This window comes from Narcine bancroftii, chromosome 6, assembly GCF_036971445.1.
Source record: "Narcine bancroftii isolate sNarBan1 chromosome 6, sNarBan1.hap1, whole genome shotgun sequence".
In the NCBI taxonomy this organism is placed as follows: domain Eukaryota; kingdom Metazoa; phylum Chordata; class Chondrichthyes; order Torpediniformes; family Narcinidae; genus Narcine; species Narcine bancroftii.
In genome coordinates this window covers 18,240,189-18,312,277 of record NC_091474.1, presented here as the reverse complement: position 1 = coordinate 18,312,277, position 72,089 = coordinate 18,240,189, and the positions used below count along the sequence as shown (strand labels likewise).

The following is a 72,089-nucleotide window of genomic DNA, read 5'->3' as shown; positions in this document are numbered from 1 at the left end:
ACATACCTCCCTGCTGGATCTATTATTTCCTCCTCTATTTTGATTAGTACATTTTTATTGATTAATATAGCTACTCCTCTGGCTTTTGAATTATATGATGCTGCCATTACGTGCCCTATCCAGTTTCTCCTTAATTTATTATGTTCCACTTCAGTTAGATGTGTTTCCTGCACGAATGCTATATCTATTTTTTCTTTTTTCAGTGAATTTAATAGCCTCTTTCTTTTAATTTGGTTATGTATTCCATTAATGTTTATAGTCATATAGTTCAACATGGCCATCTCATACTCTGTTTACACCTCATTTCCGCTTCCTCACCACCACCTTTCCCCTTTTCCCCATTTTCATCTCTCAGTTTTCCCTTTTTGAACTCATGTATGACAACACTTCTAAAACATAAAATACTTCAACAACTCCCACGTCTAAAATTCCCTTAACCCCAAGTGTCCCCCCCACCTCTCTGAGTTGCCCCTTGTCCCTTGCCGGGCAACCACAACTCCCCTCTCCATTCGGATTGCGAACCCGCTCGCAAATGTCAACTGATTTCGAAGTGACTGTTATTCTCTCCCACCCAACCCCCTCCAGAAAAGACCTTTATCTTCACATTTAACAAAGCTCACCCTCTTTTCTTTCTTTTCCCCTTTCTTTTTTACCCCCTCCCTTACTTCCCTTTTCTTTCCCTTCTTTAGTTCTTAATTATACATTATTTTTACATCTTTATATGTAGTTTGTCGTCGTTCTTCATTCTTGTTACATCTCTTCATCTCTCCTTCTGTCCTGCAGGCGTTCTGCAAATTCTCGTGCTTTCTCCGGACCTGAGAACAGTCTGTTTTGCTCCCCCGGGATAACTATTTTAAGCACAACTGGATATCTTAACATAAATTTATAGCCTTTTTTCCATAGGATCGATTTTGCTGTGTTAAACTCCTTCCTCTTCTTTAGGAGTTCAAAACTTATGCCTGGGTAAAAAAATATTTTTTGACCCTTGTATTCCAATGGTTTTTTTTGTCTTCTCTAATTTTATTCTTTGCCCTCTCCAATATATTTTCTCTTGTCATGTATCTCATAAATTCTACTAAAACGGATCTTGGTTTTTGTTGTGACTGTGGTTTCGGGTCTAGTATTCTGTGTGCCCTTTCTATTTCCATTCCTTCCTGTATTTCTGGCATTCCCAGGACCTTTGGGATCCATTCTTTTATAAATTCTTTCATATTTTTGCCTTCTTCATCTTCCTTTAGGCCCACTATCTTTATGTTGTTGCGCCGACTATAGTTTTCCATTATATCCATCTTCTGAGTGAACAACTCTTGTGACACTTTAACTTTTTTGTCACTTTCTTCCAATTTTCTTCTTAGGTCATTCACTTCCATTTCTACAGCCATTTCTCATTCTTCCACATTTTCTAATCTTTTCCCCATTTCTATCTTGACCAGCTCTATTCTATTCATTTTTTCTTCTGTACTTTTCATTTTTCTTTTCATTCACTAAATTCTAATGCCAACCAATCTTTTAATGCTTTCGTTTGTTCTTGAAAATTTTTTTAATCTATATACTGTCCATCTATTTTACCTTATATTCCTCTGTGCAGAGCTTGGTCTTCTTCTTCTTCTTCTTCTTCTGTGTCTGCACCTGTGTTTGTGTCTTCTACTTCTCTTCCTTGTATCCGTGTCTCTTCTGACTATCTTGTTGAGCTGCTTGCCTCAGTTTGTTGGGTGTTGGTCCTCTTCTCTGAGCTAATTATATGTTGGGCTTCCTGTTACTGTTTTTCTTTCTTATCACTCCTTTCCTGTTGCTTTCCTCTTCTTCCAGCTGAGAGCCCTGCTGTCGGGCATCTCTCAGCTGGTCACGCTGTGTAAGTTCACTCCACAGCTGGGCCCCCCCCCCACCGTCATGTTTTCCTTTTCCTTGGTATGCGCAGTTGCACACTTCTGTTTGGCTCAGAGAGACATTTTTGCAGTCCTGGAGTCGGGAGGTCACGATTCTGCGGGCTCGCCAATAACCTTGGGGAGCGGGCTCCTCTATCCATGGTGGCTCCCTGCCTCTTCATGCAGGTAAGGCCTTCTGCTTTCTCTTCCGGCGTCTTTCCTTCTTTTTTTCCCCGTTGTTTTTGCTTTTTCCTTCTCATGGACTTGGTTGTATCAAATATTCTCAGCTTTTCCTTGATATCACAGAGTGGTTATAGTCTGACAGAACATGACACCATGGACAGACATGTCAGCATGGGAAAAGGGCGGTGAACTGAAATGTGTTGCCACAGGGCAATCGCAGCAGACAGAGTGAAGGTGCTGAACGATGCGATCTCCAGACTGCATCCAGTTTCTCTGATGTAGATCTAGTGATCTCCCAAACGTTGGTTATATATCTGTACCTTCTATGGATGCTACGAGACTGGCTGAGTTTCTCCAGCATTTGACAGATCTTAGCCTGTATTCATTGGAATTTAGGAGATTGAGGGCCATCTCATTGAAACATTTCAAATTAGTAGATATAGAAAGGTTGTTTCCCATGGTGGGAGATTGAACAGCATTTACTTAGAACAGAAAAACATAGGAATTTCTTCAGCCAGAGGGTGGTAAATCTGTGGAATTTGTTGCAACAGGTGGTTGTGGAGGCCAGGTCATTGGATGTATTTAAGACAGAGATTGATGAGTTCTTGATTAGCCGGGGCATCAAAGGTTATGGGGAGAAGACTGGGGAGTGGGGCTGAGTGGGAAAATGATTCAGGTCATGATTAAATGGTGGGGCATCCTTGATGGGCTGAATGCCTATTTCTGCTCCTATGTCTTATGGCCTTATGGCATAGAAACAGGCCCTTTGGCCCAATTCATCCATGCTGACCACATTTCCCACTTGAGAGTCCAATTTGGGCCATATCCCTCTAAACCAGTGGTTCTCAATCTTTTCTTTCCACTCATATACCACTTTAAGTATTTCCTTTGCCATAGGTGCTCTGTAATTAGTAAGGGATTGCTTAAGGTAGTATGTGGGTGGAAAGAAAAAGTTTGAAAACCACTGTTTAATTATACCTAATTGACTCGTTATGTGCAGGGTTTCAGAACTCCAAAGGAAATGGACCAAAGACAATGTTTCTCAAAATATTGGGTCTAGAGCAGTGATTCTCAACCTTCCCTTCCCACTTACATACCACATTAAGTAATCCCTTACTAATCACAGAGCACTGATGGCATAGGGATTACTTAAGGTGGTGTATGAGTGGAGAGAAACAGTTTGAAAACCACTGCTCTAAACCTTTGCTATCCATGTACCTGCCTAAATATCTTTTAAATGTTATAATTATACCCACTTCTGCCACTTTCTCTGAAAGCTTATTCCAATGAACTCTCCAAGGATGGGAGGGCATCTGCCAGTCAACTATCTCTATCTTTTACGTGGTTCACCAATTCCCCACTGGCCTTGGTCCTGCCCCTCCCACCCTGTCCTCATTGTACCAGCTCTCTCTCTCTCTCTCTCTCTCTCTCTCTCTCTCTCTCTCTCTCTCTCGCTCTCCTCCACACTCTCAGTCCTGATGAAGGGTTCCAGCCTGCAATGTTGACATTTCGTTTGTTCCTCCAGCAGATTGTGTGTTGCTCTAGAAAAGTGTGCTTGGAACCTGAAGACATTTCTGGCATTAGTCTGTTTAAACAATAGAAAGATTTTAAAGTACTGCGGGAGCTTTCAGAGAGAGCGGTCGTAAAATTTAAATCAATTAGGTTGTACAGCATAATTAAATTTAGAGTAATTGATAAATTCAAAAAAATAGATTGTTTACATCTGTACTTGGAAATTAAGTTTCTCAAGTAACAAAGACTACAGTCCATATAGGGGTTAGATATTCAAAATAAGCAGTGGCATTTCTTCAGATTATATTAACCCTTGAGAGAAATGCATATTTTTGGTCAATTGTAAAGACAAATAGCACAGAAATGGGGCCTTTTTGGCCCAGGCCCAGCATGCCCATCTTAAATGTTATGCCTCTCAATGCCTGCTCTAATGGAGAAATTTAGAAATGCTTTAACTTAACATATGTGAAATGCTTTAACTAAGACAGAGAGCTGCCACTTTGTCAAGTGCCCTTCACAGAAATGAGGCCCCAGCGAGTTATGAACTTACGACCCCTCGTTTACGACCCCTCGTTTACAAGACCAGGGATCTAACCACTGAACTATCAGAACCTCTTTAACAGGCTTTACCTAGAAGTTTAGAAGAATGAGAAGTGAGCTCAATGAAACACATTCAATTCTGCAAGGGTTTGACTCTGCAGATTCAGAAAGGCTGCCTCGTCACACCAGAGAGTCTAGATCTGGAGTCTACATTCATCTGAAGAGAGGCAACCATTTAGAACTGCTCAAGATGAAGGAGGGTTGTGAATCACTCTGCACCTGGGGACTGTGAATATTCAAAACTGAGATCAATGAACCAATACTACGAGCATCAGAGATATAGAGATCAGACAGGAAGATGGACAACCACCCGTCTAGGATAAAGAAGATAGAAAGGCTCTGAAGAAGATGCAGGAAGGATTGAAAGGAAGCGATCAGAAATGTGAATGAGTACATTTCAGTAAAGGAGGAACAGATAAGTTCACTTTTCTCATAAGAATTTAAATTAACTTAAATGTAGACATACAACACGGTTACAGGCACTTTCAGCCCACAAGCCCATGCTGTCCAATTACACACAATTGACCTACGTTCCCCCTTATGTTTTTAAACTTTGGGAGGAAACCAGAGCACCTGGAGGAAATCGATGCAGACACAGGAAGAACGTACAAACTCCTCACAGAGACACGGGATTCAAACCCTGATCCTGGTCACTAGCGCTGTAACAACCATATATTACCATATAACCACTTACAGCACAGCACAGAACAGGCCAGTTCGGCCCTACTAGTCCATGCCGTAACAAATCCCCACCCTCCTAGTCCCACTGACCAGCACCCGGTCCATACCCCTCCAGTCCTCTCCTCTCCATGTAATGATCCAGTCTATCTTTAAATGTAACCAATGATCCCGCCTCGACCACGTCTGCCGGAAGCTCATTCCACATTCCTACCACCCTCTGCGTAAAGAAATTTCCCCTCATGTTCCCCTTATAATTTTCACCCTTCAATCTTAAACCATGCCCTCTAGTTTGAATCTCCCCCACTCTTAATTGAAAAAGCCTATCCACATTTACTCTGTCTGTCCCTTTTAAAATCTTAAACACCTCTATCAAGTCCCTCCTCAATCTTCTATGCTCCAGAGAAAAAAAAGCCCTAGTCTGCACAACCTTTCCCTGTAACTCAAACCTTGAAATCCTGTCAACATTCTTGTGAACCTTCTTTGTACTCTCTCTATTTTGTTTATATCTTTCCTATAATTTGGTGACCAAAACTGTACACAGTACTCCAAATTTGGCCTCACCAATGCCTTGTACAATTTCATCATAACCTCCCTACTCTTCAATTCAATACTCCGATTTATGAACATTCCAAATGCCTTCTTCACCACACCATCTACCTGAGTATCAGCCTTGAGGGTACTATTTACCATCACTCCTAAATCCCTTTGTTGCTCTGCACATCTCAATAGCCTACCATTTAATGCATATGACCTATTTAGATTTTCCTTTCCAAAATGTAACATCTCACACTTATCTGTATTAAATTCCATCAGCCATTTCTCAGCCCACACTTCCACCCTTCCTAAATCACCTTTTAATTTACGGTAATCTTCCTCACTGTCCACAACACCACCAATCTTTGTATCATCCGCAAATTTGCTTATCCAATTCTCCACCCCTACTTCCAGATCGTTAATATATATAACAAACAATAGTGGACCGAGGACCGATCCCTGAGGAACTCCACTAGTCACCGGCCTCCAATTGGACAAACAATTTTCTACCACTACTCTCTGACACCTCCCATCCAACCACTGCTGAATCCATTTCACTATCTCCTTATTTATACCTAATGCCTCCACCTTTTTTCCTAACCTCCTGTGGGGAATTTTGTCAAAAGCTTTACTAAAGTCTAAATAGACAACATCCACAGCTTTCCCTTCATCAACCTTTTTAGTAACCCCCTCGAAAAACTCAATCAGGTTTGTCAAGCATGATCTACCCCTGACAAAACCATGCTGATTACTCCCTAGCAATCCCTGTACCTCCAAATATTTGTAAATACCATCCCTCAGAACATTTTCCATCAACTTTCCCACCACAGACGTCAGACTCATGGGCCTATAATTCCCAGGATTAAATTTGGACCCTTTCTTAAACAGCGGAACCACATGCACCACTCTCCAATCCTTTGGCACTACCCCCGTGACCAGTGACATCCTAAATATCTCTGTTAATGTGCCACTAACTGTCCACAAGCCTCCCTGAGTGTCCTTGGGAATATTTTGTCCGGACCCGGAAATTTATCCACCTTTATCTTTTTCAACACAGCCATTACTACCTCCTCGGTTATCCTTATATGCTTCATGGCCTCCCCACTATTTTTCTTTACCTCAAATGGTATTCCCTACTGAATACCGAGGCAAATAAATCATTCAAAATTTCCCCCACTTCCTCTGACTTCTCACTCAGCCTACCTTCGCTATCTACAAGGGGTCCAATTTTATCCCTCACTAATCTTTTACTTTTAATGCACTTATAGAAACCCTTTGGATTTATTTTTACTCTGTCTGCCAAAGCCTCTTTGTGCCTTTTTTTGGCCTTTCTAATTTATTTCTTAAGATTCTTTCTACACTCCTTGTAGTCCTCCTTCAAACTCGCAGCTCCCTGCTCTTTATACCTCTTGTACACCTCCCTTTTTCTCCTAACCAAATTTCCAATATTCCTCGAAAACCAAGCCTCCCTATGACTTCCAGCCTTTCCTTTGATCCTCACTGGGACATATCTACTCTGTACCCGCAAAATTTCTTTTTTGAATATCCTCCATTTTTCATTTACATCCTTACCTGAAAATATCCTGTCCCACTCAATACTCCCCAAATCCCTTCTTATTCCTTCGAAATTTGCTCTTCTCCAATCCAGAACCTCAACTTTAGGCCCCTCCTTGCTCTTCCCGAAAACTACCCGAAAACCAACAGAGTTATGATCAAAATGCTACACTAACCATACCACCCTCTACTCTGGGCCGTCCTCTACGCTAACTGTCCCACCCTTAAACTATGGCTGAGGATCATACAAAACAAGGCTTAAAAGTATTAGGTTTTGATATTGTAGATAAGGATGATCGCTACTTGTGGGATAATAAAGAGTCCATCAATTTAAGATGTCCAACAAGAAAACCAAATGATAATCCAGAAGAATCATCGCTATCCAAGAAGTGGTGAGAAAGAGCAACTAGCGACCACAGAGAAAAACATGGTCTTTGTAAGTACTGCTGACCCAATCCCAGTGCAGGTCAGGATCAAACAGCAGCAGACAAGCATATGAGGGAGAAGGGAATGGAGGATAACAGTATTACATTCAAATGAGGGAAAGTGAGTAGACTCCAGACTGAAGTATAAACATCTATGTTGTTTAGTTAGACCAATTGGCCTATTTCTGTAGGATATATTCTATAGGTTCAGCTTTGTTAAGCAATGACGCTGCTTGGAATGATAAAACCAATGTGTGTTCCTGAGAAATGTAGATCAGGAACCACAACCTACTGCTGGCTACCCACTGAATAATGAAAAACATGGTCTATGAGTGAGTAACTTGTTCTCTCAGCATGTGCTGTCTTTTGCTCAGAGGATCTATTGTTAGAATAATCCCTTGGATTTATTCTTTAGCATTAAGTCTCCAACATACATCGCAGAACACTGACACCATGAAATGGTGTATATGAAATCTTCAGCAGGCTGTAAGTAGGTCACTCTGTTTCTTAATTTAAAAAAGGAAATCACATCTTATATTTATCAATCTGTCTTAGTTTCTGGTTATGCAACAAATAACAATCCAATTAAACAATGAATTTAAATATACACATGACTATTTATACGGATTCTTTGCTGCAATAAATAGCATATTACTTTAGAGTTTCTTAAGTTGCCCTCCTGCAGAAAAGTATTCTTGATTTAAAATGTTTTGATTTCACAGTTTATTTTTAGTTTATTGCTCCTTTGAGTGGAGGCTGTAAATCCAGCTAAATACTATTTTCTTTACCATTTGGGTGGAATGGTTAGCGTAGCGGTTAGCGTAACGCTATTGCAGTGCCAGTGACCCAGGTTCAAATCTGGCACAGTCCGTAAAGAGTTTGTACATACTCTCCTGTGTCCGCATGGGTTTTCCTCCAGGTGCTCTGAATTCCTCCCAAGTTCCAAAGACATACGGGGCTGGTAGGTTAATTTGGGCGGCATGGGCTCAAGGGCTGGAAGGACCTGTAACAGCACTGAATCTCTATATTAATCTAAATTAAATCCCATGATTCTATAAAGTCAAGGCAAAGAAAAACTGAAATGAGTTCCCTGGTGAGAATAACGGCTAAATTCAGGTGGATAAAATATCACTGAATGGTACTGTGCAATGGTACAAAGTAGAACAAAAATCCAGTAATTTTACTACCAAGTCCAAACAAGCCAGCCCTTCTCAAAATGAAGTTTGCATCTGAAAACACTTGTAAATAGTTGGTGTGCAATCATGAGATTTCTGATCAGCAGCTGGACAGAGCAAAGGAGGTATAGTTTCTATTCTGTAACTCAAATTGTTGGACCTTCAGCCAATTTAGTTTCCATTCATACTGTTCATTGATTTAACATTTATTGAGTGTGGAGAGCAGTGCATCATTAGGAATGGTCAGTAGAATGGACTGAAATTCTGCTTTCTCCTTGTTAAACTGTTGTTCTACTTGATATATATCTCTGTTGAAGTGCACACTTTGCTGAGTTATTGGGCTTCCTCTCAATCTGACCTTTGGTTCTCATTTCCTTTCCTTTCAGTACCTTTCCAAATATATGGGGATTGTAGGTTAATTGAGGTATTTGGGCAGCCCAGGCTCGTGGGCTAGCAAGGCCTATTACCATTCTCTATATCTAGGTTCTAAAAATAAATTCTTCCTGTTTGATTGACAATTGGCTCTTTCCTGGGAAACTGCTGCAACAAACTCCGCAACTTAGTTTTCACTTCAGATTGATGGTTGTTGGATTTTAGAAGAATTGGGGGGGAGGGGTTCTCATTGAAGTATATAAGAGCCTGAGGTGGGGGGAATGACAGAGTGGGTAAAGGATAAAGGATGGCCATTTAAAACTGAGGTATGTAGGAACTACTCATGGAAAATGGTGAATCTCTGGAATTCTCTAGTAGCTTGTGGAGAGCAGATTATGGGGGGAGGGCATTTAAAAAGGAAGAAAATAAATATTTATACTGTCAAGGAACTGCAGGCACAAAGGAACTGGTGTAGAAGAAGAGGTGAAGACTGGAACAGATCAGGCACAATCATATGAAATGGCAGAGCAGGCCTTAGGGTTGGAGTAGCTCGTATGTTCTTACATTTCTGAATTCAGACTGTCTCAGTTATTTTAGACTATTCAGTACTTTGGTTGTAGGTTCAAAGTAGGTGAAAATCAGAAAACCTCTACTGCTGAGATTAGCACATTTTAATTGAGGGTAAATTTGAGACATCACCTAATATTGACTATTCCTTGAGGTCAGCACCTACAAGCTGCCAAAAATACACATGCACATCGAATATAAATAGTCCTGAATTTTTTTTAAACCCTATTTTCTTTGTTGCCAGATTTAATGAATATAAATTAATATAAATTAATTATGGCCAATGTTGTCTTAACCCCTCGATTGATAGATCATCAACTAACCCTCTGTTACCGACTAAAGCTGTGACCTGTATTAATTAGTTCTTAGAGTTTGGTGCAGTTGACACTTGGAGATTTATACACCCTAAGGATAGGGATTACTCTTTTTTTTCAAATGTTTATCATAAGTACTCGAGAATTGACTATTTTCTGATTAATAATCTTTTGGGCCCTTTCGTTACAAATTGTGAATGTGATTCAATTATGATATCAGATCATGCCATGAACCTTTGAAAATGTCTTTGAATCTTCCTGACAGCATGCAAAATAATTCAATGCTTACATTATTACAAGATCCTGCGTTTAAAGATTTTATTAAAGAACAAATTTTATATTTTTTTCAAATAAATATGACTGAGGAAATGTCGTTTGATTATATAGGATACATTGAAATCCTTTATTAGAGGTCAAATAATTTCTTATTCTGCAGGATTAAGAAAGAAAACTAAAATGGAAATTACTAAAATTACAAATAGAATTCAAGAAATAGATAAGGCTTTTTTGGTTACACCCAATGAAGACCTGTATAAAGAAAGGGTAGATTTACAGACACAACACAATTTGCTTATGACCTATACCATTGAGATGCAACTTCTTCGATCTAAAAGTCAGTTTTATATTCATGGGGACAGATCAGTTAAATTGTTAGCTGGATAACTTAGAGCAGTTACAGTTAGAAAGCAAATCTTGAATATGCATAAAATGGATGGTACAGAAACTTTGAATTATGAGGAAATTAACAAAGTATTTCTGATTTTTATTCTAACCTCTACAAATCTGACTTTCTTGATAATGTTACATCTATGATTAATTTTTTTTACAAACATTGAAAATTCCTCTGATTATGACTTGAATCTATTAGAGATGCCTATTAATAAAGAGATTTTAAGGCAATATTTTCACTTCAATCAAGTAAAACTCCAGGACCTGATGGGTATACAGTTGAGTTTTTCAAAAGATTTAATGATATTCTGAGTTCTTACTGAAATGGTTTTTATTGATTCCTTTTTCTTCTGGAATTTTGCCTAAAACTTTTTTTTATGAGGCTTCAATTTCATTCAAATTTAAGAAAGAATAAGGAAGAGATGAACAGGTAAATTTTGAATATAGCAGGGTTCATTTATCAACCGAGCAGTTTTAAAGAAAAACTAAAATGTCTGTGGTGTTTACACATGCACGCACACACACAAAAGCCTGCTAAATTTTTTTAAGTTTGACAGTTTTCAAAATGTCCAGATTCTCAGGTGGTCCAGATTTCTGTCAACCGGATTTTTGGACTTCAACTGTAATATGTTCCTGTTGTTCGTTGGCATTGAAATATATGGTCAGTGCAGCAAACCAACTAGTTGATGTTTCATCTGAATTTGAATATAATAATATATCTTTTAGAACAAAAACCATGCCAATAGATTTAATAATAATAATTTACCACATGTTAGCAGAGGGAGAGGCATACGTATCGTATTGTGACGATCTGGAATGTTCAGATCATCTAAACTGTTGGAATCCAGAATGAAGAATGGCTATTGTGATGGAAGCTGGCACAGTAAGGAGCAGTCGGAAGACACATCACAGGGCATCATCTATGCTCTGGCTGCTTCCAGGAAGAGTATGAAAAGTGTCCACATGCTAATGAGGGTGGAGTGGACTAAACATGCCTCTCCTATTGTCTTGTTGATTGACAGTGAAGTACTTAGAAATTTCTTTAACTGATGTCAATCCCATATGCGAGTTCAGGACTCATTTGTCACTTCTCCTGCCACAGGCATGGACACTATCCTGTACAATTTTCCTGGATGATTTATAAGATGGCTTTTCAATTATTTCCTTCCAGCCATTCTGAATTGGAAGCAAAAATTAATAAGCTGATAGAATCCATTCGGTTCCTGGCATTCTAGACTATTTTGGTTCCTGTCAACACAATTTTCTTTCCTGTATTCCACACTTATAAATATCACTGATGGTTCCCATCTCTAAATATTAATTCCCTTGCTCTTTGGAACAGCTGTCAGCGCTCTTCTCAACAGCACATTGCTTCTATAAAACTGTTCTTGGCTGATTTTGTGGCTACCACTTAAGTAGCAAGGATGTTTCCAGCAAATGCTCCTCTTCTCACTACCTCGAGGATCACTGCTCCCTTTATGTTCACATCTAAGTGCTTCCATTGGGAGCACAATTATTGGCAGAGAGTCAACTTCTATGTGTGAGCTGATCAAACCCCATCTCGTCAAATCTCAAATCCCATTGGCTCTGTGACCCAAAATATGCTCAATGAGTGATTAAATGGAATGGAGATAAAACCATCCTGCCAGCAGAATGGGAATTTTCTACAGAATCAGAATATATTGTCATGAACATGCCTCAAAATTCATTGCTTTGCAGTAGCATCATTGTGTGAACATTTTTATTAACCACCTGGCAAAATATAAATAAAAATAGTCTGAGACAAAGAAAAAGGCAAAGCAAGGCAGTGACTGCGTTTTATAGTTCATTCAGGAATCTGATGGCAGAGGGGAAGAAGCTGTTGTTATACCGCTGAGTGCTTGTCTTCAGGCTCCCATGCCTTTTTCCTGATGGTAGCAGAGTGAAGAGGGCATGGTCTGGGTGGTGGGGGTCCTAGAGGATGGAGGCTGCTTTCTTAAGGTAACGCCTCTTGTAGGTGTCCTCGATGGAGTGAAGACCAATGCCCGTGATGGCACAGGCTGAGTTAACAATACTAGGGAGTTTTTTCTTGTCTTGAGCTTTGGCCCCTCCATTCCAGACATTGATGCAACCAGCACTTGTACACTTGTAGAGATCTTCAAGAGTCTTTGGTGAAATGCGGAATCCTCACAAGGTATAGCCACTGGCGAGCTTTCTTCATGACTACATCAATATGAAGGCTCCAGAACAGATCCTGGGAGATGTTGACACCAGGAATTTAATGGTGCGATGGCAGTAGAGAGGGCTAGTATCTTTGGAGGACCTTTCCTGGAGCCACCATATTGAGGCAACGATCAAGAAGCACACCAAAACTTTACTTTACAAAATATCTGAGGAGATTTGGAATGTCATTGAATTCTCCATCAAACATCTACAGGTAAACTGTGGAAAGTGTACTGATCGGCTTCATCATAGCCTGGATTTGGAAACATGAAAGCTCTGACTCAGATTTCAGATTTATTATCAAAGTACATATATGACATCACTTACAACTCTGATTCTTTTTCCTGCGTGGGAGGGAGAATGACCTTATTGGTAGTGGGGAAATAAACTGTCCTCAACAAACACATGTAAATATATAAAGAAATGTAAATAAACTGATTGTGCAATACAGAGATTTTTAAAAATCAATGAAGTGCAAGATTAAGAGTCTTTAAATGAGTCCCTGATTGAGTTTGTTGTTGAGGAGACTGTTCCTAAATCTGGTGATGCAAGTTCGAGGAACCTATACCTCTTACCTTATGGTAGCAGTGAGAACAGAGCATTTGCTGGGTGGTATGGTTCATTGATGATTGCTGCTGCTCTCCGACAGCAGCGTTCCCTGTAAATGTTCTCAATGGTGGGGAGGATTTTGCCTAGGATGTCCTGGGCTATGTCCACTACCTTTTGCAGGGGTTTATGCTCAGAGGTACTGGTGTCCTCATAGCATGCATCTGTAGAAATTTGCCATGCTTTCCGATGTCCTAACAAACCTTCACAAACTCCTGAGGAGGTAGAGGCGCTGACGTGCTTTCCTCATGAAGCCATTTGTGTGTTGGGTCCAGGAAAGATCCTCCAAGATAGTGACACCTAAGAGCTTAAATTTATTCAACCTCTTCACCTCTACCTGGATAACAGAAGCTGCAGAAGATTGCAAACCTAGCCAAGTTCATCACAAGCATGGTTTGTTCTAAATGATAAAAACAGTTATTCCTTTTCCACATTGTTTTTGTTTAACTATTTCATCTTGTTAACCTTCCTTGCTTAAATTAATCACAAAAGGAAGATCTGATGAAATTAATTGCTTAAGAGGATGTTTTCATTTCATGTATCATGGTTTGGCTTAAGACACATTGTACAATGTATATATGCCTAACCTATGCATACATTGTAATAAACATTGGACAATGTACACACTTGCCTCATCATATCTCATTACTCTAATAGACCTAAAGCAATGTAAGTTCAGCTTTAGGTTTTAATTTTCAGAAATCTCAATTTAATACAATAATACACCCATAGTTTAGGAAAAAAGCTTCACAGTTGGCATAGCAGTTAGTGCAATGCCTTTACAATGCCAGCAATCAGGACCAGGGTTTGAATCCCATGCTGTCTGTAAGCGTTTGGTACATTCCCCCTGTGTCTGCTTGGATTTTCCCTGTGGACTCCGATTTCCTACCACCATTCAAAACATACCAGGGGTGTAGATTAATTGGGAGTAAATTGGGCTACATGGCCTGTTACCATGCTGTATGTTTAATTTAATAAGTGGAAGGAGAGAGACTGAACAATGAAGAATACTGACTTTCACTCAACAGGGAAATTGTTTATAGACCAAATAGCGGAATTTTATGCTGATGTCCAAGTTCCAGTGAATAATGTGCATTTATAGGAAGTGACACTGGGTCTTCTGCAAGATGTCTGAAGTATATTATTTGTTTCTTGTATTACCTAAGCATATTTTTTGACTATTGACACAATAGACACGAGACCACTCCCTTTTCCTACATCTTCCACTGAGTGATTTAACTACCATGCAATAGAAAGGTATCAGAAATTTTAAGTCGGATTTACTTTCACAGAGACTCCAGACTGGTACTAAAAGTAAGAACACACTGATATCATTTTTAAGTGTCTTAGTTGTGAGGATTGTTACTGTTTTTACGGCATTACACTGAAATAACCTTTTATGCAGTAACAGGTAATTTTTCCTTATTTCTCCGATCGAATTCCACGGCTTTAGAAACACTATGTGGCTGCCACTTACAAAAGGCAATTCAAAACGTTCGGGTTCATTAATGATTTATTGAAGTCTTTGATGTATGATCTGGACCACTTCTATTGTTTCATCAGCTGTTTTAGCAGCAATGAAGAATTTGGCAATAAAAGGGTAGGGGAGAACTCAAGGTTTTCAACCCCCAAATGCATCTGATGCATGCTGTTAAGTGAGAATTCCATGTCAAGCCACAACTTCATTAAATACTGCCAAAATATTATAATGGACTTAGAAACTTCAAGATTCAAAAAAAATTAAGATGCTCTACAATTTGAACATAATTTAAAGTTTACAATACACATTACAGAAAAGCTTTATACCACCCTGTCATTTGCACGTTGGTTCTACATCATAATGACTCTTTTTAAAAGATCCAAACAAATCTAACTTGTACCTTTCCGATATCCATAACTAAATCTGATTGATATGTTATATGATATCTCTTATGTAAATCTCGTGTCTCTTCTTCCGAATTCCTACTGGTCTGCGAAAAATTATCCTTCTCCACCACCTCTGCCTAATCGTTCATTCTTAATGTGTGGCTGAAAAGTCAACTATTGAATCGTGGAAGCGACCATCACCACCTCGTTCAACAACCATACACGAGCAAAACATGAAAGTCTGCTGACACTCTGGTTGAAGTAAAAACACAAAGCTGGAGAAAATCAGCTGGTCAAGCAGAGTACTTTATATAGCAAAGATAAAGATACAGAACAAACATTTGGGGCTTGAGCGCTTCATCAAGGTATGGAAAAATGTTGGCTGGCGCCCGAACAAAATGGTGGGGGAAAGGGTAGGGGGAAGAGCAGGAGGTAATAAATGGATAAGGGAGGCAGAGCACACCAGCAAGCAGGAGGTGGGGGAGTGGCTCTGTGAATAGAGAGAAAAGGGGACAAAGTGCTGGAGGAAAGAAGTCAAAGAGAAAAGGGAAGGGAGGGAAAACACGAGCATTCGATCGCAAACAAATGAGGGATACTTGGCTTGCTTTTCACCAGAAAAGGGTACAAACTTTATAAGCTCAAATGAAAATCATATAAACAGCAGAGATGTGTGTGTGTGTGTGTGTGTGTGTGTGTGTGTGTGTGTGTGTGTGTGTGTGTGTGTGTGTGTGTGTGTGTGTGTGTGTGTGTGTGTGTGTGTGTACGCGCGCGTGTGCGCATGCACATGTATTTAAACAGCTGTCCAAGACAAATCTTCATAACTTCTATTGAGAAAATAGCCACTAACTGTAAAATAAATGCTGTATTTGCATAACATCTTCCTCTCAGTGCTTCTCAAAGTAATAACCAGTATGTATACTCAATGTAACACAGACAGCAGCCAATTTATGCACAGCAAACGCTCACATAAAGTTCTGTAATAAATATCAAATGAACCATTCTTGGCCTCTTCCTCAAGTGTCTCCCTTTTTTGTGCCATATCAGAAATACAGTGTTCTGTATTTATATCTTTTGTTTCCAATGCCTCATTAGAATGTGAGCAGCAGCCTTTCAGGGATTCCCTCTTTGTTTTAAGATCTGCAGCCTCATTCAATTCTCCATCAACATTTTGTGAATGAATTTTGAAGTTATTCAAATTTAACTTGTCTTCCACAGTTTTGGTTCCTATTTCTGGCTTTTCCAAGTGTAACTTGATTTTGTCTATGGTTCTTGTTTGGAAAAAATAAATGCACAGCTGGTCACCTACATCAGCAATGTGCACTTTTCATGAGCGTCGTTGAACATAACAACTGCATGGTCATTTTGGAAGACAGGTAAGTGCTGCTACAACATAGCTCCTGTGATTAAACTTTATCTCCTCCTGCTCCATGTTTGAGTATTTTCCCTGTATGAGTTGGCCTCGTCAGGAACAACGATGAGTCACAATACAGAGAAGAGGTGGAAAATCTCGTGAAATGGTACAAGAGTAGCAACCTGGAGAATGATTTAATAGATAAATGGTCAATGTGGTTGAAGGATCCACATGATGATCCAAGATGCCACAACTCTTATAGATTTATACGTCCAACTGTTGACATTTCGCTTCAATATTTCCACTGAAGAGGATCCTCAAAGGGGATCTTGTAATGCTTGAAGTACTGACTTCCCTTGTATCAGATCAAAATAGTATGATGTTTATAGAATGATGCTTGGTGCAACACAAATACTCATGCAAAATTTGTTTGGAATGGAATTTAAGGTGTTAGTCAAGGTTTTTTCTCTTTAAACCAGAACTATTTCTCCTTTGTATCCAAGCATTTGTCAGTAGTATCTTTTTTTAACGAGTAATCTTTATTAAATCAAACAAGGTGCTTTTTTTTTTCTCACAAGAGCCCAACTTGAACACAAACAAAAAAATAAATGGAAGACATTAGCCTTTCTATGTAAAAACACAAAGCTGGAGAAACTCAACAGGTTGGCAAAGATAAAAATACATAACTGACGTTTGGGGCTGGAGCCCTTCATCAAAGTATGGAAAAATGTCGGCAGACGTCCAAACAAAAGAGTGGGGGGAGGGGGTGTTGGTGTTCTCGCAAGGCTGGAGGTGATAGGTGAAGAAGGAAGGGAGGGGTCAGTGGCGATCAAGGGGAGGAGGGATGGCTAGGTGAATAGAGGGGGAAGGGAGGGAGGAGGGCAAAGAGGAAAGCAGGTTTGCAGAATCTAGAACAGTCAATATTAATACCATCTGATTGGAGAGTGTTCAGATGAAAAATCAGGTGTTGTTCCTCCAATATGGCCATGAACAGACATATGAGTGTGACACAGAACTGAAATAGTTGGCTACTGGGAGAACTCTGTCACTGGTCTGTATGGAGCAAAGGTGCTCAGTGAAGCCATCTCCCAATATATGCCCAGTCTCTCCAATGTAGAGAAGGCCAAAAAGGGAACACTGGATGCAGTAAATCAGGACTGATTTATTGTCCTGCAGATACACAAGTGAAGTGTTGCTTCACTTGAAAGGCCAGTTTGGGGCCCAGAACCATGGTGAGGGAGGAGGTGTAGGCACAAGTGTAGAACCTCCTGCGGCCACAGGGGAAGGTGTCAGGTGGGGGGGGGGGAGAATTGTTGGGGAGGGATGAGGGCATGAGGGAGTCATGGAGGGAGTGAACCTTATAGAAGGCAGAGAGGGAAGGAGATGTGAAGATGCGTCTGGTAGTGGAATCCTGTTGTAAGTGTCAGAAATTCTGGAGGATAATGTGTTGGATGTGGAGGCTGGTGCGGTACTAGGTGAGCATAAGGGGGGGATTCTATGCTTGTTGCATCTGGGGCAGAGGAGCAGGAAATGGAGGAGATAGGGCTGAGTTGATGGTGGTGGAGAGGAAGCCACGTTTGTTGAAGAAGGCAGACAGATCAGAAGATCTGGACTAGAAGACCTCATTTTGAGAATAGATACGGTGGAGATGGGGAAATTGAAAGAAGGAAATAGAATCCTTGCAGGGGACAGGATGTGAGGAAGTATAGTTAAGGTAGTTGTGGGAGTTAGAGGGTTTGTAATATATGTCGGTGGAAAGCTTGTCCCTTGACCTGGATACAGAGCGATCCAGGAAGGGGAGAGTATTGTCAGAGATGGACCAGATGAGTATGAGATCAGGGTAGAAGTTGGCCGCAAAATGGATGAAGTTGACAAGCTCATAGTGGGTACATGAGGCAGCCCCAATGTAGTCATAGATATACCGGAGGAAGAGTTGAGTGGTCTTACCTGTGTAGGTTTGCAGCATGGATTGCTCCACAAAGCGCACAAGCTGGCAGGCGTAGCTGAAACCCATGCAGGGATGCATGGCTACTCCTTTGATTTGGAGGAAGTGAGGAGTTAAAGGAGAAGTTGTTTAAAGTGAGGACACATTCTGCCAGGCAAAGGAGGGTGGTGTTAGTGGATGACTGGTTTGGTCTCTGGTCCAGAAAGAAACAAAATGCTTTAAGACCTTCTGCATGGGGGACGGAGGTGTAAAGGGATTGGACATCTTTTGCCTTTCGCCACTAAGGACATCTTAGCCAATAGAAACAATAACATATCAGTCAATTGAAAATCATAATCACATATTGAAGCTCAGTCCACCTTTTTAAGTTTAGCTGGGCATTAACATTGATTTCTCCAGATTCCGTTAGCCCCTCTATCCCTCTCTCTCTCTCTCTCTCTCTCTCTCTCTCTCTCTCTCTCTCTCTCTCTCTCTCTCTCTCTCTCTCTCTCTCTCTCTCTCTCTATCTCTCTCTCTCTCTCTCTCTCTCTCTTCCCTTTTCCCTCTGGCTCCTTTCCCCTGCTCAACATTCGCAGGGCCAAACCACCCACTCCTCTCCTCATCAATTCTTACCTTTCTTCTCTCCTGTCCTCCTATCTATTAACCCCTTTTGTCTGTTGGCCTGTACCCATCTCTCTGCATTTTCTTTTTGTTCAGGTGTCTGCCTCCCTTCTACTCAAACCTTGAAGAAGGACTCAGGAACAAAACGTTGGTCATATATCTTTACCTCCTATGGGCGCTGTGTGACCTCCAGCATTTCTGTGTGTTTAAAGGATGCAAGGATCGACAACGCGATAGACAACAGACTTGCCAAGGCAAATAGTGCCTTTGGAAGACTACACAAAAGAGTCTGGAAAAACAACCAACTGAAAAACCTCACAAAGATTAGCGTCTACAGAGCGGTTGTCATACCCACACTCCTGTTCGGCTCCGAATCATGGGTCCTCTACCGGCATCACCTACGGCTTCTAGAACGCTTCCACCAGCGTTGTCTCCGCTCCATCCTCAACATTCATTGGAGCGGCTTCATCCCTAACATCGAAGTACTCGAGATGGCGGAGGCCGACAGCATCGAATCCACGCTGCTGAAGATCCAACTGCGCTGGGTAGGTCAGGTCTCCAGAATGGAGGACCATCGCCTTCCCAAGATCGTGTTATATGGCGAGCTCTCCACTGGCCACCGTGACAGAGGTGCACCAAAGAAGAGGTATAAGGACTGCCTAAAGAAATCTCTTGGTGCCTGCTACATTGACCACCGCCAGTGGGCTGATATCGCCTCAAACCGTGCATCTTGGCGCCTCACAGTTCGGCGGGCAGCAACCTCCTTTGAAGAAGATCGCAGAGCCCACCTCACTGACAAAAGACAAAGGAGGAAAAACCCAACACCCAACCCCAACCAACCAATTTTCCCTTGCAACCGCTGCAACCGTGTCTGCCTGTCCCGCATCGGACTTGTCAGCCACAAACGAGCCTGCAGCTGACGTGGACATTTACCCCTCCATAAATCTTCGTCTGCGAAGCCAAGCCAAAGAGAGAGAGAGAGAGAGAGAGAGAGAGAGAGAGAGAGAGAGAGAGAGAGAGAGAAGTCACAATAAGAACAATGCCAACACCATAGGCAAACAGCATCTTCTGGTGGATTTGTATAGCAGCCTCATCAATTTTATCAACACCTTTCTTTGTCATTTAAGACCTGGGTTATGTGTTATGTTGGGCTCAGTGGGTTGCTAAGTGGCTCTCATTGTATATTTTTTAAATTACATCTTCCTGGTTACTAGGCCTCAGTTGATCTAATCTATTTACCCAGGAATAGTTGTCAATTGCACAAGTTTGCAAATTACAACCCAGTGCTTGAATTTCACTGAGCATCACTTATAAAGGCAAGTTAAAAATGTTATCTCCAGGTGCCTGGATCTAAATTAATAGTCTTTTTATATAATACACAAACGCTGCGGGGGAAGTAGCGAATGTTGATTCAAATTCCAATCCTGTTTCTGTTAAATCTGATCTGTTTGTATTAGTTGAAACTGCATCCAGGATTAGATATAAAAAGTGACTGCTTTCACCTGTACATAATTTACATGGGATTTCAGGAAATTAACAGTCTACAAAAACAATTATTTAATGATTTAAATCCTTTACATGTAGGTAATCTTTTTACAAACATTTTTAAACTACTTTTTCATTCAAAGAAAGTGTTGAAAATCATTTTACATGTGGTGGTTATAAAACCTCTTTAATATTTATAATAAAAGGAAGGAGCTTGGATTAACATTGCACCTTTCATGACCTCAGAATATTCCAAAGTACTTCAAAGCCGATTAAATGCCATGGATGTGTAATCACTGTTGTAATTGAGAGTACTGCAGCAGCTAATTTACTCACAGCAGGTTCTGCAATGTAGTTCAATAAATCAAAGCTTTTGGTGGAATTGTTGGAGAGATAAATGTCAGCAAAAGACAAGCGGAATCCCACTGCTGAAAATCGGAGCTTAATATTGTACAATAAGTCCCCGAGTTAAGAATGTCTGACTTACAGATAACCCGTATATACAAATGGACTACGCATGCCTTCAGCGATTCATCGGTTCGAGGAAGGAGAGCGCCATCCGCCATTTTAAGTCAGATCGCATTGCTGTTAACACTGTGTGGAGTATGTAACTTAATATTTGACTTAAATTTCTCTCTTATTTACCCTTGTAACCATGCCTCCAACATAGAAACATTGTCTTAGCCAAGGACTCTCTCTCTCTGTTTTAAGACAAAGTTCAGTTTTTGATTTTATTTGGTTCAGCGAAGATGGAGTGTCTTGGAATAGACTGAAAACTTTTATAGACAATTTTAACCATCATTTTCAAAAGGAAGGCATCTCCTTCATCCTGGAATGAGGAACCTCATTCTGAAAGCAGATGTGATGGAGACGGAAGAACTGAGAGAAAAGGATGGCATTTTTGCAAGTGACAGGGTGGAAAGAAGAAAAGCCCAGGTCATTGTGAGAGTCTGTGGGCTTATAGTAAATATCGGTTGCTAAGCTGTCTCCAGAGATAGAGACTGAGAGATCAAGGAAGGAGAGGAAGATGGACCAGGTAAATTTGAGGGCAGGGTGAAGGCTGGAGGCAAAGATGATGAAGTCAATGAGCTCAGTGCGTGTGCAAGAAGCAGGGCCAATGAGTTAGCAATGATTTTTACATTGACCCTAAATGTGTTTCTAACTCATTGGGACTATTTGTTGCCTTAAGACCATTTAAAATTTGGGCTGGGTATAACCAGCATTTAGAAAGATCAGGTGAAAAATGCAGCAGCATTCCTCCATGTCTTATGTAAAAATATTTAAAAAAGCATGTAAAAAAACATGTGAGGAATGGATTTGAACATATCCTGCAGATAAGAAAACCTGGCAGCGATAGCCACAGATGTCCACAATCAATCCCCACTCACAGTTATTCACTAGCATGCTGGGCGATTGGCCTGGAACTCAGTAACAAACATCATTACATTGTTGAGGCAATTCATCCAGGTATCAGAGTACATATCCCAGCATTAGTAGGGCAGTCATTATGTGCTGCAGATGTACTCACCACCACATATAAAATAATTCTTCAATGTTCTCTTTGAATGAAAAAGTTTTTTAACAACTTGTAAAATGGTTACCCACATGTAAAGGATTTAAGTGTTTGAACAATTGTTTTTGTGGACTTTGCTAATTTTCTGAAATCCCATGCAAATTGTTACATAAGTAGGTAGGTAGGTAGGTAGGTAGCAAAGTAATTCAGTTGCCTTCCTACTGATCTGTGGAAATGAGTTCAAATCCCACCTTGTCAGCCTATGGAAGTTAAATTCAAGTAATTAAATAAAACCAGAATACAATTCTAGCTACATAAACTATTGTTAAAATGCCTTCTGATTCGGGGAATCGGACATCCCACATGGACTGATCATTATTTGATTCCTAACTGCCCTTGGAATTGCCAGCATCATTCACTTTAGGGGCACTTAAAGATGAGGAACAAGTGCTGACAACAACAGTGATGGCCACCTCCAGTGAATGAATAAGATACCTAGTCATGGTATCTACAGAACAGACTGTGCTTCAGTCTTATAAGAGCAGCCACATGAACCTACAATGCATCAGCGGGCAGTCACTTGGCTCACGGATGCACGGAATGTTCCTCTGTAATTGCTAATCTGTGACCTAGTAACAAGTCTTCATTTCCACAGACGCTCAAAGCTGATTGAAAATCAGTTTAAGTCATCTTAGCTCAAGCTGTTGGATTCTATTATCTGGCAACTCAAACCTTCAGTGACGTTGACGTTGTACTCAGACAGCCCATTTTATTTTATATTTCATTCACTTTGACATATTTATTCTGTGCAGAGAACAGGTTTCATGCTAAGTGCATTGTTACCCTGTCCAAGTGTGGCTTTATGCAGCCAGTGGGATCGGTTCTTAAAAACCTGCTATCACCAGAAGTTATCTATAATTGTGATTTCCCTTTTGACACCAGGAACCTGACATTGGTGTTTAGAAATCTGTTTACCATCACAGAGTAAATAAAACCATAATGAGCATTTGTGGCAGACCGCTCCTTGCAAATGAACCCTGGAAGGTAACGCTATATTTAAACTTCTGGGTCTGTAGAAGGCATCACATCAGTCATGCAAAGTCATAACTATTTCTATCCGGCTTAGTAACTAAATTATGTATGAAAACAAAAGCAACCAGCAATTCAAGTCTTTTAGACGGGAAAAAGATGTGGAATGAGTTTTGACTTAGCAGCAAATACTTTCAGGGTCTTTTAGGTGGCCTTGTCTGGTTTTCAGATTAGGATGTAGTTTGAACCATAGCTGGGAAAAGGAGTGGTCTGTGCACACCCAGACATGAGAATCACCTAGTCTTTTGACAACAGAAAGAGATTTCAAACCGTTAAACAAATGAGCCATTTGGGCAAAGGTATCTGAAGAATCCTCAATCCACCAGGCAACATTACATTTTTGAAGGGTCATGGATGAACATCTTGTTCCTGAGATCCATGGGATGTTCATTACATTACGTTCTGTACATTACATGCATATTACAATATCTTCCATCAATCAGAAGAAATAAACAGCTAATTAAGACTTTTTTTCCACATTCTTGCCCTGTCTACACCAGCATGGAGATAAAGTATTTGTAATTAGAATGAGTCTCCCATACCCTTGATCACTGCTCAGGGTCCTGCCACTCTTTTCTTTAGGAATACAAACCGATTCAGATGCCCCTTGATGAAAAGTGGTATCAGTTCTCCTGAACACATCTCAAAACCCCACTACAAAGATTAAAACAGAGACTACTTCTAAAAATATTTTAAAATCCAATGATTTCTTCTGTTTATTTTTAAATATTTATCATAGAAGAAAAGCAGTCAAAGCATTATGAAAGGATAAGGAATGAATAAGGATATAAGATCAAATTTCTGGCATGACTAACAACCATACTAAGCCATCCCTCGTGTTGAACTTATTGAGAGTGAACATGAAATGGAGGTGAAATATCCAGGGTGACATTAGGACAAGGTATCATGCTGTTGGACTTCTCCAAAAAATGTAAGCTGTTTTGTATATTTGACAGTCCAGTACGATATTATTTGGATTGTATATACATTAGACTATCTGGTGTTTCTCATGGACACCCCAACAATTATTAGAATAAACCGTGACAATGCACTGATCTTCCATATCTTAAGGGGGAGTTCCATCAGAAACGCAGTTGTCTAACTCAAGTGCACTCTCGACAAATAGGATGGCAGAATCTGTTTGGTCCAACAAGAAATTAAACAAACAGCCATTGTGCTAATGTTCTTATGAGTTAAAATAATGACTGCTTGACAAAAGATTTCCATATGTTGAGAAGAGACAGAAAATGAGTCTACAAAGATAAAAATGGGAAAATTGATGTCAAAGGTAAGTTCAAAACAAAGACCAGGACAGTTAAGTGAATCCCTTTCTCTCACTAAAAACAAAATGTACTAACATTGTAAATATAGGCAAGGCAAGATTTAAATCGATTTATCAAACCTCCAAAGAAAAAGAATGTAATTTGTACGTTATTATGATCCATGCCAACAATTACACTCACTTAATTCAGTACTTTTTTCAAAATATTAGCATAAAGTGGAATATGTGCAATGCCATAAAACTGTGAGATTTAACCAGCATTAGAGATAAATGGACCTGTCAACATCACGGGTAAAAATGAAGTCATGGATATATACCTATATATTCTAAGTAAGTCCCTTTCACTATTTACCCCTGATAAACATTGTGTTTTGTTTTGCACGAGGCTGTGTAGTTAAGAAATACAAGGTTGAATACCAACTATTCAAAGGCAACTTCTTCTTTGGCTTGGCTTCGCGGACGAAGATTTATGGAGGGGGTAAAAGTCCACGTCAGCTGCAGGCTCGTTTGTGGCTGACAAGTCCGATGCGGGACAGGCAGACACGGTTGCAGCGGTTGCAAGGGAAAATTTGTTGGTTGGGGTTGGGTGTTGGGTTTTTCCTCCTTTGCCTTTTGTCAGTGAGGTGGGCTCTGCGGTCTTCTTCAAAGGAGGTTGCTGCCCGCCAAACTGTGAGGCGCCAAGATGCACGGTTTGAGGCGATATCAGCCCACTGGCGGTGGTCAATGTGGCAGGCACCAAGAGATTTCTTTAGGCAGTCCTTGTACCTTTTCTTTGGTGCACCTCTGTCACGGTGGCCAGTGGAGAGCTCGCCATATAACACGATCTTGGGAAGGCGATGGTCCTCCATTCTGGAGACGTGACCCACCCAGTGCAGCTGGATCTTCAGAAGCGTGGACTCGATGCTGTCGACCTCTGCCATCTCGAGTACTTCGACGTTAGGGATGAAAGCGCTCCAATGGATGTTGAGGATGGAGCGGAGACAACGCTGGTGGAAGCGTTCTAGGAGCCATAGGTGATGCCGGTAGAGGACCCATGATTCGGAGCTGAACAGGAGTGTGGGTATGACAACGGCTCTGTATACGCTTATCTTTGTGAGGTTTTTCAGTTGGTTGTTTTTCCAGACTCTTTTGTGTAGTCTTCCAAAGGCGCTATTTGCCTTGGCGAGTCTGTTGTCTATCTCATTGTCGATCCTTGCATCTGATGAAATGGTGCAGCCGAGATAGGTAAACTGGTTGACTGTTTTGAGTTTTGTGTGCCCGATGGAGATGTGGGGGGGTGCTGGTAGTCATGGTGGGGAGCTGGCTGATGGAGGACCTCAGTTTTCTTCAGGCTGACTTCCAGGCCAAACATTTTGGCAGTTTCCGCAAAGCAGGACGTCAAGCGCTGAAGAGCTGGCTCTGAATGGGCAACTAAAGCGGCATCGTCTGCAAAGACAATTTCTATACAAATGGGGAACAAAGCAGTTTCGCAGTCGATTAATTTCTGCACAACTTAATAAATAACTTTTTTCAGGGACAAGCCTGCTCTAGATTTTATTGTAATCTTTGGGAGGTTATGAGAACATTTCCAGATTGAGTCTGCATGATAATTGTGTAATTGAAACAAAATGAATTGGGCGAGGAGAAAATGAACATCTTAGCATGAATCTGCATGGATGTTTCCAATGAAACACACTCATACAATCACATTTCATTTTTTAAGTAATCATAACTCCTAGGAAAACAGTCTGAATGTGACCATGGTTACATTTAATATGCAATAAAATCATCATTTACAAAAATAAAAGCTTAATCAATGGCTTTTTCTTTTTATTATCTTTTCCCCTCATTCCTTGCCTCGTCTGTGCCCGCAATCAAGAGCTTCCCCCCCCGCCTGAGTTCAACAAGCAAGTCCTCACGTAGAACAAAACCAAATAACTTCTCGATTTTGCTGTAACATTAGTAACATTATTAAATTGTCAAGAGAATGTAATTAAATTGACTAATGTGCAATATGGAATGGTTAATTATAATTTTTTACATCAATTATATTTGACCCCGGAAAAGTTAAAAAAATATGGGTTTAGTAATTCAGATTCTTGTTTTAGATGTGGTTCATGTATTGGAACTTTTTTACATGCTGTATGGAATTGTGTTAAAGTTCAATAATTTTGGCAAGGAATTAAAGTAGTTTTGAAGAAATTATACAATTTTATACTACCGTTAGATCCAACGATTTTCTTGTTGGGAAATTTATATTCATTAAAGGAATGGGATTGGATAAAATTCAAATTGCTTTTGTATGTTTGGTATTATCAGTAGCGCGTAAATGTGTTGCTTGTACCTGGAAAGAGGATACTGAGATTAATATAGCTCATTGGCATAATGAATTGAAAGTATGTGTTGTCATGGAAAAAATTACTTATACTTTACATGATAATTATTCTTCTTTTGTTAGTAAGTGGTCTCTGTATTTGAAATCTATGCATTTAGATATACTTTATGTTGTTAACATTTATAATTATATATATATATATATATATATATATATATTTTAAAAAAAAATATATATATATGTATATGTATATAAAATCAATATTTTTCTTTGCCCCCCCCTAAGGGAGCTGGCTGTAAGGGTGGGAGGAGGAATGGCTATTAATGACTATTTTTATATTGTATGCTATGTTTCTGTTATCTTTTAAATAAAGTTTTGGGGGAAAAAAAACATTATTAAATAGGTCTTCACAATCCCCCGTGTTTTGTGCATCCAAAAATTCAGTCAATTATGTGGATGCAAGAAATATTCAAAGCCACTAAGACCCAACATGAATCCTCTACCAATCTTATCTTTGCTTGGCTTCGCGGACGAAGATTTATGGAGGGGGTAAAAGTCCACGTCAGCTGCAGGCTCGTTTGTGGCTGACAAGTCCGATGCGGGACAGGCAGACACGGTTGCAGCGGCTGCAGGGGAAAATTGGTGGGTTGGGGTTGGGTGTTGGATTTTTCCTCCTTTGCCTTTTGTCAGTGAGGTGGGCTCTGCGGTCTTCTTCAAAGGAGGTTGCTGCCCGCCAAACTGTGAGGCGCCAAGATGCACGGTTTGAGGTGATATCAGCCCACTGGCGGTGGTCAATGTGGCAGGCACCAAGAGATTTCTTTAGGCAGTCCTTGTACCTTTTCTTTGGTGCACCTCTGTCACGGTGGCCAGTGGAGAGCTCATCATATAACACGATCTTGGGAAGGCGATGGTCCTCCATTCTGGAGACGTGACCCACCCAGCGCAGCTGGATCTTCAGCAGCGTGGACTCGATGCTGTCGACCTCTGCCATCTCGAGTACTTCGACGTCTACCAATGCATTTCTCATTATTTCGTGCCCACTTGGTTGGCGAGGCAGAAATCATGGCGTTTCGAAGGGGTGCCAGGACATCTTCCACAGGGTCCAAGCGATTGCAGTCTCATTGAAAGTAACCTGCGAAAACATTTACTCCACAACCTTGGACTGAGGGAATATTAACCTTTCTTTCTGCTTGTTATTTCTGCCCTTGATGTGAATGAACCAACACGGCCACAGAAACTCTTTTACCTACTCAGCCGGCCAGTCTCGTTCAAAGTAACTTCCAACTGCAGAGTGAATCTTTGTTTTTTGTTAAATTATGAGCGCCACTGCCAAGATTTGTTTTTTAAGTCGCCCCAATTTTTAGCGGAATGAATTCGAAGATGGTGATGTTGGTCTGAATCTGGTCGCCAGTCGATAGGGGAGGGAGCTGGAGCCTTCAAGAAAGCAGCCTCCTTGACAGAAGGAGAAGAAGACTAAATGAACTGACCCAGTGTGTAAAAATAGAAGAGTTGATGACATTGTTTAATGTATCATATATGTTGAGCATTGAGTGAGTGAGGAGGGGGGGGGGTGAAGAGGGATGGGAGGGGGGAAAAAGGGGAGAAAATGACACTGTGTATATTCAAGAGGGAAATGTTTGTGTGAATTTTGGTCAGTATGGTTCATAGTGTGAAATTTTTTTTTAAATTTTTAAAAAGGACCATCAGGGCAGGAGGGACAGGAACATGAAGACACACACCCATCCACCTCTCCCCACACACCCCAACCCTCCTTCAGATTTCTGAACCCACCTCGCCTTTTCTCCTTTTCTTTTTTGGAGCTACCTGTAGTTTATGTTTTAAATCATTATAATGTTTGCACCTTGTTCGGCACAATCCGCAAAACCAAATAGACGGGATTCGGATTCGCATCCCGAAAACTAAAGGGGTCTTGACTTCAGTTTGAGAGGGGCGATTTAAAAATGAGTCTGCCACGAAAGGCGGGAGGATTCTGTGCAGAAACACTGCCATTGGAAAGCTTTTTTTTAAAGAAAAAGAATTTAACTTGAATGAGTGCACATTTGAAAAGCAGCAAGGTATCGAATTCATCCTGAACGGGTTTACTGCATCTCGCCCTGTTCGTTTTGTGGAGTTTTCAGGTATAATGACCATTCCACGGGTCCCGTCAGAATGGGGAACCCAGTGGAGTTCGCGCTTGGAGTGGTGAAACACTCATTCTGCCGACGCTGGGGTTGGAGCCAAAACACATGCACACACAGTAAACGCTGGAGGAACTCAGCCGGTCTGGCAGTGTCTGAAGGAGGCAAAGATATGTTACCCACGTTCCATTCTTTGAGGCCGGTAATGCATCTTATATGGACGCTGCGAGACTGGTCGAGTTCCTCCGGCGTTTCTTACTGTCGCTCTTCGCGCGAAGATGTCAAAGCGCGGGTTCCTGCGAAAGCGTTACATGTGTGAAACTCCCATCGGACCGAGACCAACCCAACCCACTGCTCGCATTATTTGCCCACAACCAGGCCAAACGAAATAGTATGGAAGGTTCTGACAAAAAGGTGATGGCGGTGAAGGGTCTCAGTGCTTTTTGTATCCATTCACATTCCCCTCTCGTGCCCCTGTGGTTAGTAAGGGATGATTTAAGGTGGTATGTGAGTGAAAAGAAAAGGGTTGAGAACCAGGGACCTGGCCAGTGTTGCTCCCGCATCTGCTCATCAAAGGTGGGAGAGCATGGGTTCCTGACGCGGATCCGGGCGGGGGAGGTCAGAACCTCGAGGGTACAACTGGAATAGCATATTAGTCACATTCAAATCCACTCCACTTTAATCACCTGAATTATGCACCGACTGTGTGAATTGTCGAACACTCCCGGGGAATAAGAGGGGTTTGAACCTCACAGTTCAAAAGGAATGCCTCGGTTCATTTCATGTTAGTCTGGTCAAGAGGATATATAACACCTATTAAATAAACGGAAGCATCTGAAATTTGATTGAATATTAGACAAATACTTTAAATTCTCAACTGCCTTTCAAAGTAAGTAAAGGGGTTCAGCAAAGCGCCAGTGTTCTCTGGATAGTGGTGGTGGGCAGCCACGTTTCGAGCAACGTTACGGTATTCCGAACCGCAGGCTGCAAAACAACACTGGACTTGCGATGCGGATCGACCATGTCCCGCTTCGAGGCACGAGCTGATTCTGCAGAATCCCCCGATCTGGAGAGGAAACTGCAGATTGATATCAGACCAACTCTCCAATAAAAACAAAAGCTGTTTCAAATAATAATAAAAGAGAGAGAGAGAGCAATGCTTGATCTGAAACATGCTGGGGTTTTGGGGTGGCTTCTTCGGGTTTAGGTGCCATGGTGAGTCGGATTTGGGATTTCACTGCCCTTGTTTCCGAATTCAGTCGCATTTCCCCGCAGGTGCGAGGAAGCTCCGCGCCGAATCCCTTCACACCAGTCAGTCCCTGTCGCACGCGTGTCCTGGGCGGGTCGGTGCAAAGGGCTCGTTCTCATAGACAGTTTCTGCAGATTGTGGGGACCCTCAGACTTCTCCCTGGACCTTGCCCTTGCGGGAACAAAACACGAAATGATCAAACTGGCAAGATTAATGTTGAGTCAAGAAGTGTGCATATAAATCACACATTTATAACACACACAAAATCTCTGTTCTTATGATGTGTTAAATCTTCAACAGTTTAAATTTATCAACTTTACCAGCAGTATTTCCAACCCCTCAACCTTGGAGCCATTGGTACTCGCGGGAACTCTCAGTACATTCCGAGACTCGCAAGCATAATTAACTATCTGGAAGATGTTTATCCCATTGTATAAAATGTAAGCCCCCATGCGTCAAAGAAGTATTTTTATCCAGATTACAAAGAATATCGATGCCAGTGTCACGGATTCGTTTTCCAAAATATGTGAGCGAGCACCGCGGAAAGGTTGGAATCAAATTTAAATAAATAAATGGGATTTTAAAATTCTTTAAACGCAAGTTTCGTGTTCTACACAGAATATTTTAGAACATTAAAGTTCCTGAAAATATTTTGAGCCACGTATTTTGCCATATTCTAGTGCCCTGGAAAATGCACGATTAAGAAAAATGTTTAAACCAAAATGCAATTTTCAAAAATTGATCAAGAGTGTGATCCTGGAAGTTCAATTCCAAAACCACATGAGGGATCGTCAATTTCCCCTTCTGGTTAACTGTAACCATATTATAGCCACTTTTCAATAAATGTGTGTCTGGGTGCGTAGCTTTGCGGGGATTTAAAAACCTTTGAGGTTTTTTTTCCATCTTATAATTTAATAAAATTGAAATGCAATGTTCTCTGGGGTTTTTTTTTGCAGGGCACATTCTCTCCAACAGCAAGCGGGCGTCATATCAACCTTGGATCAGGAGCTGGTGGCTGGAACTTTTCTTAAAAGTTTTTAGTTTCCAGAAGGAACTGAATTCTCTTTTTTTTAATAATCATATTCTATTTAAGAATTAAATTAAGAGATTAAAAATAAGCAGGTGTTCTTGTCAGAGCAATAAAAGCCTCGAGACTAGTAAACTTGGGACTTTTTAAAAGATTTCAGAGTGGGACTGTGGAGTTGCTGTGGGTAGGAGCGGCTTTAAAATTCAGCTTGTGTACGACACCTGCAGGTTATATATTGTAAGACCAAGTTGTCGAAATATCTTTTAATCTTTGCAGTTTAAGTGGGGCAGAGGGGAATTAAGCCTGCCCTTCAACTGGTCTGCTCAAGACCATTTATCTATGGTCGGCAGTTCCAACTTGCGATGGGAACGGTTGCAATATTTGTGGTTTTATTGGTCGGTCAAATTGTTCACATATTTTAAAATAAGATTCATTTCATCAATAAATGTGGTTGGAGGAGTTCTAATGAAAATAAAGCTGAACGGCTAAAGCTGGGTTTATGTTTGATTGTGTGTGGGAGTGTATCTAGTTCGCATGGGTAGGAAAATATATATTCTTACAAGTCAAAAATATATACAGTGCATATCATTTGGTCACTTCATGGAATTCAAGGAACCTTGGCTGCGTGGACTCGGAATTACCTGGCCTGCAGAAGGCGGAGAGTCTGCCAGTGACTAGTGGCGTTCCACAGTGATCTGTTCTGAGACCCCTGCACTTGGTGAGTTTTATAAATGACTCGGATGAAAAAGTGGAGGCTGGGGTGGGTCAATAAGTTGTCTTTTATATTAAAATGTTTATGAAGCAAGGGTCTCAGAGCCAGTACTTTTTTCTTTGGAGCAACAAAGTATGAGAGGTGAGTTGATGGAGGTATGTAAGGTTCTGAGAGGCATGGACAGGATAAACAGCCACCACCTTTTATCTAGGAGAACAATAGCAAATACCAGAGGGCATCTGTCTAAGTGAGTGGAGGAAAGGTTAGGACAGGCATTAGAGTTAGGTTTTTACATGAGTGGTTGGTGCCTGGAATGCATTGCCATGGTTGTGGTGGAGGCCGGTACAAAAGAGATATTTTTTTAAAAAACACAGATAGGTGTATAATTTAAGAAAATAGAGTGTTATAGGTGTGAGGTAGGAAAGGATCAGGTATATATAGGTCACCACAAGATCATAAGCTGAAGGGCTGTACTGTGCTTTAATGTTCTATATTCTAATTCTTGCCTTAGATGAATAGGAAATCCACGTGCATATAATTCACTTAAATGAAATCAAGCAAAAATTTAATTCAGAAATATGTTTGCATACATGTAATTCCAATGGTTTGAGAATGGAGGTGGATAATGTTATGAGTTGCCTAAGTTATTACAAAAGATCTCATTTCCCTTAACAGAGGGGTGAAAACGTGGAGACATGGATTTTAAATATTTGGTAGACAGATTAGAGGGGCGAAGAAAACTCTCTGAAAGGAGGATCAAGGAAGAACTACTTCTCACAGTTAAAACCTGTAGAGAAATGCACTTGCAGAGCCCTGAACCGCAGGATTCGGGACCGAGTGCTGGAAGGTGGGATTGGATTGGGTAGCTCTGTTTAGTCTGACATAGAAACAATGAGCCAAATAATTTCCTCTGGGCTGTATGCTGTTATACTCCTATGTACCTGGAAGTCAGCCTGAAGAAAACTGAGGTCCTCCATCAGCCATCTCCCCACCATGACTACCAGCCCCCCCACATCTCCATCGGGCACACAAAACTCAAAACGGTCAACCAGTTTACCTATCTCGGCTGCACCATTTCATCAGATGCAAGGATCGACAATGAGATAGACAACAGACTCGCCAAGGCAAATAGCGCCTTTGGAAGACTACACAAAAGAGTCTGGAAAAACAACCAACTGAAAAACCTCACAAAGATAAGCGTATACAGAGCCGTTGTCATACCCACACTCCTGTTCGGCTCCGAATCATGGGTCCTCTACCGGCACCACCTACGGCTCCTAGAACGCTTCCACCAGCGTTGTCTCCGCTCCATCCTCAACATCCATTGGAGCGCTCACACCCCTAACGTCGAGGTACTCGAGATGGCAGAGGTCGACAGCATCGAGTCCACGCTGCTGAAGATCCAGCTGCGCTGGATGGGTCACGTCTCCAGAATGGAGGACCATCGCCTTCCCAAGATCGTATTATATGGCGAGCTCTCCACTGGCCACCGTGACAGAAGTGCACCAAAGAAAAGGTACAAGGACTGCCTAAAGAAATCTCTTGGTGCCTGCCACATTGACCACCGCCAGTGGGCTGATAACGCCTCAAACCGTGCATCTTGGCGCCTCACAGTTTGGCGGGCAGCAGCCTCCTTTGAAGAAGACCGCAGAGCCCACCTCACTGACAAAAGGCAAAGGAGGAAAAACCCAACACCCAACCCCAACCAACCAATTTTCCCTTGCAACCGCTGCAACCGTGTCTGCCTGTCCCGCATCGGACTGGTCAGCCACAAACGAGCCTGCAGCTGACGTGGACTTTTTACCCCCTCCATAAATCTTCGTCCGCGAAGCCAAGCCAAAGAAAAAAAAAAACAAAAAAAAAACAGAATATACATGCACAGATTGTTAAAACTCCCTTGGCACATTTTTCAAAAATAATTGATACTTGGTGTTATACCTAGATTTCTTTCTCACGCAGTACCACTAAACAGGTTAACAGGTTTTTACATTGTATTGTGATCCACCTGAATTGGTTACTTGATTTCCAGCATTAAATCAGTGTGATACACCTGTATGAACAGAAGGTGCGTAAATTTTTCTTTCTTTTCTTTATATGTGAGAGATACAGTGAAAATTGCCAAGACTTAATTCTGTGATCCTGCACTCTTGCATTGTGAAACGGTTCTAGGTGGCTACCAATGTAAATGGGGCAATATATTTTGGGAACAAATAGAGAAAATGCTGGGAGCATTTAGCTGCAGACCATAAATGAAGAGTTAATGTTCCAGATTGATGACCTTCTCTTGGAAATGTCTGAGATGAACCAGATTTACAGGTAAAAGAAGTGAGAAGGACACTTTACTTTCTATTTATTTCCTTCGCACATTATCTGATGCATATTTTAAAATAACTTAGTTCAGGGACATAATTTGTGAACTATCTGGAATTGGTTACCGCCCAGGTCTGAGATTCGAGTGCAAGCTAAAAATTAGAGCTCAAAAATGTGCTGAACATCTCATAGCCTTCCAATCACACTGGAGACTGTCCAAACTGAAATCTATGTAATCTATGTAATACTGCACCAAGCTTACAATATTTATTAAACGGAGATGATTGGGGAATTCAGGAATTCTAGGAACAACCACCCTCCACTACACATTCCTAAATCTGTAGTGGAAAAAGTAGAGGGCACCAAGTTCTTTGGAGTTCACTTAAGCAGTGACCTCTCCTGGACACAACAATGACTGTACTTCCTGAAAGGACTGAGGCAGGCGAGATTACCAGCCACCATCCTGTCAACTTTCGACAGGAGCTCTAGCAAGAGTGTCCTGGCCAGCTGCATCAGAGTGTGGTACAGTTGCTGCAGAGGATTGGAGTGGCAGAGAGGCTCTCCCCCACCCCCATTGATGTGACTTACTGGGCTCATTGTCTGAAGAGGGCTCAAAAAATCATTAAGGACCCTTACCATCCCGCACACAGCACCTTCCAGAAAAGAGATACAGGCATATGAGCTAGAATCACAAGCTGAGAAACAGCCTCTTCCCACAATCAGTGATACTGCTGAATGACTGATGAACTGCTCATATAATCCCTCAGAGATTTCACTATTTATTTAATGATATTTATTTGTGTTTATATTTGTACTTCGTATAAATCACTTGTAAATATGTGTGCCTCGTCTATATATGTGTTTGCATTGTTTCATCCGGTTGTACTTATAGAATTGAATGGTAATAATAAACTTGAACTTGAACTGGAAACCCTTGGTTCTATAGCAACAGCTACTTGAGATGGAGCATGGGCTGAGATCAGGGCAGCACTGAGGGAGCACACAACTCAAGATTGGATCAATACTCAGGGAGCAAACTTATGTCTTCTCCCCTGAATTTTTGATCATTGGTAAATATTGTCTTTCAATCTCTTTATAATCCTTAATATTATTGAGTATATATAGCTTCTGATTCGCTGGCACATTTGACTTCCTTAATTCTATGGATGCCAGATGATAAAGCTTTTACTGTAGGAAGATCGACCTTTGTCAACTGCAAATGTTGGGAACCTACAACAAAGAAATATTTTTAATTGTTAACATATCACATACTTAAGTTTTAAATGTGCATTAGAAAAAGCAAAAAAAAACATAGTGCATGTTTCATATCTTTTAAAAAATATTCAATAAACAAAAGAAGAATGGTTTTCTGCTTCGCCATTCCTGAAAATCTGGTCTTAATAAAGCATTCGAACAAGTGTAGATGGAGAACACTTGTTTTCCAGACTTCCTGGGTGCGCTCAAGTAGACTGCCACATGTGGGCGCTATAGGTCCAAAAGTAACTCAACCGTGTGAAACACTCTGGTATTCCTCAAATGTGAAAGGCACTACGTAAATTAAAGAATGTTCTTCCCCTACCTAGCTTGTCCTTCAGTGTATTTCATTCCTGATGAGGACTATGGTGAAATAGCTATTACACAGCACCTCACACTGTTCGTTATGGACTGCATGAGTGATATAGTGATATAGTGTCAATAGAACAAAAACAGACCCTTTGGCTCACCAGGTTCACACTGACCATGAAACACCTCTTTACATTATCCCATTTTGTTCTCCTCACATTCCCATCCACTTCTCCCAGAAGCTGCACTCACCTAACACACTTAAAAGCAATTTGCAGTGACCAATTAACCTAGCAATCATCTTTGAGATTTGGAAGGAAGCCAGAGCACCAGGAAGCTAGCCACACACTCACAGCGAAAACATGCAAACTCCACATAGACAGCACCAAAGATCAGGATTGAACCCAGGTCAATGGAACCATGAGGTGGCAGTTCCATCAGCTATGCCACTGTGCCACCCATAAATATCCCATATACCTTGTTCAATGTTACTATCAGTCTTCAAGCCTAACCATTAAACCATTAATTCCTTAAATACTGTAACAATTTGAAAAAAGACCCCAAACAAACGCACAAGTATTGTAGAATCTTTCAACAAAAGTAGAAAGGAAATGGTCACAAAATTAGGGGCTAAGATTTGAAAACAGAAGAGCAAATTTTAAAAAAAGCATGATTCAGTCAGAAATTTCTTCAAAGTCAAAGTTCAAATTTATTGTCAGAGTACATCGCATAAAACCCCAAGATTCTTTTTCTTGCAGGCCAGGTAGAATTTCTACTCATCAGTAATGCAAAAACTGTACTCAAGAAAAGATACATACATAAAAGAGAGAAATGTAAACAAACTGTGCAATACAGGAAAAATATTCAATAATAAATCATGTGGAATGTAAGAGACCTTAAATGAGTCTATGTTTGAGAGTCTGATGATGGATCAGAGTCTGTTCCTGAACCTGGTAGTACGAGTCTTGTGGCACTCATCCCTCTTTCCTAATGGCAGCAGTGAGAACAGCACATGTCCTGGCTGGTGTGGACCCCTGATGATTGTTGCTGCTCTCTGTCAGCAATGTACAATGAATATTCAAATATAAAAGCTCAATTGTAAGGAGTAGGGCAAGAACAAAATAAGCCATTCATAGCAAAACTGAAACAAAAACAGAAAATGTTCAGCAGTTCATGAGGCTTCTGGGAAGAGAGAGAGAAAAAAAATCTTTGGGTTGATGACCTTTCATTAGATATAGAGTATCTGCTACAACATTCTTTTCGGTTGCTGTTCAAGGCTACTCCAGAGGGGATATGTCCTCATTTAGTTTTAAATATTGCACAGAACAAGGCATATTTCCTTGCTGAGTCCATCACAGTTTCTAATGCACTTCAGAGGCCAGATTCTGTAAACCATTCCAAAGTGAGTAGAAACAGTCATTTGTAAATAAGCCAAAAATGTCTTGGACAAGAACTGTTTTCAAGCACTAAAAAGATTAATAGTCCTTTGAAGTATACCTCTAATCATCAGTCTAAAATGCTTGACTACTGATTGTGACAAACTAACAGAAGAAGAAACCTATTCATATTTTTAATGAGTTCCTGTCACATTAATGTGGAAAGCTGAAGAATCAAAGCAATAGCTTCCCATTACTGATCTTAGAACCAGTGTATATCATTTCAAAATAATTCAGCTGGAATTTTTAATTTAACATATTTAGAGTGAAAGTCTCAGAGACTCACTGGAGTAATCATGGTAATCAAGGCAAATTGAATCGTTTAGATTTTTTTAACATTTGTAATTTTTCTAAATTCCTTCCTGTTCATTTTTTGGCATATTCTGTAATGTTTAGTCTTCTGTTGAACGTCCATAAACTTAAAGAGGAAATGCAGAAATAATAGGAATTATGAGCTTGTTCATGTATCCAAGAAATATGACTGCTTCTGCTAGTTTTTAACCTTTATCTATTATTGAATTTGTTTAGTAACTATATTCTTGTCATAGCAAGTACAGCTGAATAAAATTAAACATTACCCTCCCGTATTAACCCTAAGCTACGAAAGAGGCCGGTGATTAGTAACATTCCAGTCTTTTCCCCTGGAGAAACACCATTCATTGCTATAAAGTGCCTTTATGGCTTGCAATATGATTAGGGATTGGAGAGGTACAGCATTGTTTCAAGTTCTGGAGAAAACCAATGCTCCCAGTGTTTTTATATGGCCTCACTCAGATGTAGGTCTATCAAAATGAGAAGCATCAGTATTGTCAGTGGACAGAATTGCCATAATTTCAGAAATGCTATGAGCAATCCCTTTGATAAAATGGAAGTGACTTCATCATCTTCCACTAAGAGGCTCTCTAGTTAACATTTATGTACATTTAACTTTATTGTCACTGGTAATAATAGTGAAGGAAAACACCATCCCCCTTCTCTGAACAATAAGCATTTTTTATGCAAATGTGATATAATATTTTATATGGGTCCATGATTCATGAATAATTATAAAATATATGTGTATGAATATTATACATTTAACATAAAGAAATCTCTTGGTGCCTGCCCCATTGACCACCGCCAGTGGGCTGATCTCGCCTCCAACCGTGCATCTTGGTGCCTCACAGTTTGGCGGGCAGCAACCTCCTTTGAAGAAGACCGCAGAGCCCACCTCACTGACAAAAGACAAAGGAGGAAAAACCCAACATCCAACCACAACCAACCAATTTTCCCCTGCAACCGCTGCAACCGTGTCTGCCTGTCCCGCATCGGACTTGTCAGCCACCAACGAGCCTGCAGCTGACGTGGACATTACCCCTCCATAAATCTTCGTCCGCGAAGCCAAGCCAAAGAAAGAAAATATATATAAATGTTAAAAATATAAACGAATGAGAATAGGTAGATGTGAAATATGGAGACAGTAGTGCACAATTTCAACGACTGAGCATTTAGTGTAAAAGTATCCTTAAATAGTCCTTGTAGATGTAGTCTACCCCATTTGGATGCAATGCAGCTCTGATGTCAGAAAACATGGCAAATTTACTCAAAATCAGCATTTTATCCCTCAATAATTAGAGCATTAGCAATCTGCATCCAATTTATTCATCCACTGAAGAGTTTCTCTTAAAACTCCCTTTAAGGAGTTTTGAGTCTTAGTAAGATACTTGTTATGTTTTCTCCTTTTCCAATATATTACGTCAATTTATTTTTTAACACAGAAGTGCTGGAGATTTCAACAGTGTCCATAGGAGGCAAAGATATATATCAGAATCAGAATCAGGATTTATTGTCATGAACAAAACACGGAATTCGTTGTTTTGTGGCAGCGTCACAGGGCAACATTTATATAAACCACCTTACAAAAATAAATAAAAATAATGCATGATAAGTCAAAGTAAGGCAGTTTTTTTAGTTCATTAATCATTCAGGAATCTGATGGCAGTGGGGAAGAAGCCGTCCTTGTGTCGCTGAGTGCTTGCCTTCTGGATCCTATATATTTTTTCATAATGGTGGCAGAGTAAAGAGTGCATGGCCTGCATGGTGGGGGACCTTGAGGATAGAGGTTGCTTTCTTAAGACACTACCTTTTGTAGATATCTTCAATGGAGTCTGGTGTCCATGATGTTGCAGGCCCAGTTAACAACTCTCTGAATGTTTTTCTTGTCCTGCATGCTGGCACCTCCATACCAGACAGTGATGCAACAAGTTAGAATGCTCTCTACAATACACCTGTAGAAGTTTCTAGAGTCTTTGGTGACATACCAAATCTCCTCAAACACCTCACAAAGTATTGCGGCTGGCAAGCCTTCTTCATGATTGGCTCCAGGACAGATCCTCGGAGGTGTTGGCACCCAGGGATTTGAAGTTCTTAACCCTCTCCACTACTGAGCCCTCAATGAGGACTGGGTCGTATACTCCTGACTTCATCCTGAAGTCCACAGTCATCCTTGGTTTTGCTAACGTTGAGTGCAAGGTTGCTGGTGTGAGCATGACAACACTCAATGAGTTGATCTCCCTCCTATACGTTTCCTCGTTGTCATTTGTGATTCTGCCGACAACCATAGTGTCATCGGCAAATTTGTAGATGGCATTAGAATTGTGCCTGGCCACACAGTCATGAGTGTACAGAAGAGTAGAGCAGTGGATTAAGCACCGATTCTTGGGGTGCATCTTTGTTGATGCTCAGTGAGGAGGAGAAGTTGTTTCCAATTCATACTGACTGTAGTCTTCTGATGAGGAAGTCAAGGGTCCAATTGCAGAGGGGATACAGAGGCCCAGGGTTTTGAGATTCTTGACCAGCACTGAGGGAATAATGGTGTTGAAGGTTGAACTGTAGTCGATGAAGAGCAGCCGTATATAAGATGCTGCAGGACCTGCTGAATTTCTCTAGTACTTTTGCGTATTAACTACAATCACAGCATCTGTAGACTTTCTTGGTTCAATATATTTTTGAAGCCGATCAAATTTATAATGCTGATGAGATTAGAAGTGTTTGTTCACAAAACATTTGGCTGAAAGTCAAGAACAAAATGCAACAGGGTTTAAGCTTAATTAGGAAACATTGTTGACTTTATGTTTTTTTAAATTGTTCATTTTGATAAATGAACCCTGCTGTATTTGCTAATGGATAAACTATCAAAATTCACCTGTTCATCTCTTCTTTATTCCTCCTTAAATTTGAATTTTAAAAGTACTGCCCAAGAATTGGGTGGCACAGTTGGCATAGCTGTTAGCGCAACGCCTTTACAGCGCCAGCAATCGGGGCCAGGGTTTGTATCCCACACTGTAAGGAGTTTTTACATTCTCCCCATGACTAAGGGGGATTTCCCCGGGGGCTCTGGTTTCCTCCCTCCACTAGAAACGTATCGGGGATGTAAATTGGGCGGCACAGACTCGTGGGCCGAAATGGCTCGTTACGATGCTGTATGTCTAAATTTAAATTTGTTAAATCTGAAAATCTGGACCAACCCAATCCCTGAACAGTCTGGTTTTTTGGACATCTATTGTATGTAGTAGTGCTTTTGTCCTTATTGATGTGCTGTGTGATTTTTTTTTGTGAAATTGCAACAATTTAACAAAACCAAGAACAGCTGTGGAAGCAGAATACAAAACCAAAGGGGAACATTTTAGCATCAACATTGAGTAAAATTAAGAGGGTCTGCAAAATCCATACTAACTTGCAACACTATATTACATAAACCTCCACTTACTCATTATCAGCAGAAAACAGTGCCCAAACCATCAAAAACGAACACTATCCAGTGCATAATACCCTGTGCTTTTTTAAAAGAAATTGAAATTATTAAGCAGACCTCAGAATATGCTTTGTGCATGCTCTCAATCCCAATCAAGTTTGCAGGCTTGACAGCCTTAACACTCAAATGTGTCTGCAATTTACACTGGCTGAGGTAATTTTTCACTTACTTCTGCCTGGGTTATTGTTCACTGTCGAAGTATTAGAGGTCTTCATGACTCTCTTATTCTGAAAACAGTTTCAAGTCCAAAACATGTGAATTAGATGGCAGCTGCATTTCTGTAACCAGATCAAGTTATCCATTGCAACACTTCAAATAACCTTAAAGAAAAATAATCTAAAACAAAATGTGGCTTCTTGAGCATGAATAGTCTTTCCCTGCGTTATTTATACATAGACAGTATTCTCGCTCAAACATAACTACTTCTGGAATTCTTTTTCTGCTGTTTTGTTTGCACACTGCAATCACATAGCAGATATTAAGCTGTGCTATTAAATAACAATGTTTAACAGCAAATATTTTTGTGTAGGACATGTGTTTTTTAATTGAGTTCTTAAATGTATTAAAACAGAAGGGGAAGGAAAGGGATGTTATTTGAACACTTGTTATTTGTCTAATTAGATTAGAAAGACTTCAAATGAGTATTTGGAGAGTGCTCCTCTCAGTGAGATATCTATTATTCTTTTACAAAGCGATTCTGTGTCACAACTGTGTATAAAAGTTGGGCATGTGAGCAAGTATCTGCTCTTTTGGAAGCTAGTTATTTTAATGTTATGAGAGTGGAGGCAAAAATATGCAGTTTTTCCTATTGATAAAAACATGTTTACAAAGCTTCAGCTACCATTATTAAAACGCATCTTGAAACCAGCCTGCTGCTTCCAGTGAGGGTAGGTAGCAGTAACTTCTAGAGATATATTCACAAATTTCACTTTGGTGGACTTAATTGTCTAACTGCTCATCTCAACCCAACTCTTAGATCCATGTAGAAATACGCTCCATAGCTACTCAAAATTGCCAGTCCAACATGCAAACTAGACACACAGTCTAATTTCCTTTATAATTACATGCAATTAGCTGGCTCAGTTGTTGAAGTTAGCTCAGGGATTCTGCCTCACATAGAGTAAATTTGTGAAGTTTGTGATGTATATCCACAGTCTCACTTACGTGTGCTCTGTCATCGACCACACAGGCCACTGAGTGTAATGATGTGGTAGATCCATGAGATGCTAAATGCTCAAAAAGGCAGTCAACTTCAGAAAGGAATCTTCTTACTCTGGTTAAGAATCTTCTTCTCGCTACTACGGGTACCTTCAGGCAGAAGGTACAGAAGCAGGAAATCCTCCAGGTTCAGGAACTGTTTCTTTCCAACTCCAACGGTTATCAGGCTCTTGAACCTCTCTTACTACCCCAATCATAAATTAACTCTGACAACACAAAACAGCATGTCTGCACTATTGAAACACTATGGCAACTGTGAATATTTCTTATCTACCTATCTTTTGTATTTATTGTTTCTTTTTCATTTAATTTAATGCATACTCTTTATTTACAAAGATTACCTGGAGCAAGTAAGAATTTTGGTGCCTACATAAAATGTACATGACAATAAGCTTATGTCAACAATACTGTAGAGTTGACCATTTGTAATTTCTTCAGCATTGCCCACATTTAAAAATTCTTGGTATGAAGATTTAATCTCTCAGTCCACTCCGGTGGACGTCTCGGTTTCCACAGCTAAAAAGTTGATTATTGTTGTCTTTGTGATGATCTCCTTTGTAGGTGGAAGGGAGAGGAGGGAGGGTGTTAGTGGGGTGGATGAGGGAGGGTGTTAGTGGGGTGGATGAGGGAGGGTGTTAGTGGGGTGGATGAGGGAGGGTGTTAGTGGGGTGGATGAGGGAGGGTGTTAGTGGGGTGGATGAGGGAGGTTGGGGGGGGGTTTACTCATTTATCTAATATCTGTATGAATATGTTATAATTAATGTTATGTGATTTAAAATTATAAATAAAATATTTTTAAAAAACAATACTGTAGAGGAAGTATTTGCAGTGGATTAGAGTCGAATCATACAATATGCTATGCTTCAATTCTGAAGGGTTTAGGGCATTTCACTACATTATAAATCACAGTAGCTTTTGTAGTGTGCTGGTTAGAATAGCAGCAAGGCCTTATTTTTCTCTCAGGGCTTCATTTAACACAGATGTTCCTTAGGTTTGACCCACTGCACCAACATTTTGACTGAGTGTTTCTTTTTCACCACATGAGTATCAGACTCATTCCTCATTCACCTCTCCTTAGGGAAGGATTAGAAGAGGGAGGAAGCCTTCCTTACCAGGGGACAGTCTAAATAAAACCTCAGTTCTGCAGGTCAGCATATTAGGCCTCATGAAGCACATAAATCAGGTAAAACCTGTGCAATCTAAGTGGGAACATTTCAATTTTTAAACCAATTATACAACCACTAACTCTGATCTGCTCAAGTTTGTTGATGTAAATAATGCAAAAATATTATTTTAGAGTTCCAACATTGTGTCATAATATTATTCCAGGGTCCCTACTTTAGAATGGTGAGACCACATGCCCAGAGTTAATTATCTTGGGCATAGAACTGCTGAAAAAATAAATAGAAGTACTTGAAAATCACAGACCACTGATTTGTAGTTTGCATATACTTGTAGAAATAGTGGCTATAAATGCTTTCTGCTTCTTATAATGGATGAAATTAGTCTGAATCGTGATTGCTTAAGTAGTGCATTCCATCAAACATAGCATTGACCTTTATACAATATTGAACGAGCACCAGCAATAATTCATTAGTCAAGCTCTAGAAAAAACAAACATAAACTGCTCAAAGTTCCAAACAATCTGAGCAAAATTTGAATATTCTTCATTCATTTAATTATGAAGTCAAACTGGGGAATTATTCTTCAGGCATGCTAGGGATTGTTGACTCACTTGACTATACATATTTGACATTGGATTATTTTCTTGAAATCTAATGTAAAAAGTAATCTTCACCTTGTCACTATTTTTTCTCTTTGGTAAGAAAATTACTGGTGACATCACGGTTCAAGTTTATTCAGTCAAATGTGTTCAGAAGTCATCTCAACTCAAGGTGTGACAAAGCTTTAAGCCCAGGAAATAAAATGGACAGTCATACATACTGGCACCAGACCATCAGAAGAAAGTTGGTGCAGTAAAGAGTGTGGAGCCCTTAACTCTCTTGAAAGCTCCCTTGATTGCCAATGGTTAGACGGCATATCCGCAGGCTGGTGGATGAGAGACTGTGGGTGTGAAATTGAAGGAAAGTCAAAAAACTGAGTGGATCTTGCCTGGATCCAACACACCAATGGCATCATGAAGAAAACATGTCAGGATCTCTACTTCTTCAGGAGCTTGTGGAGGTTTGGTAGGACATCAAAAATCCTAGGGAATTTTTGCAGATGTGTGGTGGAAAGTGAACTGACTAGCTGCATCATGATGTGGTATGAGAACACCAATACCGCTGAGTGGAAAGCCCTGCAAAAGACAGTGGACACAGACCAGGATATCACAGGCAAAATCCTCCACACCATTAAGAACATCTACAGGGCACGCTGCCATTGGAAAGCAGCAATCATCAAGGATCCACATCATCAAATACACACTCTGCTCTCACTTCTACCATCAGGAAAGAGGCATAGGTGCCGTAAGACACATAACACCAAGTTCAGGAACAGCTGCTACCCCTCCACCATCAGACTCCTTAACAACACACTCAGAGATACTTAGAGACTCATTTAAGGACTTTTGCACTTTATAGATTATTTTATTTCTTTCTGTATTGCACAGTCAGTTTGTTTACATTTCTTTATTTTAATTTTTTTTTAAATTTAGACATACATCACAGTTACAGGGCATTTTGGCCCACAAGCCCGTACCACCCAATTATCCTAAAACCCAGGTATGTTCTGAGCAGTGGGAGACCCTCGCAGACATGGGGAGAATGTACCACCTCCTTATAGACAGTACTGGAAAATTTAACAGGTCAGGCAGCATCTATGGTATGAAAAAAGATTTAAACAGATGTTGAATAACCTGCTGAATAATTCCAGCTGTTCCTGTTTTTATTTCAAATTTCAACATCTGGAATCTTAATTTTGCTTTTCACCACATAGGAATGGAAAATAAATGTTCATATTTTGTAAATACAAGCATTTACTAGCATTTACTGGGTGATCACGAGAGTTCCCAATAGATTTCCCAATAGAGGGGGTGGTCCTGCTATCTCTTCCATTTACTTCCGTTTGGATTATTTTTGCACTGGATGTGCAAGAATACAAATACTGCTTATTTATTTCAGATAAATTTATCTTGAGAGAAAGGCTAGAAAAGGTGGGATTATTTGACCTTCAGGGACAAAGGTTAAGGAGGAGATTTTAAAAATAAGCTTAACATTCGCTAAAGGATGAATGTAAATTGGCATCCAAGACCGTAGCTTTAAGAGGTCACAGAATAAATGATTGTGTAGAGTTGTCATAATCCAAGAAGCCACCACCTGGTAAAAGTGGATTCAAGACGGAATTGCCATAATAGTGGAAAGGAAATATTGTCCAGGCTTTCAAACTTAGAATAGAGCACAGCTACAAGCCCTTTGACCCATGTGTCTGTGTTGAACATGATATCCAAATCAAACTAAAACTCAGCTTGATGGATATCCCTCTATCCCCTTCATATTTGTGTGTCTTCATGGAAACCATTTAAATGCTTCCAGCACTGCTCACGGCAGCCCAATCAGACACCTATCAATCTCAATATAAAGTATTTCCTGTCCCCCCACCCACCCTTCCACATCACCCTTAAATTTCCTTCCTATATCCTCGAGTTTATGACACTTTGACCCTAGGGAAAAGGTTCTGCCTACCAGTTTGTCTTCAGTTTAGGGGATATATTGGAAAAACTAATCTGAAAGACTAAATAGGAAAGTTTAAAAGATATCTTGTGAGTGGGAATTGGCTTTGATAGGTTGGTTTGGCCCATCCATATCCCACAGATTTTCAATAGTTATTCATGAGCTGAAAACAGCCACTTTGTTGGTCTTGATGTGCAAAATGTGGCTCAAGTCACAGTGATGAAATTGTCATCTTTCCTCCCTCCCTATTGAGAAGAGGTCTTGAACTTTGATTTTGTACACCCCTATGAGGTCCACCTTCAGCCTCCTACACTCCCACAGACAACAACCCAAGTGTGTCCCATCTCTCCCCTTAAACACAACACACGCATTCAGCTACCTATCAGACTCCCAGTTTAAAGGTTCCTGCTGCAAAACTCTCACTGCTCTTCCTCAAAGCACTTATCCAGCTCATCACTGGACCTTTCGATGAATTGGTTCAGTCTTTCTGAGGGCACAAACATCAAAGAGCTTCCTTCTTTGTTCTATACAGGTAAACCCCACTTTATCGAGTCGAATTATGAAAATTTGCTTATATGAAGAAACCCATGTTCGCTTTTACAAAGAAATTATAATGGGTTTTTGCTTTCACAAAAATTGTCTCCAATCGTAGTCAATGGGTCTTCGCTTTACAAATTTTCAGTTTATGCGCGTTTTCTCAGGAATGTTCTACCTTCATAAAGCGAGGTATATATGTAATTCCACACTGGGTTCATAGGAATGCTTTAGAAGGAAAACAAGTTTTCAAGATAGAGACCAAATACCAAATACATGTAATAGTCAATATTATGTCAAAGTCAACCCGTTATTTTTCACCCTGGACATCGGCCCCCCTCAAGCTCCCAATGCCCCAACCAGAGACTCTCGCCTAGGCCCAGCTGCCAACCCATCCCATTACCTGATGCCCCGACCAGTGATTCTCATCTCAGCCCCGGCTGACTGCTCAACTAAGCTCCCAACACCCCGATTATGGACTTGCCCACCCATCCATATGGGACTATTACACGCATATATATGGTAAGTATTTTAAGGTTTGACTTGATTTGCTATTCAAGGTTACGGAATACGTTGCAAAAGATTATTCTGAAAGACTAAATAGGTAAGTTTAAAAGGTATTTTGTGAGTGGGAATTGGATTTGATAGGTTGTTTGGCCAATCCATATCCCATAGATTTTCAATAGTTATTCATGAGCTGAAAACAGCCGTTTGTTGGTACTGATATACAGAACATTAAGAAAATACCTCAAGTCACAGTGATGGGCTTATCATCTTGCCTCACTCATTATTGAAAAGAGGTCTTGAACTCTGTTCATGAACACTCCCGAAAGTCAGGAGTCCATGTCAAACAGTAACAATGATTTGAATGTATATATAGCTTTTGGTGAAGTAAAACATCAAGCAGCTTTGAATAAAATTTGATTTGAAGCCATGTGACCAAAAGATCAAGTGCCTCAAAGGGGGATGAGGTGATGAAACTTGAAGGACCTCTTCCTGATGTTTAGGAGCAAGGCAATCACCAATGAGGCTGGATCGGGAGAAGAGTGAAGATTCTTAGAGCGGTATAAGATGAGAGAAGATTATTGCAGAAAGGGAGGAAAAGAGTCTAAAAGACTTGAAAAATAAAGCAATTCATGTCAATAAATATTTGAGAATAATGAGCACCAAAATTGTTTTAATTTAAATTTAGACATACACACCTTTCAGCCCATGAGACCATGCCACCCAATTACAACCAATTTACCTACAAGTTCTGTACATTTTGAAGGGTAGGAGGAAACCCACACAGACACAGGGAGAACATAAAAACTTCGTACAGGCAACACGAGATTTGAATCCCAGCCCCGATCACTGGTGCTGTAACAGTGCTGCGCTAACCACACCACCCAAAAGTGGGCTTGTCCCAGATTTGAACCTGGAACCTCTTGGACTCTAAGCATACCCCTAAACCAATGAACCATATATATCTCCAGATAAACAAGCCATATAAAATAAAGAGCATTTACATTTTGTATCTATATTTTGTCTAACAAAGAGTGGCCTGCTTAGTAAAGAAGGGAGCAAGTAATTAATATTTTTGCAAATAGTAGGTTGCAGTGGAAGTCATCACTTAAAAGAAAACCAAATCATCACCTTCTATTCTTCATGTAGAAGCTTGAACCACTTTTAAATATATTTTAAAAGAACACATTAATACTCAGATTTTCAGTCCTTTATTACACAGCACAAGCATATACATTTGCAGATGTTCAGCTAACCCAAAATGACGTGTAATTGCAAGGCTATCACAGTGGCCTTTTATGTCTCTTTCACACCCTCCCCCAACTCTCCATCCCCTCCTCCATAAGGAGACCACCCATAAGAAATCATTGAAAATATGCAGCCAACTGCTTTGAACAGATGTTCCAATTAAATATAATCTGAAACTAATGGAGGTGCCATCTGTCAGGCAGGACCCGATGCATTTTAAAAATGTAGTGGTGGGCCGTGCCAAATTTCACTCAAGCTATTCTGATTTTTAATTTTTATAAAGCAGGCTGACTGCTGCCCATTGATTCTTAGCAGCTTGTAAGATGCAGCTACAGAATTGTAAAATTATTCAGCTGCTGTGAGTAGGTTATGTACAGAGCTCAGACCTTCGTACTGGAATGCAAAACCCTGGGAATTTTTATTAAAAATGAAGGCAAACCTAAATCAGACTAATTTGATATAAAAATTAACAGTGGATATCAAGTATATACCTGTGAAATTATCAAAACAATCTCTTCCTACCGATCCGAGTTGCAAAGAATATGTTCCAATTCCTGTATTTAGAAATTAAGAGGAAAAAAAATCATAACAAAAAGAAAATAAAATAAATAAGTTTGAAAGGGTGCAAGAGGTGATTTACCAGGATGCTCCCTGGGTTGGAGAATGTCATAAGAAGCAAGGCTGACAGAGATAGGGATTTTCCCTTTGGAGTCAAGAAGGATGAGGTACAGGTATACTCCGCTTTACGAAACTAGAGCATTCCTATGAAGCCTTTTGTAAGTCGAAATGGCGTGAAGCAAAGACCCATTCGCGACTTTTGAAGGCTATTTTCATAAAAGTGAAAACCCTTTTGTAAAAGTGAACACAGGTTTCTTTGTAAAAGCGAATTTTTGTGAAGTGAGTACAGGTATTCGTAAAATATAAGATTATGAGGATATTAGATAGGGTGAATAGCCAGCACTTTTTTCCTGAGACAACAATAGCAAATACCAGAGGACATATGTTTAAGGGGAATGGAGGAATATTTAGGGGAGATGTCAGAAGTAAGTTTTTTTAGTCAGAGAATGGTGAGTGCATGGAATACATTGCTAGGGATGGTGGTGAATGCTGATACAATAGGGCCATTCAAGAGACTCTTAGATGAATGTAAGAAAAATAGAGGGTCATAGGTGTGTTGAGTCGATTTTCATAGGCTTATACTGTACTGCACTGTTCTATTGTCATAACAAGGCCAAAAGATTGATCGAGATCCAAAGTGAATACATTAAAATTTTCTCTTTAGCACCTCAGCAGAATTCTGGATTCTGGTTAAAATCTACACCCAAACGTACTCACTGAGCTTTCCCTCAGATGTTGATCTGCCTGCTGAGCTTTTGCATTGGCCCAAAGCTTGATGGCTGCTGTTGACTGCTGTAGGGAGTGATGAATGCAACTGACCAGTATTCCACAGATCAAATGAAAGTGAGTCCTAGGTTAGCATACACACATTGCAAGTCACAGATACACTGACAGATTTGGGGTGGTTAAGGGGAGGGGGATGGGGGGGAGGTGGTGCGCAAAGCTATCACTTGACTTACTGGGAAACATCACCTCTCAAATTCTGTGCCATGGGATGTAGTCTAAAACCACAACAATTTCAATAGTAATTTCAAGGCAAAGGGGAAGGTTTCCAAAATTATTTTGCTCTACTTTCATGTTTATAATTATCAAAAAATGTTTCATGTATTTTAATTAACTTTAATTGTAGCATCTATTTTCTGTTACAGTCATTTGGAGGATATCAGAAAAGTTGTTGTCTACGACTCATTCAAACAAATTCATACTAAAGTTGAATTGAATTTTCCAAAGTTTATTAAACAACATTAAACATTGTTAACATATTATGAGTTGCTATACATTGCTACAAGCTATTAATAGAAATTGTCAGAACCTCTCCAACCCGTCATTTTCACAGAACAGAACTAAAAATGAGCATCTAATCTTTCCAACATGGCCGATAAACCTTGCCTCAAAGATGTTGTTGGGAGACAACATAAAAATATGTTAAACAACAGCCAGAAAACCACAAACAGAACTGCTTGCAAACCTGAAATCCATTTTAACCCTTACATTAACTAATGCAATATTTTTTATTTATATTTTTACATCAAATTTCAGTCTTTAAATGTTCCTGAAAGTTACAGAAGGCAAAGCTCTGCCCCCAGCTTTGTTCCAGCAGAGTGTCTCCACACTGAGGCCTTGTTTTAGGGTAAGCAGGGTCAGTTAAGTCAGCCCTCTTCATCTGGTGCAAAGACGTGCGGGTGTGAGGGGAAGGGATTTGCAAGCAGCTATTCTGGGCAGGACACCAGGATCAACAAAGTCTGAACCGATTATATTTCTGCTTTTGTTCCCATAATTTTAAGCAGAAAGTATCAGACCTTCTTGTTCATTTTCACAGTTCCTTTGGCTATGGAAGACCATTCAGCCTATCGGGCCTATGCTGGCTTGCAAAGCATTCCCATTCGTCACTTATTTTCCCTCATACCTATTCACCCCATATTTCTATCCACTCCCTCCACATTGCACACTAGGGATAATTTATTATTCTGAACATAAAATGCACTGAGACCATCAAAAGATCTGGCTGTACCATTGAGATAATCCTTTTTTGCTTTATTTCCATTGATTCTTTCATATTTATTATCTCTTTATCTGTCTCATTATTCCTGATGATTATTAAATTTATACTGTTGTTGGTGTACCTTACTTATCTGTATGGCTGCAACAAGGAAGAATTTCAATGTATCTGTACATTGTACAGGTACACAATCCTTTATCCAGACATCTAAAATCTGGAAAGCTCCAAAATCCGGCAAGTGGAGAGGGAGACCGGCAGCGCGAGTCGGGATGGCAAGGGGGAGAGTCTGGCAGCATGAGTCAGGCGGGCGGGAGACCAGCAGCGCGAGTCGGGCGGGTGAGGGTGGATATGGCAGCACAATTCAGGAGGGTTTAAATCTAGCTTTCCGAAATCCGGAAAAATCCAACATTCGAGACATACTGTCCCCCAAGGGTTCCGGACAAAGAATTGTGTACCCTGTATTTAGGTACTGTAAAAACCCCTGGTATCTGGCACCTATGGGGATTAGCAGATGATAAGTGAATTTTCCAGCTGCTTGAGATTGCGTGGTGCATGATTGGCGAACTAACGGTGAGGCATACCAATCTTAAATTTGCTTATTTTTTACCTATTTATTTTCTGCGATTTGTTTGCCGGTTGCTTGAGGCTACTAGTTGTTGGAATTCCGGATAACAGGGGTTTTACTGACAATAAACTCTCATATCACAACATTTTATTTTTTTTAGATTGACCAATTAACCTACCAACTGGTATGTCCAAGAATATGGGAAGAAGCCAGAGCAACTGGTGGAATGCACATGATCACGGGGAGAATATGCAAACTCTGCTCAGAGAGTGCATGGGGTCAGAGCAGCACCCAGCCTATAAAAGATAGATTCAGCTGGTGCAGTTTAATCTTTTCACTTCTTGCATTTGTTTATCAATATATCTCCTGGTTAGGAACAATCACAAGAAGATCCTTGCTCCTAAACAGAAATCAACTTCTACAGGTGGACCACAGAAAGTATCCTATCTGAATGCATCTGAATGGTATGGGAAACTACTCTGCCAAACTAGCAAGAAACTGCAGGAAGTTAAGAAGACCGTTTAGGCCATCACATAAAACAAACTCCCCTCCATCGACTTTATCTATGCCTTCTGCTGTCTTACTCTCTTCTCCACACATCGCCGCGCCCCCCTCCCCCCCAAACACTTACATCAGTCAGAAGATGTATGTGCTCAAGGAGATCACAAATGGTGGCAGACAACTAGTAGGAGGAATTTGGAGATCCCTAAAGAATTAGAAACAAAAGATAGAAAAAGTGAAATTCCCCAAGAAAAAAAAGATTCAGCAGTAAAGAAGAAGTCACAAAATTAAGAAGGGTGAGGAAAATGGGAAGAAAGCAGAGTATACCAACCTTGGAATATCAGGAGAAATTGGAGACCACGGAGCGACGGGGAAGCTCACCTCATGGCGTACAAACCAGGGGGTGTAGGATAATTGGGCGGCATGGACTTGAGGGCTGAAATGGCCTGTTATGTCTAAATTAAAAGGTTGGCCACCCAGATATAATTTTTTGGACTGTGAATGCTGCCAAATTTCATGACATGTTCATGACAATAAAGTCTGATTCTGAGATGTCACCATACGTGGAGGCCCACATGCTTTCTAATAATGAAGAAGGCCAAGCCAGTGACAATCTACTCATGCTATTTGTTCACTGTTCATAGTGGCCTTGAGAAAGACCTGGAAAATGTGTGTAGGTCGAGCAATGATGCAGCTTAAGGCTGTGTAAAGAAAGCATTAGGATACGAAATGAACTGACCCAGTGTGTAAAAGTAGAAGACACAAATTTCTTGTTTATTTTCATTGTTTAATGGGTTTAATGTATCATATAGGTTGAACGTTGAGTGGGTGGGGAGGGGGTGGTGAAGGAGGGAGGGAAGGGAGGGGGGGAAAAGGGGAGAAAATGACACTATGTATATTCAAGAGGGAAATGTTTGTGTGTATTTTGGTCAGTATGGTTCATAGTGTGAAAAAATATAAAAAAGAAAGCATTAGGATAAAAATAACACAGCAAGGGATATAAATGTATTTTTCAGTTATCACAACACAGTGAGTTAATTTGCAAGTCCTATTTAAAAATCTTCTGAGGAAAAAAATTATTTAATCGCCTTTAATAACTTTGCTTCCCCTACCTATAGACTCTCGTTTGATATCAGAGCACTAAGTAGTAATGTTAATCCAGTGCGCCGGTACTACTGTTGTTCATGATTCTTTGGGAAATAAATGCTTATCTCATGATGACTCTTCTTCCCAATCTCTCATCCAGAATGCACTTCTCTTCGCTACTTTCTGAATGAATCAAAGCATAATCCAGCCGTGCGTCAGTGTACTGCGTGACTGATGGCAAATCCTACAAGCATTGAAATGTGAGCACAAGCTCTGTGCACGTTTTCAGGACTGAGGTCTTCCCTCGCACGGGTAGCTGAATCTTAATTCCCAAAACAAGTAAGGTGGAAAGTGAGTCAGAGATTAAATCAGAACAAATCTGGAACAAGCAGCAAATCCAGATCAAGCTTGTCCATGCCATTTAAAGTGGAGGTAAAGTGAGAGATAGGTGGCCAATCCATGCATGGCAAGCAGATAGATCATTAAAGTATTGCAATGAGGCAGGCTGTCCTCTGTTTAAACTCATTTGGCATTGACCATGTGAAACTGAATCTTCTAGGTTTTAAGATACTTGGCTGCTTAAAGGAGGAAGAAAGGTCTGAATAGATGAGGTTTGTGCTTTTTTTGAATATTTTATTTAAAAATTTCCATCCATGTAATTATATATTGTACAATCAATACTTAGTTAAATTTAAAATTGCAATGATTACATGGTATTAACCCCTCCCCCTTACCCACCCTCCCCTCTCTCTACCCCCTTCCACTATAAAAGTTGTAATGATAAAAAATAGATATAATATATAAAAGAATTATATAAAGAAAAAGGTATAAAAAAAGATATCGGTCTGGATTGCACAGAGGTTGGCGCACACACTGGGATTTACAGTATTTATATTAAACAACTTTATTGAAGAAGATTATTACAGGTCCTAAGAGGCTGGAAGTACATTTTTACCTATTTATCCCTCAATTTTGCATATATGGGCTCAAAATTTGTATGAAAGATGAATATTTGTTTCTTAAATTAAATGTAATTTTCTCCAAAGGTATACAACTTTGAATTTCCGAATGCCATCTTTCCATATCTAAATATGCATCTGATTTCCAAGTCACTGCAATTCACTTCCTTGCCAACACTAAAGCTATTTTGATAAATTTTACTGGATTTTGTAGAATAACAATAACAATAATCTGTTCCAAAAATTTTTCTAAATCCATCCAAAAAGTTCTAACTTTAGAACATGACCAAGTAGGGTGTAAAAAGGTTCTTATTTCTTCACCACATCTAAAACATTTATCTGATAAATCCAATTTCATTTTGTGTAGTTTTTGCAGTGTTAAATATAATTGATGTAAATAATTATATTGATCTAAACTGTATCTAACATTTATAATATTTGTCATACAATCTTGACAGAATTCTGCCCATCTAGGTTTGTGCTTCTATAACATAAGGCACGGTTGGCTTAGTGGTTAGCACAACACCTTTATGGCACCAGCAATCGGGACTAGGGTTCGAATCCTGCGCTGTCAGTAACGAGTTTGTACATTCTCCTTGTGTCTGCGTGGGTTTTCCCGAGATGCTCTGGTTTCCTTCAACCATTCGAAACATACCGGAAGTGTATAAATTGGTATAAATTGGGCCGCATGGGATCGTGGGCTAAAATGGCCTGTTACCGTGCTGTATGTCTAAATTAAAAAATATATATTTGAGCCAGGAGGAGTAGAGTGGTTGCACCAGGTTCTAAGTCCTACCCAGAAATCACATCACTCTTGTTCATCCACAACTGAAGTCCCCTCCATCCCTGCCATCACCCTCTGCTAACAACAGCAAAATCTCCTCTCAACCACCTCAGGTCCTCATCAGAGACCCTGGACCTGACTTGATCTAATGCTCCACCATACAGTCCCACCCTTGGCCATCACATTCTGCAATCACTTGATCACCATTGGATACCATGACCAAATTCATCCCCTCACTGCCAAGCCTGCAATAGAATCAATCCCACCAACTCCAACACCACCCAAGCCTCTTCTGGACTTCCACCTGCCATCTTCTCCTGTGTAATGAGCCTGGTCTTTTAGACCACCTCCTCGTGGAGCAAGCCTCCCACTTGAAAGGTCTTCGAGCTGCAAATCAGGCCACTGTTGGGTGACAGCCCTACCTTTCAAGTTTCCTGACCTTATAGCAGTCCACCAGCCTTCCCACTCCATCAGAACTGCTCCCTAAATCACCACAAATTCCCTCTGTCTAAAATCCAGCTCCAGCTTTCTAGCCCAAAGAACACACACATGGATAGGAAAGGGTTTAGAAGGATATGGACCAAATGCAGGCGAATGGGACCAGCCCAAAATGCCAACTTGGATGTGTTGGGCTGAAAGGCCTGTTCGATATTTTTAGGACTCTAATTGTTCAGTTTGCTATTACCCCATTTGGGTCTGTAAACAAATAATGTTAACTCTGAAATTTAAAAGAACAAGTTGCCAGCTCGATGATATCGACCTTCTGATGCTCTTCTTCCATCAGAAGTCAGAGAGCAGCACCTCAATTCTGAGAATCTAGAAAGCAAGTAAAATATTTTTGTGACAATTGTGGCAATTATTACTCTCGTTTCTCCAATAAAACACGTAACATAGCAATTCGGAAACTGATTGGGATCAAACCTCTCATCAGCAAAATAAAATGCAGCATCAAAGGTGTGTAACTAACTTTTTTCCCCTTTCTCTCCAAAACCTCCATTCAGATTGGGGTATGGTACAATGGGGACCACCCTGGGGCCCAATGCCTCACTGAATGGGCTCATTTATCCCGTTTGAACATATATCATGTATGTTACATTTTCAATATATTATTGTGTGTCAATAAAAAGGAACCTTTGAACTTTGATTTCTTCATAGAATTCATCTCACGTAAGCTTAAAGTAACCGTTTAATAAAATTGTACCGGAATAGAAGGAGAGACCGAAATTTAGCAATGAGAGATAAACAGATAACATAGCACAAATAAAACTTCCTATCCCTACATCAACACAGAAGGCCCTGAGCCCTTCTTCAATGTACGAAGTACATATCATCCTCCGCCATTTCTGTCAACTACTACATGATCCCATCTCCAGGCACATCTTCCCTTCTCCTCCCCTCTCCATCTTCTGCAGGAAATGCTCCTTCAATGACTCCCTCGTCCACTCCTCCCTTCCCACCAATCGCCTCTTAGCACCTTCCCCTGTGACAGCTGGAAGTGCTCCTCTTGCATCCATACCTCATCCCTCACCACCATTTGGGGCCCCAAACAGGCCTTCCAGGTGAAGAAACAGTTCACTTGTGAATCTGCAGGGGTCATCTACTGAATCTGGTGCTCCGATTGTCGTCTCCTCTACATAGGAGGGATTGGACGCAGACTGGGAGATTGCTTCATTGAGCGCCTTGCTCGTCCACCGCAATAGCAGGGTTTTCCCAGTGGCCGCCCATTTCAATTCCCAGCCCCATTCTCTGTGTCCGTCCATGGTTTCATGCACTGCCAGAATAAGACTATCTGCAAATTCGAGGAACAACACCTCATATTCCAACCAGATGGCATTAACATAGAGTTTTCTGGTTTCTGTTAGCCACTCCCAGCCATCTTTCTCTATGTTTACTTTTCTCTTCTCTGTCTCTCTTTGCTGTGAGACCTGCTGAGTTCCTCCAGCAATTTTGTGTTTTTAGTGCTAGATATGACCAATATAATTTAATTAGCTAAAAGCACACTCACACTGCATGAATGCAGAAACAACTATGTAAAACAAATTCACCTTCTAGCAGAGAACAGTCTGTCAATCTCTTCCAGTGATTGTCCCTTTGTCTCCGGAACACAAAGACTTATGAAAGCAACTGAAGCAAATCCTACCAATCCATAGAACAGGAAAGTCCCAAAGAGTCCGATGGTATCTGCACAGAGGAAGAGATTGGAACAAATGCAGACTGGCATGTTCTGCTATTGTATAAAATTATATTACATTATTATAGAAAGTTTTTCAGCAGATGTAAAACACAGAAAATTTCTGCAATCATGAAAGGAGTTACATTAAAAGACCTACATTTCTATACCATGAGAAAATTCTTCATAGTTTTTGAAACGTAGTAATCAAGGGGCACTGATTTAGCAAGCCAGCCCACAGGCACAAGCAAATTTTCCTCTACATTGTTTTAAAGAGTTAATAAACTGGCCACTTATGCCAACATCTTTTACTTTGCTGGTGCCACTTACACCAGGCAATGCATCAAAATGTAGAGAAGAGAAGAGACAGTTGTTGGCATAGACTGGAATGGCAGGAATGAAGGTGAGTCGAGAGCAGTGGTTTTCAAACTTTTTCCTTCCACTCACATACCACCTTAAGTAATCCCTATGCCATCGGTGTTCTGTGATTAGTAAGTGAGTGAGAAGAAAAAGGTTTAAAACCACTGTTTTACTCATATCTAATGATTCATTATATGCTCAGTTTCATAACTCCATATGAAATGGCTGTTCCTCTAAATTTAAAAAAAAGTACTAAATGTTACTGATTTGTTGTCCAATTGTTGAGATTCTTTGATCTATTCTGTTATGAGACATTTTGACAGAGTAAGGCCCAATCCAAATACCACTCACCAATAACATCCAGGAACGTCACTGTGACAATTAGGTTTGCCATCCAGTTGAAGCTATTGGAGAATGCAAATGCACGACCTCTTATTCCAGCAGGGAATATCTCACTCAGAACCAACCAGGTCACTGAAAAATTAGGTTATTTTTGTTAAGACTTTGGCACTGTTGCAACATGATGGATTGAGGAGTCATTGATTGTTAGATTAGGCAATGAAGGAACAATGGATCAGCAGAGAGAGTCCTCAACCACTTATTTGTAGGCAGTTTGTGGATTGAAATGGACAAAGCAAAGCTATTTATATTTGTGAAAAACTTTGCATTTTATCTTTGTTATTGCTTTGGAAGTTGTGATTTGCAGAGTTTTGCACCAAATGGAGCTCAGATGCCCTATCTATGGTGAAAAATTTAGGGGAAACATCAGGGGAAACTTCTGCACACAGAGAGTGGTGGAGTGTGGAATGAGCTGCCAGCTGAAGTGGTAAATGCGGATGCAATTTTAACATTTAAGAAAAATTTGGACAGGTACATGGACAGGAGGGTTATGGAAGACTATGGACTGGGTGCAGGTCAGTGGGACTAGGCAGAATAATAATTTGGCACAGACTAGAAGGGCTGAAGGGCCTGTTTCTGTGCTGTCATATCCTATAGTTCTATGATTATCTGCCCCTTTCCCTTATGTCTGCAGCCCTTTTCCTTTCTCCACCATCAATTGGCAATGACCAGCAGTGACTTTTATAAATTCCACTTGGCACTTTAGGTTTTGATTTTCTACATTAACACACATAAAATTTGTGTTTCGCAAAACACCTTCAGGTTCCATACCCAGGAAAGATAACAAACAGAATTCATGAAGCACAGGTGGAGGGAGAATTCCTGTTTTCCATCGAAATTCCAGATACATTTAATTAACTTAAGTTCCTCACTTCCAATAAAGGGGTCTGAACTTACAGATTGGGAATTTAATCATGATTATGGTCTACCAGATGGACACAAAAGAGATTTATATCTTAAAGAGGAGTAGAGGAAGAATTTGCTATTTTAATCATAAGGAATAATTAAATTAGCTCTGCTTGTTGCACTTGAAGAGATTGAGGGGAGGTATATAAAATGCCAAGAAGGAGTAAATGAGAAATCAATTCCCTTTAACAGAGGAATCAAAATAGGGAGCATATCAATTAAATGCAGTAGTTGGTCAAAGGATTAGACAGGAAGCTGAGGAATATTTTTTCACCCTGAGGTTGGCATTCGTCTGGAATTCCTGACCTGCTGATTGAGAGACTAACCTCAGAATACATAAACATTGTGCTTGAAAGGGTGTAACTTGGAGGGCTATAGATGCAGTGGTGAAAGGTGGTAGTAGCTTGTGTAATTTTATTTTATCCAACACGGACTCGATGGGTACAATTGCACCTTCTGCATTTCTATGATTAAGGGAAATCTGCCATCCTTATTGGCAATGTATTTCACTCTTAAATGCACTGAAATGACATTAAAGACATGCAAGAAAAGCAATTAAAATAACAATAAAGGCTGGTTGAATAAGAAAAGCCCTCCCCTCAAAAATTAATAAAGATTTCCTCAATCTCAGATACACTCCTATAAATCAACGGTGCTATAACTAGACGAGTTTCTTTGAGTTCATCATCAGTTAACATTGCTTTGGCATTAAGGGATCCTGTTACATAATTCTGGAGGGCAATACACAAAAGTGCTGATGAAACTCAGCAGGTCACACAGCATCTATAGGAAATAAAGGATAGCCAACGTTTCAGGCCTTCATCAAGCCCCAAAAGTTAAATAAATGGGACCCAACAGTATCAGATAGATGCTTTCGCTGTAAGAAGGAAATGGGAACAACAGTACATGCAATTTGGGCATGTGAAAAAGTGGAAAAGTTTTGGGAAGATCTAAATCGGGTATTAAATAAAATCACAAAAAGCAACATAGCAAAAATTCCAGACATCTTTCTTCTAAGTAATATAAGAAGTAAAGAACATGGACTCGATTTGGATGGAGCACAAAAAAGGTTTATTATGATAGCCTTAGCTGTCGCCAAAAAAATGTATGATGTCAACCTGGAAATTAGAAGAGAGCCTGAGAATACAGCAATGGTACATGGAAATGAATAAATGTATTCTATTGGAAAAAATAACATATAATTTTAGAAATAACATCACAGTATTCGAACAAATTTGGGAACCGTACATGGAACACAACAGAGAAGTCCTACCGCGGACCCCCACCACCTAAAATGACAGAATGAGAAGATGAAATGAACTGACCCAGTATGTAAAAGTAGATGACACAATTTTCTTGTTTATTTTCATTGTGTAATGACATTGTTTAATGGGTTTAATGTATCATATAAGTTGAACGTTGAGTGGGTGGGGAGGGGGTGGGGAGGGGGGTGGGAAGGAGGGAGGGAAGGGAGGGGGAAAAGGGGAGAAAATTACACTGTGTATATTCAAGAGGGAAATGTTTATGTGTATTTTGGTCAATATGGTTCATAGTGTGAAAATTTTTAATTTTTTTTTAAAGTTACCCTTTGCTTCCTACAGATGCCTGCTTGACCTGCTGAGTTTCTCCGGCACTTTTGCATATTACACAACAATCTGCAGACTTTCCTGTTTAGTTGTGTCTACCGTTTAATCTCCACACCCAATCAAGACAATACAGAGCATGCACCATTGATTCACTAGACCCATTTCTGGGATAACCTGAGTGGAGAGATTAACGTTAGCCAATATTTGTTAAATTTACTGAGATACGATTGTATTGAAACATAAAATTCCAAACAGGCTTGGCAGAGTCAAAGCAAGAGAGTGCTACCTCTAGCTGGAATGTCTAAAACTGAAGCACTTGGTCTCAGGATAAATGGCCAGCCTCATAGGACCAAGACATGGAGAAATGTCTTTGTTTTGAAGGTTACACAACTTTGGAATTCTTTGCCACAGAACCTGGTCGTTGCCTAGTCATTGAGCACACTAGTCATTGGACAGGTTTATGATATGCAAATTGACTGGAAATGTGTTTAATGCATGCCAAAGTACACCAGCCACCCCCCTCCCCCGCTTTGTAACTGAGCAAATTATGCAGTGCAACTTATGAACATTGGCTCTTAACCATAAAAGTGAGAAATAGAAACATGACGTCCACTGAAATCTGTAAGTCAAGCAGTGTCCTTTATATAGTAAAGGTAAAAATGTATAACCAATATTTCAGGTTTCAGCCCTTCATCATGGTATGGAAAAATGTCTCAGGCGTCCAAACAAAAAAGTAGGTGGGGGAGGAACAGTCACAAAGGCAGGAGGTGATGGGGAGGGAGGGGACAGCTGTGATCGAGGGCAGGAGGAATGGCTAGGTGAAGGGAGGGAGGAGAATTAGAAAGGGAAAAGATGTTAATGCCATCTGGCTGGAGAGTGCCCAGACAGAAGATCAAGTGTTGCTCCAATTTGCAGATGGGACAGTGGGGGAGTGTGACACAGAACTGAAATAGTTGGCTTACTAGGAGGTCTCTGTCACTAGTGTGATGGAGCGAAGGTACTCAGCAAAGTGATCTCCCAGTCTGCGCCCAGTCTCTCCAATGTAGAGAAGGCCACAAAGGGAGCAGCAGATGCAGTAAATCAGTCCTGGGGATACACAAAGTGAAGTGTTGCTTCACTTGAAAGGCCTGTTTTGGGGCCTTGGACCGAAGTGAAAGAGGAGGTGTGGTCACAAGTGTGGTACCTCCTGCGGCAACAGGGGAAGGTGCCGGGGGTTGGTGGGGGGGATTGGTGGGGGGGATTGGTGGGGGGGATTGGTGGGGGGGATTGGTGGGGGGGGATTGGTGGGGGGGGATTGGTGGGGGGGGATTGGTGGGGGGGGATTGGTGGGGGGGGATTGGTGGGGGGGGGATGAATGCACAAGTGAGTCACAGAGAGAGCAGTCCCTATGGAAGGCAGAGAGGGGAGGAGAGGAGAAATAGAAACATACTTACTTGGTCCAAATCCAATTGAATATGCGCTGACAAAGGCCATCATGCTTAACAGTGTAATCCAATTTAAAACCACATATTCAGAAGTTTGCGTAGCATTGCCTGAGATTTGTATGTCGTGGCTCCTTCCTTTTTTGGACTGAAGTCCTTTATCCAAAGTGCTTGGAGAACGCAAGTCCATAAGACTGGGAAACTGAATTGTCTCCTCACTGACCAGACTGTTGCCCTTCTGCTCATCAAGTCTTAGACGTTGTTTGTCCCAGGAAAATAAGGGTGGATTTTGACTCGTGTTCGGTAATATCTCATTGGTCAAGGTTAGATTTGATTGCCAAATAATCAGCTTGGAGATAGCTCCACTGGAGTTTACCAGGCCATGCGGTTCACTGGCCTGAGTTTTGATTCTGCATGATCTATGGAGTTCCATTGAAATGCTCCAGCTGGTGAATGCAATCACAGTGACTGATATGGACATGACTAAACAACCGCCAAGGAGCAGTGTTCGCCTCCCCACTTTGTCAGCACATACCATCGCGACCAAAGTTGTAATGACTTTGACTATTCCCAATCCTATCGAGGCCAGGATTGCTGAAGCTTTGCTCTGAAATCCCACTGATTTAAAAATGGTTGAGGCGTAGTATAGCACATTGGGTTGTCCAGTCAGCTGCTGAAAGATCACTAAACCCAGTCCTACCAGCAATCTGGCTCTCATGTTGTCCCTGGCCCGAAACAAATCAAGGAATCTGTACTGGTGCTGGGATCTTTGAGTTGACTTAATGTCCTCTGAGTCAGGGCTCTCGTGCTCCCCATTCTGTAACTGCAACAGAACTTTCTGTGAATCATCAGCTTGGCTGTTGACCCTCTGGATGCCGGAGGGAAGGAAGAGGATGCAGATTCCCTGTAGAACTGCTGGGCAAATGGCCAAGCCAAGCATATACTTCCATCCGTTCCGCACATCTGACCAAAGGTAATTTAGTGAATAGGCACTCAAGATACCAATCGTGATCCCTACCTCATAAAGTGACACCATCATCCCTCTTTGATGGGGCCAGACCATCTCCGAAACAAATATACAGCACGCTGTAGAGGAAATGGACAAGGCGAATCCAACAACTACCCGACCACTCACTAGCAGTGTGAAGGAGGAGGATAGTAGGAGGATGCTGCTTCCAATGCACACCAATCCCACACTCAGAATGATTGAGTTTTTCCGTCCGTACTCATCAATAACTATCCCTCCGACCAATGAGCCAAAGAGAGCTCCAATCAGAAGAGCACTGACCAGGACTTCTTGCTGCAGGCAGCTCAGGCTGAAGACCTCCTGAAGCTCTAGTAAAGCACCAGAGATGATTCCCAATTCATATCCGAAAATCAGTCCACCAAGGAAAGCCACAGCTGATGACAGCGTTAGGACATGCGGAAATCGGTCTGGAAAATAGAGCAAAAACTCGTTCTACTATATGTCCACCCTCACATCCCCCCCCCTAAAGTTGTTGCTGAAAACCTTGAACAAAAGTAGAAGTTTCATAAGTCATTCCATCAGCTTTACGTCAATTAAAGCCCCTGTGTAAATAATGCCACATTCAAAATCAGACAAAAAGCAAAGACTGAAGTGGATCAAAGAACATTAGGAGCAGGTGAAGGCCACTTAGCCCCAGGACCCTGTACACAAGGACTTCCTTGTGCTGTTCCTGAACAATTAATTACTGGGGCAGTCATTAGGTAACCTTTAGGTAGCAATAGGTTTCTGTGCCACTGTGGCCGCTTTCAGGTCCAAAGAGAATGTCACTGGGAAAAGGCACAAGTTCATCATATGAGCACCACAGCCAACATGAATCACGGTTCAAATTGTCATATAATAAAGACGGCTCAATATTACACAAAATTTTTTTCCACCTGCCAAAAGACAGACAGATTCACCATCAGCAGAAATTGCCTGAAGTGCCTCTTACAGTTAGATAAAGAAAAAGAAAAGAGGTCTCCTCAGAGTCACCGTTTGTCCATTGATTCTCCTCCAGCGCTCCTGCAGCCCCTGAAGCCATACAGTATCCAGTCCAAACCATCAGCAGCTTGAGCTCCATATCCAAACCTCCAACATGATCAGGAATCCTTCCCTCAGCTCCCTCTTGCATCCCAGATCCAATACCAATCGTGAGCCGGTCCCAGCAGTCCACAGCCTGGTGTGAATCCCTCGACCGCAGCCTGCGTGGGTTCCTCACCTCGAGTCGCCCACAGCTCCGCCGCCTGTTGAGTGATTTTTAGCTGAAGAACCACTAACTGGTCACCTGGCGTGGGTCGTCTCCTCTTCTTCTCCTTCTCCATCGAAGGGAGGGGAGGGGCGGTCTCCCTGTTTCTGGTGATAAGCACCTGTTCTCTGCTTCCCTGGAGTCTGTAACCCCTTGTGGCTGCCGCCGAACATAGGTGCCACCATCTTGGGCCTGACCCCACAGTCGCAGCATTTTCAAATAAAACCACCGTCGGCTCAATTAACAGGCCATTTAAAGCCTGTACAGAGGATAACGACAGTCAAACTCCATGGGAGCGCTGCGACTCCATTCTCTGCTCTCCACGGGTCTGCACCAATGGCAGTGTTGCCATTACAACAGCTCTGGTAGCACTGCTATTCTTTAAAAATCCACACCTTTAATATTCAGGTGGAATTCCTGCACCACTAAAGGGTTCTGTATGATTATGTCACTCTCCCAGCAGCATGGTGTATTCTTAAACCAATTAAACTTTGCTAAATTTTTCCCAAGATCAAGACTGCTCTGCCTGCTGGCTTCTGGGCAGTTTTGTCTTGAGGTCTGTAAAAGGGATTCAAGATGCTGAAGCTTGGGGCTCAACTGGACCATTGATCAATTAGGCCGACATCAAGCCCGAGCAAGTAGCTGGATGGCTCAGGTTCTGCTCCCTGTCTCCCTTTTAGGAGTCTGGCTGCGCTGCACAATATTGACAGAGATAAGTGTGTGTGTGGCCTTTCCAACAGGCAGTCGCCGGTGAAGCAGGAAGATAGCAAGTTGTAGCATGGATCATCTGGGAAAAGGGGTGAGCTGGTGCTGGGATCATCGATGAAAACTTCTCTTGCTCCACTTGAGAATGTGAGTTTTAAAATGTTGACTGGAAGAGAGAAACTGACGGCATTTCTTTCATTCTCATTATCAGCTCGAGCTGATAACGACCTCCTTATTTGGTAAGGTGGCAAAAGACTATTAACCATTGGGTTAATTATTAATTAGCAAATCCCAAGAGAATTGAGAAATATGTATTTATATGGAGCAGTATGTTTGAATGTTCCAGAAACCTTAGGGTTAGAATGTATAAAAATAGTAGAATCCCTGTTATCCAGAATTCAATCAACCGGAAGCTCAAACAACTGGCTAAAAAAAGTTGAAGAAATAAATAAATACATAGATTTTCAAATAAATAAGACTGGGCGGATGGGCCCCATGGGAAAGTGCTGAGATTTTGTTGGACACCCCACAGGTTTGCCCCCACTGAACTAGCATTGCCTCTCATGTACACGCATTCTTTTCATTGCCACCACTTGCATGGAGGTGAGTCGGGTCGTCAGCATGAGGAAGGTGCGCTGAGCGCCTGACCAGGAGGGACACTTATGTGGAGGTGAGTTAGATTGTCAGTCTGAGGAAGGTGGTACAGTGTGTGTGGTGGAACAAGGTAGTTCAGGTGGGACTACATTCAACTGTACAGGCTGGGGGCCCCCTCCAACCCTGTGACTCCTCCCCATAAGTTTCCCAATAAAAGTTGATAGTCCTAGTCTCCTCCCTCCATACCAGCCTTGGATCCAGGTCAGCAGCATGTAAAGTTGTGCCTGATCTTTCAGGATAATAAATTGTAACACAATCAATAATCACAAGCAGACTCGAATCGAGTGATTAAAGGCTTTAATCACCTGAAACATCAGGCATTTGTGATATTTTCTTTTGTATTGATGAATATCTCATATGCCATGTCTGAAAAAAAAATGACATGCACATATTTCTCCTTAATTTTACTCGGTCTGCTTCTTTAATTGGATGGATCATCTATATTCTTTCTTGTGGAAAACGTGTGATTACCCAAAGAAGCATGGCAGCACTAATAAGCCTAAAAATAACCCCACTGATACTCTTGAGAATCAAACCTGTTCTTCTTCATTTAGTTACAAGGAAAACAAAGTATGGATCCATCGTTGGATGCACACAAAATATACCACAACAAAATTAAAAGTGAAATAGCTCAGAAAGATTTTCCACTTACCCATCTCTCGACAGGGACAGCACAGCACAAGTATTGGTGGCTTGGTCTCTCCAGCAGCCTCTGATCTTTCTCTGCAAACAGATCAGTGGTTTGCACATCAATCATAAAAATTAAAACTCTGCTGATACTACAAATCTGAAACAAACCGCAAACGCTAAAAATGTTCAGCAGTTCAGGCAGCATCTTTTGGAAAGAGGAACAATGTTTCAGGTTGTAATGTTGCAACTGTATAAGGTTCTGGTGAGACCGCACCTGGAGTCCTGTGTCCAGTTCTGGTCTCCATATTTGAGGAAGGATATACTGGCTTTGGAGACGGTCCAGAGGAGGTTTACTAGGTTGATCCCTGGGACGAAGGGGTTGACTTATGATGAAAGATTAAATCGTCTCACATTGTATTCGCTCGAGTTCAGAAGAATGAGAGGAGATCTTATAGAAACATATAGGATGATGAAGGGTATGGATAGGATAGATGTAGGAAGGTTTTTTGAGCTGGCCGGGGAAACTAAAACGAGAGGACACAGTCTCAAGATTCGGGGGAGTTGATTTAGGACAGAGATGAATAAAAATAGTTTTTTCCAGAGAGTAGTGAATGTTTGGAATTCTCTATCCAGGGAAGTGGTTGAGGCTCCTTCATTAAACATATTTAAGATTCGATTAGATAAATTTTGACATGATAGAGGAATTAGGGGATATGGGGAGAAGGCAGGTAGGTGGAGTTAGGTCATAAATTAGATCAGCCATGATCGTATTGAATGGCGGAGCAGGCCTGATGGGCCATTTTTGGCCTACTCCTGTTCCTACTTCCTCTGTTCCTCTTAATTTTGGGAATCAATGCAGAAATGTCCTATTCAATGTTCAGACAATCCTTACTGATCTGCATTATCTTAACACATTGCCCTTTACAAGCAGCTGTTCTACATTAGGAAAAAAAGGATGAAAAGGGGGCTACTCAAAAACCACTTGAGGAACATCAAAGAGATTTGTCACCAAAGTAACCCATGCTTTCATTAATCAGTGTTTCATTAAAACCCACTGAGAACAAAAAAAAGCAAAGTATTAAAGCAATGCGATATGCATAAACTTAATTATTGGCAATGGGATCAGTACACATAACATGAAAGTCTCCAACCTCACCTGCTTTTGCTGGATGCTAAGGGTACAGTTTCCACAGAAACCAGAAGCAGATACACAGAACAATCAAGTGTAAAGTTTGATTTATTTAGAAATTTTATTTAGACATCAATTCTGATTTATTCCCATTTATCGAGCTTATTGTTATCATATACATTGTACAATGTACCAAAAGAAAACATTATTTTATTTGCTGCAGCCATGCTTCATTAAATAAAAGACTACAATGGTATAACTGAATAAAAAAATAGACGATAAAAATAAAGTAAACCCCTGGTATCCAGCACCAATGGAGATAGGTAGATGCCAGATAAATGAACTTTCCGGTTGGAGATTGCCTGTTGTGCAGTTGGCGAGTGCCTGTTGTGTGATTAGCGAAGTAACGGCAAAGGTGCACCAATTTTATACTTCTGTACTTTTACCTATTTAGTTTCCGCAAATTTTTGCTAGTTCCTTGAGGCTGCCAGTTGCTTGAATTCCAGATAACAGGAGTCTTACTGTATACTTACTGCTACCTTAGTGCAAAAACAAAAAGACTTTGCAATGGTGTAGACAGTCCTTTTGTGGTGTCAGAGGAGTCCCTGATTATTGTACCAAAGGTGTCATGGTGAAATGATTGTGAGATGTGGCTACATAGTTTGAAACAATAAGGAGTTTATGACCAGCACTATGTTAGATAGGATACTTAATCACTTGAAATTGGGGTGTACAAGGTGTGGCGCTATACCATTTGTCAGATGGCACACTCACTAACCTTGACCATAACTGTGAGGTCACTCATTATTTGTTGAGGCACTTCATTCAGATGCTGGATATATCAATCCTAGTGTTGATCTTTGATATATCCTCACACTGCTGTTTGATGTGGCTTCACAATCTTCTCTCTTCTCATCCCTGCTCCAGATCTCTATCTAAAGATGATCCACTTTCTTTTATGCTGTTTTGTCTTCCACAACCTCTCTAAGCCTTTGGAATGGCTGCACTGAGTGTCAGAGAAGGATCTCCTTCATGAGAGATGCAGCCCTAGCTTCAGACAGTACTGAGCCCTATGGATATTTGTGAACAAAATAAATAATGGGTCTCGACACCGAGTTGTGAGTATGCGGTAGGAGTGTGAACCAGATCATATAAACTAGATTTAATTGTACATTGTGATCTTCAAGCCCATTTCTTGTCACGTCCAAACTGCATCCCTGCATTCATGTACAAAAATAATGTAACTTTGCATTTTTGCACCTGGAAATCCAATTCTAAAACTTGACAGTGGGTCACGCTGAGAGAAATAGTTCCTGAAGCTCTATCTTGGAGCCACCGTGGAGGTGACGGATTTCAACATCAAACCAAGCCTGGGCTGTCGATGATCGAGGAAAGCCACTGGGCTAAGGTACAAGAGATATTCGTGAAAATTCGTCCTATCAGCTTCTCCAGTGTGGTAAATAAAATTTAAAATTAAAATTTACCGGAATAAAATAAGAGATTGTTGGATAGTAACATGAGCAAAGGTGAGAGTCGCAAAATAGGTCAAACAAGATTAAAGTGGTCTGACTTGTGCAATACTCCTGCGAACATGTTTCTCGTTAAATGTCCATCCATCGGTTCAAAACATACTAAACACAACAGCAAGTGACTGCGGGGAATAAAAGCAGATTATTCCCGGTCGATGTAACGATTCGGAAAGTTTGATCTTGTCTGTCCGGTCCCTGCATTCGTCCAGATGGCATTCTGGCCTTGCTCTTTCCTGGGAAGTAAAACAGTGCAACAAATATATTGCACACAACAAGAGAGGTAGGAAGTCGAACCTTTAACATTCTTCCTCCGCGGTGCGGCCGTGTTCTACATTTCGGATCGAAACCTCGCTCCGGTTCGAAAGAGGGGTCCCGACCCGAAATGAGGACTGTCTTTATCTCGGATCCACTGAGATGCTCCAGCAGTTTTATTTTACTCTGGATTCCAGCAGCTGCCACCCTTTATGTCTGTAACGACGTTTCTTGTTTACTACTGAAGTTTATAACCAAATTCCCAGAATGATAGCTCAGAACTAAACCAATGTTGCACAGTCCTGAAGCGGAAATTTCAATCTATCCCGTCCAGTAAGGAGAATGATCTGGCTTTCGCGCCGAACTTGATCTGTGGTTGAACTTTCGTGGCCCAAAGGCGCTTTCAAAGAACTATTTCCCTTTCGATCTACTTCTATGGATTAAAATATAAACTTTTATATCTGATGATGCATCTGTTTAAAGCAGAGAACGCCGCGAGTCTACTTTCGGCGAAGAACAGGAAAGTGATACCGTTACATTTCGCTGAATTTGAACCCCTTGGAATCTCCTTCCAGCGTCGTCAAGTCGACGTGGCAAGTACTTTTTTTAACTGGAAGAAGGAACAGTTCCCTCCCCACCCCCCCACCCCCAAGAAGTCGTTTGTGCAGCTAAATTCCGTGGCCACCAGAGAGCGACAGAGGCCGGCTTGAGCTCCTGAGGGGGTATCCAGAACTCGCCCGTCCCCATCTGTTCGGTTGAAGTGAGCTGGAAATTAAATGCCGCTAATGGGTTGAGCTGTCTTTATCTCGGATCCACTGAGATGCTCCAGCAGTTTTATTTTACTCTGGATTCCAGCAGCTGCCACCCTTTATGTCTGTAACGACGTTTCTTGTTTACTACTGAAGTTTATAACCAAATTCCCAGAATGATAGCTCAGAACTAAACCAATGTTGCACAGTCCTGAAGCGGAAATTTCAATCTATCCCGTCCAGTAAGGAGAATGATCTGGCTTTCGCGCCGAACTTGATCTGTGGTTTAACTTGACCGGCGTCCAGTCAGTAGACAGTGGCGAGGAAGAGTTACAAATTGCTGGATGAATGAACATCAGAAAGTGAAGGAAGGGACGGACACACACACACACACACACACATTCACTCACTCCCTTCACCCTGCTGACGAGATCCTAACAGACGCGGTACCAGAATAGCGAGTCGATTTCCTTCCGAGTCTCTCGTTCACTAAAGCGCTGGAGGAACTCGGCAGGTCACGAAAAGCAAAATGCCTATAATTTTTTTTTTTAACCTGTTAATCTCATCTTGGAGACTCTGGAAATTTTCGACAGGCGTTTCGTGGCTGGTGGCATCACTGTGAGGTTTGGAGACCAACACTCAGGACAAGAAAAAAACTCCAAAAGGTTTTTAACTTGGCCAGAGACATCACAGACATCAGTGGTGTCTGAAGAAAGCAGCCTCTATGTTTAAAGACCCCCACCACCACCCAGGTCTTGCCCTGTTAACTCAGCTGCCATTAGGAAAAAGGTATAGGAGCCTGAAGACGAGCACTCAGCCGCACAAGGGCAGCTTCTTCCCCTCTGCATCAGATTCTCGAAATGTCTTCAGTGTCTTCAACGAATTTCGTGTCATGTTTATGACTATAAATTCTGATTCTGAGTGTTCTCCCAAAAGCCCCAGAAAGAGAGAGAGAGAAAAAAAATCTCTATTAACTTTCCCAAGGTTTTGCTCCGAGTTCTGGCTCTTCATTTGGAGAAAATTGTAGCCTGACGGCATTCACTCACCCTATCCCTCCTGTGTCTCCATGAGGTCATCCTTCATTCTTCCAAACTCCGCTGAGTGCAGCCCCATTGGTATCCCAGGTACCGATCGGGGTTGATATTTCTGAACCTTGAGTTCCATTTTGGAACTTATATTATTGATCTAATAAACAATATGGACAGCAGAGCCGTAAATTTGAGCTCATTGAAATGAATATTCCGGAGAAAAAAATATTAATCCCCAAAATAAGACCTGTTGGTGATGTAAGAAGAGGAGGGTAAAGAAAGAGATGGAGGGTCTCAAAAGATTAGGCAGTATCCGTGAGGAGAAATGGTCAGGCGAAGTTTCGGGTCAGGATCCTTTGTGGAAACTAAAGTGGGAAGGGAACGTGGTAAATGTAATATCACTGACTGCCCTATAAATTGGTGGATTATCACCACTGCCCTTAGTAAACAAAAGAATAACATTGGCTACTCTCCAGAGATACAAAGATCCTTCTCTCTGGTTCTCTCAAAGAACTGCGATAGATCCCGAGTGAAACACGAAAGGCTACAGACACCGTGATTGAAATAAACACTCAATGCTGGAGAAACAGTGTACGGCAAAGATACAGATCACAACCAACGTTTCGGGCTTTAGCCCTTCCTCAAGGTAGGAGAATCCCTAGGGACTTATCCATCTTAATGATCTGCAAGAGGCCCAACATTCACTAGGATGTTCACAAATCCCACATTGGAGTTGCGTTTGATCTTTGGAATTACCTGGGAAAGAAATCAAGCTCTTCCACTAAGCCGAATGCAATGGATTGTGCCCCGTTTAAACCGTATTCCCTTTCCAGTCTTATCTCTTTTCTCATTTCGTAAAAGCTGAGAGCAAGAAATATGGCTTTTGTCTACTTGATGACGTGGAACTGAAGACAAACGAAGAGGTTAGTTGTGAAGGCAAGAATCCTTCCAATTTGGAAAAGAAACATGAGCACAGATAAATGTCAAAGCCTTACGTTTCGCTCCTGGTGTTAAAGAAGTGGATTGCCTCCCTTCCTTTCGTCTTGGCGTTACTGTCTCTACGTCCTTGTCAGATGTTCACTGCACTTGTCTGCTTACATTTATGTGCACGGATACATTGATAGGCGTTGTCTCAAATGGCAGAAAAACAGACGCGCCACCTGCATATCGCTGAATAGGTCACAGATGTGGCAAAAGGCATTTCCATTTAGGTAGATATATAAAAGTTCCTGTCTTCTCTAAACGCTGATTGGAGTACATGTGCCATCCAATTATTAGGAAGTTTATTTTCCCTCCTCTTATCTCAGCGGGATGGAGTATTTTATAAAATGGAAAGGAATTCGACTTCCTCCCGTACCCCTATTGTGCAAACTACCCGGGCTAGTTTAATATTGATATTACTCGGTATTATACAGGACAAAGCAAAAGGTGCCGTGGGTAACAATAGCATATCATTAATATTTATGAGGCACGTGATAGATAGTACTGTTTACTTATTCACATCGTTATATTTCAACCCACAACAAAAAAAGTCCCTGAGGCCTATTTATGAAAATGATTTTGAAATACAGTATTTTAAATTCCTTCTCAGCAATAAATACTACGAATGGCTTTCAAAATACCACTTTGCCAGTGCATTCCCAGGAACAGAGGTGTTACAATAAATCAGAGCAGCATTGTCACGTGGAGAAATGCCTCAC

General features: G+C 40.9%; 1 protein-coding gene and 1 long non-coding RNA gene across 11 annotated transcripts in view; both read right to left on the bottom strand.

Moving 5' to 3' along the window:
• Positions 1 to 11,279, bottom strand: part of LOC138737441 (uncharacterized) — a 202,937-nt gene extending 191,658 nt beyond the window's left edge. The window contains exon 1 of the long non-coding RNA XR_011340921.1: positions 11,218 to 11,279. This is a non-coding gene — a long non-coding RNA (uncharacterized lncRNA). The remainder of the gene's footprint in view (positions 1 to 11,217) is intronic.
• A 25,109-nt stretch (positions 11,280 to 36,388) lies between these two features.
• Positions 36,389 to 71,792, bottom strand: slc2a10 (solute carrier family 2 member 10). Of its 10 annotated transcripts, XM_069884172.1 has the most exons (8): positions 71,385 to 71,787; positions 65,725 to 65,795; positions 61,474 to 62,895; positions 57,501 to 57,623; positions 56,665 to 56,800; positions 55,380 to 55,435; positions 41,102 to 41,159; positions 36,389 to 40,188 (listed from the first exon to the last, which is right to left on the bottom strand). In XM_069884172.1, the coding sequence occupies exons 2-7, from the start codon at positions 65,726 to 65,728 to the stop codon at positions 41,155 to 41,157; spliced, it is 1,746 nt and encodes a 581-aa protein (XP_069740273.1). In that variant the 5' UTR covers positions 65,729 to 65,795; positions 71,385 to 71,787; the 3' UTR covers positions 36,389 to 40,188; positions 41,102 to 41,154. The 10 variants fall into 10 exon arrangements, with proteins under 10 accessions (XP_069740273.1, XP_069740274.1, XP_069740272.1 ...); XM_069884173.1 differs by lacking the exon at positions 55,380 to 55,435; XM_069884171.1 differs by lacking the exons at positions 36,389 to 40,188; positions 41,102 to 41,159 and having other exon boundaries at positions 53,626 to 55,435; positions 71,385 to 71,786.
• Positions 71,793 to 72,089: the final 297 nt, after the last annotated feature.